We start from the raw sequence: 72,089 nt of genomic DNA on the forward strand, positions 1-72,089 counted from the left end.
CTTGTCCAACCGTATACTGGATAGAATACAGCCTTTTGTAGAAGAAGTGATTGGCAAATATCAGGGGGGATTCAGAAAGGGCCGTCCAATTGTCGACAACATCTTTGTGCTGCGTCAACTCGTCGAAAAGTTGTGGGAGTATGGCGAAGAACTTCATGTGCTCTTCATACATTTTAAGTAGGCGTATGACTGCATCCACTGGGAGAGCCTGAGGAACTGCCTAACTGAATTTGGAATACCTAAGAAACTCGTCATCCTAGTTGAAATTTGTCTCACTGATTCAAAAGGCGAAGTGAAGCTCGGGAACCAACTCACGGAGAGCTTTAACATAAAACACAGGGTTGAGACAAGGAGATGGTGTGTCACCGGTATTGCTCAATCTAACACTTGAAAAGATAATGAGAGAAGTCTTTCGTAAAAGCTTCAAGGGTCTAGAGGTAGAGGGTGAGAAAATCACACAACTCGCGTTTGCTGATGATGTGGCCCTGTTGTCCAGCTCTAAGGAGGAACCAATGCGGATGAGTGAAAGCGTGGAGGCGGAAGCAAGCAAAATTGGACTCCTTGTGAATGAATCAAAGACGGGATATCTGGTGATGAGAAGAACTTCAAAATGGTTCAAATGGCTCTGAGCACTATGGGACTTAACATCTGCGGTCATCAATCCCCTAGAACTTAGAACTACTTAAACCTAACTAACCTAAGGACATCAAACACATCCATGCCCGAGGCAGGATTCGAACCTGCGACCGTAGCAGTCGCGCGTTTCCGGACCCAGTCAGCTTCTTGCATCGCGTGGTCTCTCGAGGAATTTCAAACTCCAACTGTATAAAACAATGATTCAACCCGTAGTATTGTATGGTTGTGAAACTTGGAGTGTCCGGAAAATAGACTTGAACAATCATCTTGTTCTTGAGCGGAAAGTCTTAAGGAAGATCTTTAGTCCGGTACAAGATGAGATCACTGGAGACTGGAGGATCGGACATAATTGTGAACTAGACGAAATGTATAATAGACAGAAAATTGTAGGAATGATGAGAACCAAGCGCCTTGTATGGGCAGGACATGTCAATCGGATGGATAAATACCGATGGCCTTTGAAAGCTATGGATTATACTCCCTGTGGAAGACGCCAACTAAAAAGACCAAAGTAGAGCTGGAGGGATGGAATCTATGAGGACTTGCTGCAGGTTGTAATAGAGAATGGTTGGCGCCAGGAGTCGCAAAATAGAACCCAGTGGAGGAGGAACCTTGTAGCAGCGACTGGTCCTCTGGGCATGATCGCGTAAAATAAAGTAAACTAAGTGAGTAAGTAATCTACATGAAAAAATCAGATACACAGTGGAACATGAGCAAAAGAAAAGCATCAACCTCTGGACCTAAATATTACAGGACACAGCAACACATGCACATAATAGGAAAAACATAATGACCGACACCACATTCCCTGCAATCTCATGTCACCCAAATATCCATAAAAAGGCAGCATACAGGTCAATGCTACATAGGCCAACTAAAATTTCATTAAACCAAGAAAACATGCAACATGAAATAAACACAGTGAAGAAGATTGCACTTGGCACGGCTTAAAATTTTTCCATGGTTGACACACTTCTAGACAAAGTGAAGAAAGACCCAGGTCCAAAGTGCACCAGAGAAGAAAAAGAGAAAAACAAATGGATTCTAGTATCCTATACATTGGCAATGTATCACAGAAAGTTGCAAATATTTTCAAAAATCACAAAGTAAAAATTGGGTTTTCTGCATGTAATGAACTACAGCAAAAATTAATACACAGTATGAAGTGTAATCATGATGCATATTCAGACTCTGAAATATACAAGGTAACATGCCAGGGATGCTCCATGTTCTACCTAGGACAAACAAGCGGAAATTTCAACATCAGGTACACAGAGCACATTAAAGCCTACACACACAACAGACACTACATCATCCATAGTAACACACATACATAATACAGGACACCCATTTGGAAAAATAGAGCAAAATGTCAAAGTACTCCACCGACTAAATACGGGACATAAAATGGGTTTGCTAGAAGAACTGGAGATATATTCACATTACAGAAAATGTTAAGATAAAATATTAAACGAAAAACTTGAAAGTGAATCAATGAATTTCTTCAGGTGTTTCGGTAGTATTCTTAAGTAAAAATAGTAACACATAGAAATAAGCACAATGTAAAATCGATATAAGTAAATTACGATCCAAATTGTTAAGATAAATAACCTCTGTACAACAGCATATCATACTCTGTAGAAGACCTATAATGTTATCTCTGTTGACTACTTGTAGGAACATCTTTGTGACTGGTTTGTTTATGTAAAATATTTTCGATGTTTAAAGTGTACAGCAATTTGTGTGTGATGCTTGGTGTGCGTGAGACTCTGCACAAATGGACCATAAGAAAACTGTAAGTACAAGTTTTTCTAAATTTCTCCACTCTACAAAGATCTATAACGAACTAAAAATCGCGTGTTTCTTATATACTGCAGTAAAGTTAACGAAAGGAAGCAGACTCTCTCACGTCGACGTCACATAGAAATGCCACAGTACACACAAAAAACGCCCTTGAAAATGGGAATCATTTCCCGACACGCGTCGTGTGAAAAGTAAATAAAGAAAATCGTGACTTGTAGTAGAAGAATTATTTATGAACAAACCTATTGTTTTCACAGTGCAGGCTTTCAAAACAATTTATAATCGATCAAACCAGATAGTTTTGATCAGATATGTAGTTCATTGACATCCTCCGTCGTTTCCTTGTGGTTCAAATGACTCTGAGCACTATGGGACTCAACTGCTGAGGTCATTAGTCCCCTAGAACTTAGAACTAGTTAAACCTAACTAACCTAAGGACATCACAAACATCCATGCCCGAGGCAGGATTTGAACCTGCGACCGTAGTGGTCTTGCGGTTCCAGACTGCAGCGCCTTTAACCGCACGGCCACTTCGGCCGGCTTCCTTGTGGTACTTCTGGCCCTATTTCCCTTAACTAACGGGTGGAGCATGGTGTACTTCAGATATCTATGAACCTGGCCAGATACAGACTGCCGGTTGGTGAGAGTTTCGTTCATACACTAAAATCATATTTGCTAATTCCCTAATTGTTGCAACGCTATTTCACTGTGAACTTCAATCTGTAGTTAGTGAACACATCACACCACATGGAGCGCATTAGAGGAGTTTCCCATCTCCACCCTTTCTTACGTGCTCTTACGCGATCCCAGAATACTATGTTATACTATTTGAGGAAACTAAGTAGAGTCTCAATCAGGACGGTGGGTGGGTAATTTCAATAGCCGGCCTCCCGCAAGCGAGTCCATTGCCTCACCACTGAGTCACCTCGCTCGGTTCTGTGTCTTCTTTTCCCTTTCTCTTCCGAAGATTCCAACCAAGATTCCACTGTGTTTTGTACTAAAGGAAGAGATCCATTATAAATCTTGCAGCATGTTTCATTATTTCCTTGTAATTCACCTTGAATCCGATCTGGAAAGGATCGCACACACACGTGAAGTTGTCTTAGACAATGTTGCCTACAAGGCAGCAGTGTAAATTCCTAGAATTATCACAAATAATCTCCTGCGTCGACTGTGTGGCATTTCCATTTTATACCGCTTAGTAACTTTGAGCTAAGCTGTTTGTCGACGTGACTGAATCTAGTGGTATGACGTTAATATTTTACACAAAAGGTATCCCACTTACGTTGCATTTAACCACGTTCTATGAAAACTGTGATTCATGACACAATTACTTTTTTCGTCACGAATTTTGTTGCAACTGCAACAACAGTTCCGTCGAGTATTTTCTTAATGTACTATTACTGTGGCCAAGGAGTTGCAAGGAGCAGTTGGAAATGACTGTCTGCAGTGGTGACAGCATTCCTAATAAAATGACAGTGGATGACATTGGTCATGACACCGGGCAAATGCTTCAGCGTGACAGTTGAAGCTGACGATGTAGGGAACGCCATTGGAATTCTGTAACTGCTGGCTCAAATAGCTCTGAGCACTATGGGACTTAACTTCTGAGGTCATCAGTCCCCCAGAACTTAGAACTACTTAAACCTAACTAACCTAGTTTAAACCCAACTAATCTAAGGACATCACACACATCCATGCCGAAACAAGATTCGAACCTGCGACCGCAGCGGTCACGCGGTTCCAGACTGTAGCGCCTAGAACCGCTCGGCCACCCCGACTGGCTCCTGTAACTGAGAAAGACTGTGCCGGCCTACGGCTGATTGGCAAAAATGTAGGGATGTTTAATTTTGGCTGTGAAAATGTTGTGTTCTATATGAAGAGGTAATTTTTGAAAAAGTTCAAAGAAAAGCCGTGCGGGTGGCAGTGGGTCAGTTTCTTTCTAGAACGATAGCGTTAAGCATTCTTAATAAGACCCAAGCATGAAAATCGGCAACTAAGGCCAAATTTAAACTTCCGAGAAGCTATGTTCAGAAACAGTTGTATGAGACAACCACTGCTCCTATGGGCATGTCATACAAGTATAAAAGATTTTAAATAAAAGGACAAAAATGATATAGTTCGCAAACAATCCCATCCAGCATCCACACCAATTTATACTGGTAGTACGTGCCCTCCATCATGTCTCATAATAATGTAGGCTGTCGAGTAAAAATTAAGATGTCGTAATCTGCTATTAATCCGCATATCAAACAGTTACCTCTCCTAAGAGAAACTGAAGGAACGTAGATACCTCTATCGTTTGCGTCGGGGCGCCATACTCTGATACTCGTAGCTCATATCATTCCATTCCTTCCTTCTGTAGGCGAGCGATCGGCTGTTTTCTTCATTATTTGGTATTTGTCAGTCAGCCGACTAGACAATGACAATATCCGTTTCTTTATTGTCTCTCGAATCCAAGTTATTTAATCCCAATACCCGATATGTTTGACAATCTGTGCTACGGAATTCAGTTTATATCCTCCTCTAGAACTCAAACGGCTCCCTAAATTAATAGTGTTTAAGATGTACCTGTTATGTTAACTACTTTCTGCATCCTTTTAGCTTCATATTTTTTCCCTTTATATTTAGCTCATTCTGCAGCACCACATGTCAAATGTTTCTACTTTACTTTTGTCCACGTTTCAGTTATAAGCGTGATCTGCACCGAAGTTCCATCGCATTCGTTTTCGCATTGTGAAAATCTGTTAAGCTACAAATCTTCTTTTGGTAATAAACAGTCCTCTCTTATCCTGTGCACTCAAAATGTCTGCTACTTGTCAGGAATTTAAATTCATTCAGGAATTTAAATTCATCCTTTCACATTATTGTTGCTTCCTACATTCTCGGTGAACGCCAAATACAAGCGATCATATTACTTTATTGGAAAGTTGCGGCTGCAACGTGAATAGGACATATTTGTGTTTTGCAGATAGTTTATGAGGCCATTACGGCCATTGTTCTGAGCAGTATAATCTTCTGTAGACGTCATCGATAGCTTCTTTATCGATACGAAATCTCGCAACATTACTGCTGCACAGCCAGGCCTTACGTTCCGGTGGTGCAGCCTACTGAATATACATCCCATCTTCTCTCTGAGAACAGAAGCGCTAGAGGCGAGTTTTTATACACGTACAACTGCGTGCACACTGTGAACCGTAATTTTAAGATCCTCCTCACCAGGTCTCTGAATCGTCTTCAGATGCTTGAATGCCGAGCGCAGCGATTGTCTGTACGATACCCCGCAGCTCCGCCGAGTCGTAACTCAGGGGAAGGATCGTTGAGTGTTTAAAATGCAGCCGCGCTTTATGCCCGACCTGTTGCATCCATGAAGTCTCTGACGTTTACTGCCTGGCTGAGAGACAGCTACAAGTCATGCAAACGCAGCCGTCCACAAGTCGTTGGGAAAGCTCATTCAGCGCTTCCAGTTTAGACCCGCTAAGCAGTTACGAACGTCTGAGCGACAACAAAGTGAAAGAATAAATAAAAGCTACAGAAAACTGATTGAGATTTTGACAACCATGCCAGCTTCCTGACTACCAGGGACTAAAAACGTCTAAATCTCTACTCTGCAAGCCAGCCAAAGGCGTATAGTGAACGTTATGTAGAGTAGTACTGATATCACTTTCTCTTTCCGTATTCCACTCGTGGATGTTAACGTGGAAAGAAATCTTGACGGTGCTCTGCATTTAACGTCATTACGCGAGAGGCATGAAATTTGGAGGATTCTACTCTGTTTAGTGGCTCGCTACATCAGTTGTTAAGAGTTTATTTGTTGTAGGGAACTGAATATAGTGTGTTTTCTCAAAATTAAGGAAAGTCCATTTTCAGAGCACAATTTAATATTTCTTTGAAAAATATAACTAACAATCCCCTTTGTTGCTTTCTCTGTAATCTGATTCATTATAACACTAGTATCGTCTGCAAAAAGTACCATTTCTGATTGACACTGTTAAATGGAAGGTTATACCCATAGATAAGGAATGGGAGTAGACCCAAAATCGAACCTTGTCAGATTCTTTGATTACTCCCCTGTCACTAAAATTTTGTCTGTGTTCAACATGTTTTGAGCTACTCTGCATAATTTTTAGTTTTCCATGTGTTAATCATGATTTCAATGAGATGTGTGTATAGTCATCAGTTCCTAAAAGTCGAGTTTTCTTAAGACAGTAACATAATCTATGTAATCAAACGGCTTGGAAAGATCGTAAAAAATATCAGTTGGCTGTTATTTGTTATTTAAGGCTTGTAATACGTAGTGAGTGAATGTACAGATGGCATTCTCAGTCGAGCAACCTTCCTGGAATACAAATTGTGATGTGCTAAGGAAATAGGTTCTAAATGTGATACTACTCTTGAATAGATTACTTTTTGTAACGTACTGGAAAAAATATATCAGTAAGTAAAGTGAACCATAAATATTTAAGTCTTGTTTGAAACCTTCTTATAACGAGGTTTAACAAATCGCCTCTCTTTTCATTGTACCTTTGTCCCTGATCGGCGAAGGGCCGGCATAGTTGTTTACAGATTTTGCATGATTAGTGTAAGAGTTGCCCAGATGCGCTCCCTGTCGCCACCCTGGTTACCCACAGTATATACAATGTGAACGGTGTGCCCCAAGTGTTAACGTGTTGTGTTATTTTTGTGTGTGTTAGAAAGTTTTCTAAATGTTTGCAAGTAGTGTGTCTGAGGCGGGACGTGGGTACCAGCCCAGTCTTCACCTCGTAGGATGCAGAAAACAGCCTAAAAACCATATCCAAGACCACTGGCGCACCTCCCCGTCCCGGAAGCCGCGCTTTAACGCGCACAATTATCCTGTGGTATCGTCCACGTACTGACCGTTTTCTTTTCTTTATTGTTATTTTTAAACCTGTTTACAGGCAGGCCAGCAGCAGTATACTACGCTGCTCTTTGGCCATAGAGAAACACAAAAGAGACAAATGAAGACAATTAGAGAAAAACATGGTGGACATATAAACGGAGACAAACACTTTTTAAAATACATGGAAGCGTTCACGGGCGTAGAGTCCAAGATTAAAATTTGTTCAGACACTTGGACACAGACATAGACGAAAATTGTCACATGCGAACGTAGGTGCTCAAAACGCATAACACTGAACCACTTAAGCACAAACGACGGCACACACAGCAACACGAGGCGTCGATCTCCGGCGCGCCAATGTTCACTAAGCATGTACGAGTCCAGGGACCTGCCAAGAGAGGAGAAGGGGGCGTGGGAGAGGGAGCGGGGAGAGCAGAGATGCCACGGGCAGGGGAGATAGGGGGGAGGGAGGAAGGGGGAGGGAAACCCTGGGGGAAGAGGGGGGGGGAAGGGGGGATGGGGGCAAAAGAAGAGAGAAGGGAGGGAAGGTGCCCAAAGGAAAAGACACAGGAAGTGGGACGGGAGGATCAGAGTTAATACGAGGGGTAGATGGAGGGGAGGAGGACATCATCAGGGAGGGGGAGCTGGTGGAAGCCACCTTGGGAGAGGGTAAGGAGGGTGGAGAGATGGAGAGCAGTTGGGACTTGGGAATACAGGTGCAGCAGCGGGCGGGGGTGGGAGAGGATGGGTGAGACAAGCGGGTGAGGAGGATCGAGTTCACAGGAGGTGTACAGGATCCATATCCTTTCAAGGAAGAGGAGGAGGTGGGGGAACGGAATGAGGTCGTACAGGATCCGTGTGGGGGAAGGGAGACAGATGCGATAGGCGAAGCGGAGCACATGGCGTTCAAGGATCTGAAGGGATTTGTAAAAGGTAAGGGGGGGGCGGAGATCCAGGCTGGATGGGCGTAACAAAGGATAGGGCAGATGAGGGATTTATAGGTGTGGAGTATGGGGGAGACGTCCAGACCCCATGTACAGCTGGATAGGAGCTTGAGGAGACGGAGTCGGGAGCGTGCCTTGGCTTGGATTGTCCGGAGATGGGGGGTCCAGGAGAGGCGACGGACGAGGGTGACTCCAAGGTACTTAAGGGTGGGGGTGGGGGCGATAGGACGGCCATAGATGGTTAGACAGAAATCGAGGAGGCGGAAGGAAGGAGTGGTTTTTTGGAGGGATTCACCTTGAGCAACCACTGGTTGCACCAAGCGGTGAACCGGTCAAGATGGGATTGGAGAAGGTGTTGGGAGCACTGAAGGGTGGGGACAAGGGTAAGGAAGGCGGTGTCATCAGCAAACTGGAGGAGGTGGATGGGGGGTGACAGTGGTGGCATGTCCGCCGTATACAAAAGTTACAAAAGGGGGGATAGGATGGAGACTTGGGGCACACCGCGGAGGAAAAAAAGGTGTAGGAATCTGTGTTATGGATGGTGACATAAGAAGGACGGTGGGAAAGAAAGGAACCGATCAGACGGACGTACTCAATGGGAAGGGCGAAGGTTTGGTGCTTGAAGAGGAGACCAGAATGCCATACGCGGTCCTAAGCACGTTCGAGGTCCAGGAAGAGGAAGATTGAGGAGCGGCGGGAATTAAGCTGTTCGGAAAGGAGATGAGTGAGGTGAAGGAGAAGGTCATCAGAAGAGAAGGACGGCCAATAGCCACACTGGGTAACGGGAAGGAGGCGGTGCTGGTGGAGATGCTGGTGGACACGTCAGGTGAGGATAGATTCCAGGACCTTGCTGAAGACCAAGGTAAGGCTGATGGGACAGTAGGAGGAGACGGCAGACGGCAGTTTACCAGGTTTAAGGAACATCAGGATACAGGAGGTTTTCCACAGGTAGGGGTAGTAACCAGTGGACAGGACTACATTGTAGAGCCTGGCCAGGGTGGAGAGGAAAGAGACAGGAGCTTCACGAAGGTGACGGTAGGTGACACGATCGTGACCAGGAGCGGTGTTGCGTTTTGTGTGGAGTGCAGCAATGAGATCCTGTGTAGTGATAGGGGCATTAAGTTCTGTGTGTGCAATGTTGTCCAAGTACTGGAAACCAGGTGCAAGAGGAGGGACAGAGGTGTCAGTTCGATCGCGGACATCTGGGAATAGGGACGGAAAAGACATCGGAGAGATAGGAGGCAAAGTGATTGGCCTTACTGAGGGTGTCAGGGAAGGGGTGATCATCTTGGAGAAGAGGATAGTAGGGGGAGGGTTTAGTTCCAGTAAGGCGACGGAAGTTGACCAGAACTAGAACGAAGTTATAGGTAGGGTAGTATTTAAATGGGTGCATGTCTGTCGCCAGTCCTGGCGTTTTTTAGCTGCAAGCAAATTTCGAATGTGTCGCTGGAGTTGCCGATGGCGTCGTAGTGTGTCCGGGTCATGCGTGCAGAGGAAGGCACGGTAGAGACGGCGGGATTCACGGAAGAGGAGGATGGTCTATGGGGGTAAGGAAGGACGGTGGGGGTGGATGGTGACAGTAGGGACATGGGCCTCCATGGCCTCAGACAAGACCTGCTAGAGAAAGGAGGCGGCATGGGTAACATCGTCAGGGTGGTGGTAGGTGAAGGGGTGGCTATCGACCTGGGTGGAGAGGGTATCCCGGTAGGCATTCCAGTTGGCACAGGAATAGTCATGGACGTACTTTGGGGGAGGGTCATTACGAGGGTCGGGGCGGGGGCGACGACTGTCTGAAACGGTGAGGAGGGCAGGAAGATGGTCGCTACCAATAGGCTCCAGGACATCCACCGTTATGCAGACAAGGAGGTTAAGGGAGGAAAGGATAACATCGGGAGTGGAGTTGGATTCGGGATGGGTGTGCTGGGGAATGGGGATGAGGTCGCCTTGAAGGGAGGAGAGGAACCAATGCCACCGCCGTAACTGGGTGGCGGAACGACTATGGATGTTGAAGTCTGCCGCGATCACATAGGAGAAGAAGGTACGGTCAATGTGGGAGAGGAACTCGAAGGGAATAGATGCGTTAGGGCAGACATAGATGGTGGTGTAGGTGACGGGAAGGCCGGGGAAGAAGAGACTAAGGATCAGGTGTTTGGTGGGGTCGGGAACAAGAGGTTGGAGACGAACTGGGATCTGGCGGTCGTGACCAATGACAACTCCGCCACGCGCAATTGGGAGGGGATTATCGGAGCAGTGAAGGAGGTAGGGCGAAGTGTGGACGGTGTGGTGGGGTTGGAGGAAGGTTTCATTGAGGGGGAAGGCATCCACGTGGTGGGTGGCAAGGGTGTACAGGAAGAGGTTCTTATTGGCAGGAAGGGAGCGGATGTTGTTGAAAAGGATACGGTGCTGTCGCGCCATGACAGGGCTTTAGACAAGGGTGTCAAAATGGGAGAAGGTGAAATGTGCCTGGTTGTTGGTGTAGGTGGCATACATTTTTAAGTGGAAAATGGAACGGGTGGCGAGGAATATCTGTTGGAGGGTGTGGGGGCGCTGGAATGGGTGAACATTTTGGAGGACAATGGTGAGGAATCTGATGATGTCCTCAGCAGCAGGGGGTGGGCGAAGGAAATTGCCGGGAGGGGTGGGGGCGTACAGAGGGCAGACAGGAACGGTGAGTTCAGGAGTGGTAGGAGGGTGTCAGACCTTACATTTCTGGGAATAAGTACGATGAGGGAGGTTACAGGTATTACAGGAGGGGGGGACTGGAGATTGGGGCACTGCCATAAGAAGTGAGCTTGCCTACAGTGCGGGCAGGTGGGGGCCTCGCAGAACTCAGATCTCAGGTGTGCATTATACTGCAAGCACCTCTGGCAGCGGAGGGATTGAGGAGGGGAACGGGAAGGGTCAACTTGGTAGCATTGGTGAAAGAGAAGGGCACCCTCATTCAGGAGACGGTCTATGGAGGGGGCTTGTTCGGAAAAGACCCGCATAAGGCGGGTGGGGCCGGCTGAGTTATGGATGAGGCAAACCGCATGCACCTCCAGATGGGGATGCGCCTTGAGCTCTGCCAACACCTCCTCCTCCGTGATCGCTGGACTAAGCCAAGTGATCACGGCGGTGAGGGTCGGCGGGGTTAGGGTTGGTGGGAGGGTGGCGGGGAAGGAGCAGGGGTGAGGGAGGCATTAGGGCGAAAGCAGGTGACAGGGATGCGGGGAAGGAGATCTGTGTGAAGGGTAGGGCTGGGGGAGGAGATGAGGACTGAATCACGGTGAGGAGTGAGGAGGGAGATGGGGGCACCAGGAAAATTCTGGTGAAGGAAGAGGGTGAGGTTCCGGGCCTCAAGAAGGGAGGGATCAGGACGGGAGAGGAGGTAACGGTAGGAGGAGGGGGAGGAGGAGGAGGGGGGAGGGGGCAGGGACTGGTGGGGAGACATCCATGGCATCATGGGTTGGGGAAGGGGGACATGGTGGAGCCTTTTTGGGAGTAGAGGAGGCAGGAGTGCCACTGGGGCGCTTGACGGCGGCGGAGGAGGTGTGGGGGATGGGAGCGACTGGAATGTGGCGGGGAGTGACAGGTCCCAGTGCTGGAGTCGGCGCCGGAGATGGTGAGGGCGATGGCGAAGGCGACGGTGATGATGAAGGCGAAGAGGAGAGTTGAGCGTGGGCTGTGGCCCTCCATGCGACCACCCTAGCGGGGGCTGCGGAAACGGAAGGAGCAGTGGGAGGGAGTGGAGGGAAGGGATCAGAGGAGGCGCGGGAGGGAAGAGCCAGGGATGGGGCGACAAATAGTGAGGGAGATGGGAGAGTGAGGAGTGGGGGGATGGACTGAGTGGGGGGGTGATGGGGCATACCACGTGATAGTGGAGGCGGCGGTGGAGGGGGATGTGTATATGATGGCAGTGGTGGTGGCAGTAGTGGTGGTGGTGGGGGTCGAAATTACGAGAACATTACGAAAGGGGAAAAACACAGGACAGAACAAAGAAGCAAACGAGAGACGGGCAAGGCGACGAGAGACACAGAGTAAAAGGAATGGAGAATGATGAAGGAGACTGGGGTCGAATCCCCACTCTGCTGCTGCTGGCGGGGGGGGGGGGGGGGCGACCCGACTGGCTGGCCGGTGGAGACGCTGCTGCTGCAGGGGAGTCTGGCTGGGACCGCTGCTGGCTGGGACCGCTGCTGGACGCTGGCCGCTGGCTGGGACCGCTGCTTGGCTGCTGGCGGGGACCGCTGTTGGCTGAGCTGGCTGCTGGCCGCTGGCTGGAACCGCTGCTAGCTGCTGGCTGGGACCGCTGCTCGCTGCTGGCTGCTGGCTGGACCGCTGCAGGGTGGCAGGCACCTGCAATAGACCTATCGCTTCGATTATAACCGGAAAGGCACAATCGAAGGGCGGTATCCTTCCGGATTACCGCCGGATAATACTGACCGGTTTTCGCATTCGTATTTGTGGGTAGAGTATTGATGTACACACTGAATAAGGTCGAAGAAAAGATTAATCCCTGTGAGATAGTGGCAGATAAAATTTTGTGGCTGTAGCGTTTCCCGTGGACCGTGTTATACAGGGTGGTCCATTGATAGAGACCGGGCCAAATATCTCACGAAATAAGCATCAAACGAAAAACCTACAAAGAACGAAATTCGTCTAGCTTGAAGGGGGAAACCAGATGGCGCTATGGTTGGCCCACTAGATGGCGCTACCATAGGTCAAACGGATATCAACTGCGTTTTTTTAAATAGGAACCCCCATTTTTATTACATATTCGTGTAGTACGTAAAGAAATATGAATGTTTTAGTTGGACCACTTTTTTCACTTTGTGATAGATGGCGCTGTAATAGTCACAAACGTGTAAGTACGTGGTATCACGTAACACTCCGCCAGTGCGGACGGTATTTGCTTCGTGATACATTACCCGTGTTAAAATGGACCATTTACCAACTGCGGAAAAGTTCGATATCGTGTTGATGTATGGCTATTGTGATCAAAATGCCCGAACGGGCGTCTGCTATGTATGCTGTTCGGTATCCTGGACGACATTATCCAAGTGTCCGGACCGTTCACCGGATAGTTACGTTATTTAAGGAAACAGGAAGTGTTCAGCCATATGTGAAACGTCAACCACGACCTGCAACAAATGACGATGGCCAAGTAGGTGTTTTAGCTGCTGTCGCGGCTATTCCGCACATCAGTAGCAGACAAATTTCGCGACAATCGGGAATCTCAAAAACGTCGGTGTTGAGAATGCTTCATCAACATCGGTTGCACCCGTACCATATTTCTATGCAACAGGAATTGCATGGCGACGACTTTGAACGTCGTATACAGTTCTGCCACTGGGCACAAGAGAAATTACGGGACGAGGACAGATTTTTTGCACCCGTTCTATTTAGCGACGAAGCGGCATTCACCAACAGCGGTAACGTTAACCGGCATAATATGCACTATTGGGCAACGGAAAATACACGATGGCTGCGACAAGTGGAACATCAGCGACCTTGGCGGGCTAATGTATGGTGCGGCATTACGGGAGGAAGGATAATTGGTCCCCATTTTATCGGTGGCAATCTAAATGGTGCAATGTATGCTGATTTCCTACGTAATGTTCTACAGATGTTACTACAAGATACTGAATAGCATATTACATCATGACAGGTGGATTGGTCGTCGAAGTGCCATACCATGGCCCGCACGTTCACCGGATCTGATGTCCCCGGATTTCTTTCTGTGGGGAAAGTTGAAGGATATTTGCTATCGTGATCCACCGACAACGCCTGACAACATGCGTCAGCGCAATGTCAATGCATGTGCGAACATGACGGAAGGAGAACTACTAGCTGTTGAGAGGAATGCCGTTACCCGTATTTGCCAAATTCATTTAGGTTGACGGACATCATTTTGAGCATTTATTGCATTAATGTGGTATTTACAGGTAATCACGCTGTAACAACATGCATTCTCAGAAGTGATAAGTTCACCAAGATACATGTATCACATTGGAACAACCGAAATAAAATGTTCAAACGTAGCCACGTCCTGTAATTTAATTTAAAAAATCTACCTGTTACCAACTGTTCGTCTAAAATTGTGAGCCATATGTTTGTGACTATTACAGCGCCATCTATCAAAAAGCGAAAAAAGTGGTCCAACTAAAACGTTCATATTTCTTTACGTACTACACGAATATGTAATAAAAATGGGGGTTCCTATTTTTAAAAAACGCAGTTGATATCCGTTTGACCTATGGCAGCGCCATCTAGCGGGCCAACCATAGCGCCATCTGGTTTCCCCCTTCAAGCTAGACAAGTTTCGTTCTTTGTAGTTTTTTCGTTCGACGCTTATTTCGTGAGATATTTGGCCCGGTCACCCTGTAGATTCGTCATTCTTGTAAGCAGTTGTCTATAATGTGGACGTAGCAGCCAGGGACAGTCGTTTGTGTTGGCACTTTGTCGATAAGTTTCTCTGGTCGAAGACGGGCACGTCGTTTTGTACTATCCCCAAATGAGAGAGAGAGTGCCAGGGATATGATACGCGAATTGGAATGGCAGTGATTAAAACGAAACGGTTTCTTCTCGTGAAATTTCAATAACCAATTTTCTCCTCAGAGTGTGTAAATATTTTTTTGGCACCCACATACCTACGGAGAAACGGTCTTTTATAGTAAAATAAGAGAGATCAGAGCTCGAACGGAAAGATTTCAGTATTCGTTTCTCCGGCGTGCTGTTCGAGAGTAAAACGGTAGAGAAATAGGGTGAAGGTGGTTCGATGTACCCTCTGCCAGGCTCTTAATTGTGAACTGTAGAGTAATCATGTAGACTGTAGATGTCATGTGCCTGCTGGAGCCGGTGCCCACATACCGTGTGTCTCCCATAAGAGGCGTAAGGGGAATTTTCTCTGGTGTTCCGCCAGATATTTGCGATTTAGTTTCTGCATCGTGTAGCTAGTGTCAGCTCAAACAAATACCGCACATCACATGTTTCAGCGCCGGCAAAATGCATCGGTTTGTTTCTCGTTTCAAATAAAACGACTTTTAAATCGGAATTTTACGTACCTACTCTATAGAGTGCCACCAGATTACTCTAGTCCTCTATTCGTCTTACCGAAATGTCTTAACAGGGCTAGTAAAACATTGGGAATTACAAGTAGTCCAGCAGTGACCGAGCAGCTTGCTTCTGGGCGGCCCTAACGGTTTTGTCGCTGTTGGTGTACTGGATTTTCCATGCGTTTCACTGTCCCTGTCAATACATCTCGGTAAAACGTATATTGCACTAGACTAATTTGGGACTTCTCTGACAAACGAGTTTGTAGAAATTCACTTTAAAAAATCATTTAGTTGGTAGCGGGAAACAAACGGACGCTTTCCTTCGACGCTGGACGTCGCATGAAATACAGGGTGAGCAGTATTCGTTTGGTCTGCTTCCAGCTACCTACACGTTTCGAAGAGAAAACTGCAAATATCTGGTGAAAGACCAGAGTATTCAGAGAACGGGCCAAGTGCAGTGAGAGCTGGCCTTCCTGCCGCCGGTGACGAAAGTAATCAAAAATGAGTTATCACTGCCGGGGAGAGGGTCCTTTGTCTTTTTGATTAGTTGATAATGTTAACAACTGTCGCCTGTACGGCTTTCTATAGGAACGGACTGATCGTTGTGACCTCTCCTTTGCGACCTGAAAGCCTTTGCTCAGCATTCGCAAGCCCAGGACATTGCTTGATTACGAATCTGTTCGATTGAAAGCTAGCAATCACGTGCGTACAGCAGCCCTGATATCAACGTGTGAACGAAAACCCCACGTGACCAACAGAAGCGCATCGTTGAAGGTCACAGTTGTGTGCGACGGTCCGGTCGTGCAGTTCTTGGGATGAAACAGTAGTCGGGACACACAGAAAGAGCATTTTTGTTTCTGCTGTTTGTTCATCAGTATCAGTTCGCGCATTGGTTTCAGCTCTCTCTTTCTCTCATATTAACACTGACGGCTGAAGTCACAGATAACGACGAACGCAAAATCCAACTTGAATCTCTTTATTTTAGCTGTAGTCAGTTATTTATATGTTCTATAGGTCATTTGAACGATTCTTTTCTCGAAATGATGTGTAACGTGTCACTTTATGGCATATGTACACATTATCAGTGTTAACATTTATGAACACATTATTAATTTAAGCCTTACTCATCCAACTATACTTTTCCTTCTAGCCACCATCTTTGCATTAGAAATTCTTCAATGGAATACAAGCAGTTGTTCAGGAGATAAGATTTTAAATTAGATTTAATACCTACTTAGCTACCTGTCAGACACTTTTATGTTATTGGGCAAATGATCAAAAATTTTTGTTGCTACGTATTGAACTCCTTTCTGAGCCAATGACAGCTTTAACAATGCACAATAAAGGTAATTTTTTCCTCTGGTGTTGTAGGTAGAGACTACACTGTTCTTCTCTAACTGTGATTGGTGATTGACTATGACGAAATCCATTACTGAATGTACTGTGTCGGCGCATTTAAAATACCTAGCTCTTTGAAGAAGTACCTACAAGATGTTCGTGGAGAAACAAAACACATTATTCTTACTGGATTTTGTGCAATCAATACTTTCTAAGTGACGAATTACTACAGAAAATTATTACGTAGGGCACTATTGATTGGAAGTACACGAAGTATGTCAGAAAAGTGATACGTTTGTTTCCTAGATTAGCAATTGTACGAAGAGGAAAAGTAGCTGAACTTAATTTGTTGAGAAGCTCAATAATATGCTTCTTAGAGTTCAAGTTTCAATCCGTTAAGTACATCCAAATATTTGGAGCACTGTGCCCTGTTTACTGGCTCCTGCTCATGTGCTACATCAGTTGTTGGTATGACTCTATATTTGTTATATATAAATAAATGTAGCGTGTTCTTTGTCAAAATTTACAGAGAGTCCTTTTCCAGAAAAACGCTTAATAATTGCCTGAAAAATATCATTCACCAACTCTTATGTTGCTTTCTTTCTACTGGGATTTATTATAAACTTAATAACGGCTGCCAAGAGTACCAGTTTTTCTTGCTTTATGTGGACCCATAACTGACCTCTGTGGGACTCCCTTTGCGATTTTTCCCCAGTCACTAAAATTTTCCACCTTTCTGACATCGAATAATTCTGCACAGTCTTTTGCATTCTGTTTGTTAATTACGTGTAAAGCCATCAGTTCTAAGAAATTTGAGTGTAGGTGAGACATTAACAAGATCTACAGAATCAAACGCCTCGGAAAGATCACAAAAAGTGCGAACTGGCGATATATTATTATTTAAGACAGATTATACTTGATGTGTGAATGTATAAATAGCATTCTCAGTCGAGCAACCCTTCTGGAATGCAGACTGTGAAATGCTAAGTAAACTGTTTACACGTAAGTGAGAGACTGCTCTTTAGTACATTATTTTTTCGAATATTTTCGAAAAAGGTGTCGGTAATCTGTTTGCTACCATATTCCTCTGCTATGGAGAAGACAACAGTTCAGAGAACTTAGAGCAACGTAAATCAGTGCGCAGCTGCCCACTAGCTGTCTCAGACCGCCGCGTCGCGTTGCGACCGAGCCACGTGGACGGTGAGTTCGCGGCGAGCTGTTTAGGCACGCGCTGCAAATGCGAGCCGAGCAAAAATTTATCACTGCCGCCGCAGACTTGGCGGACGCTTGTAGCCGTGGCGGCGACGCGTTCCGCGAACACAATATGAGATACAGATTCAAGGACGAAATATTTCACACGCAATTATCCCGGCGCGGCGAGCAGCGGAATGCGCCGCGATTTGCATAGCACGGCCCGGGAAACGACAGCGATCGAAACTGACACGCAGGGCGCTCCGTCTGTATGTGTGTGTGTGAGTGTGTGCGTGTGTATGTGTATGTATATCAAGGCTACATACCTGGCGCTAACCTTGTGCGCCGGCACGGGGTGGGGGGAGGGGGTCTGCGATTACCGATGTAGCGCCTGCCCTCCGTGGGTCGATGTGCGTCTAATCGAGCCCGCTGCGAGTGGGCCAGCCGTCTCGGCTCTCGATTCTCGAGGCCAGCACCAACTTCCTGGGCTGCTGCGGGACACCATGTGAGTCACATCGCCTTATCTCAATGAAACGTGTTCTACATTCGGAGGTTCGTTCCGAAGGTTACCAACCGAGGTTAGATTTCTAACAGTTCAAGGACGACAGGGTCGTCAGTGGTGAAGCACTTCTTCAGACGGTCGTGGAGGAGACAAAAGCAACCAAGACTTACTTCACAGTAGAAAAAAATACTAGCCACGGTCATATGATCGAGACAATGCAATCTGGTCAAGCAAAAAGATGTTACGTAACTGATACACAGAACCGTTAAATTGCAGAGAGGTGAAGTTGTCGTAAACGCGTAAGTTACTTTGAACAACGCAGTGCTTTACTAGACATTATCCTATTGGAGGTAGCATGCGTTTCCTTTCTCCTACCTTTCAACTGTCACACGAGACGTTACAAGAATCCTTCCCATTATAACTGAAGAAAATTTTAGATTCAGCAGAAAGAACTGTTTAGGTTTCGTACATCTAAGGAAAGGAATATATCAACTACAACGAATTATTGGAAATTCTGAACATAATTAAGCTAGAATAAAGACAGCAGAAAAATAACTAAAGGAGGCCAAACAGCGGTTGAAAGAATACCAAGGAAAACTGAAATAGAATTCTTAAAGGACGTAATTTATTCCTATCACTGTTCACCATCTGTATAAAATATGCAACAAACGTGTGCAAACAATGCTGGATAGGTATCAAAATAATTGGGGAAAAATACATATGTGTAAGTTCGCTGATGACAAACCTGCAATAGTCCCACGTGAAAGGAACTTCTACAGAAGCTTAGAAGACATGATTTGAATACTAAAATAAAAATTGAAAATACAAATTTACACAAAAAAGACAGAAATACAACTGAGCTTAACCGAATCAGAAAAGTGAATATTAAAAGTAAACAGGAGAAAACAAACAGGAGCACACAAATATTTAGGGTGCAAGATAACTGAATATGTCGGAAGCAGAGAAATAAAACAGAGAATTAGACAGGCAAAACAATGTTTATTAATGAAAGGAAAATGCTTTGGTCAACAAACATAACGTGAGGAAAAAAACTGATTTAAAGCTGCTTCTGGACCAAGGCATTTTCTAATGGTGGAACCAGGATCATCGACAGAAAAGAAACGAAATCTCTTGGAGATTCTGAGGTACAGCGTTGGAAACCCCAGTTGAAGATGAAATGGACCGATAGAACCATTAACCAGTACATTGGTGAGGAAGATGATTCAAATGGTTCAAATGGCTCTGAGCAGTATGGGACTCAACTGCTGAGGTCACTAGTCCCCTAGAACTTAGAACTAGTTAAACCTAACTAACCTAAGGGCATCACAAACATCCATGCCCGAGGCAGGATTCGAACCTGCGACCGTAGCGGTCTTGCGGTTCCAGACTGCAGCGCCTTTAACTGCACTGCCACTTCGGCCGGCGGTGAGGAAGAAATGTTAAAGAAAACAGTCAGAGATGACGTGAGTGGATGCAACAGATAATGTCCCGATCGCTTCCTTCCTTCTACAACGATCAAAACAAGGAAACAAAGCACGAGGAAGATTCCGAGTGAAGTTTTAAGACAAGCCATAAATAATAAGGGCGTTAATGAGGCTGCCGAACTGAAGGGATTAGCTTGTTTTAGTTCCAGTTGGAGAACTGGCAATTAGTCGAATGATTGATGATGAAGAATAGGAATCACTGCCAGAGAGGAAAAAAACAACAACGACTTTAGCATCATAGTTGCAAGTTTTCAAAGAAAGAAAGAAAGAACATGTCCCAAGAAAAGTGAATTACAACAGTGTACAGTATATACGACAACTACTTACTGTTCAGTTTGCGTTTTAAGTGCTCGAGTGGGCTTGTTAACTGACAGTGCGTGTGTAACGAGCCGACTGCCACACACGTGCCAGTGCTACGTCACGAACACCCGTCGTGTTGCACTCGCTCCAGGCAGCTCAAGCAATACTGTGCATGATGATATCGGTACGCACGTGACAGCATGCGTTACCTATGTTTCCAAACGCCGCGCATAGAAATGGGATTCTTCCGCGGTTCATACCTCAGGTTCTATTGACGACAGAAAGGTAGGGTTAACTGTTTTGGATAGCCCTTGGGATAGGGCCCATTTGTATACCCAGCAGAAGAATCGTCTTAGTGTCACTGCTCTACAGTACAAGATCACAGTATGAATATTACATACTTCCTCCTGCTTAGGCAAATGAAGTAGATTCATTAGTTCTTTTTGCATTTAATGTGGTCTTCGGCGAGCCTTAAGCGGCTTATGGAGGCACAGTCAGTTCATGGGCGATGGGTGGTTCCTTAGGAAACCCCAAAAGAGGTTGTCTTACAACTTTTTCACAGCAGAATTGCGGATTTCAAGACGGCTGTGCACAGAAAACAACTATAATTTTTACTACATATTCCTAAGATTCCAACTTCGAAAAACCCTGAAAATGTTCTTGATATATTTATCCGTTTCCAAGAAACAGAGGTACAAAGTTATCCAGCCTCTACACGTAAAATACGCACGTAAAACTCGGTATGAGGCAAAATCTAAATAATAAAGAACCGCAGCGAATTGCTCGTGTTTTAACGGCGTATTCTGTAGGCATTCATCTAGATGTGTATATAGGCATTCATCTAGAAGTGCAATCTTCCAGTTTTCAGAATCTTTATCCGTTATCGAGAAACACCCTCAAAAGCATGGTTTGTAGTACCGAAGCACAAGCAAAATTTTTGTGCACGCAAAATCCGATCTGAGGGTAAAATTAAAATTAGTTTTGCGCTATTTCAATTTTACATAAGTAAACTATCAAAATTTTACTGACAGATAAATTTCTATTCATACGCGTGACACGCTCTAATGTCACGGGGAAAGAAGGGAACCGGCGCAAAAATGCTCCTATCGGAGTACAAAAAGAGCGATACTCTCCTGTCCAAAAGACTGAAAATGGGGCACCAGCTCCCCTAAAAACTTTGGCACGCGCAAATACTAGCGCTCTTTTAAACATGCAACTCACCTTTGACTCCCACATACTCCCCAACTGTGACTCGCTCACTCACTAGTTCATCGCTGTAAGTCGCTCATACCCGTTCACTCACACTTGCCCGTTCTCACTCACTCATTCAGCCCAACACATAGTCATTATCTCTTTGCGTCCTTCTATGTTCCGTTGCCATTGTGCCCTCTCTTTCTCTCACAATGCCATTGTCTCCTTCACTCTTTATGAACAACAACCACAGTCTACAATCTTCCATTATGTATTACTTTTCCGTCTCTTTCCTACTGCGCTGTCTCCTTCTCCCTCGGCATAAAGAAGCGGGAATGTATTCGCATGCCAAATTTTTGGGGAAACTTTTAATGATTCTAAGGAAGGTAGAATGAGGCAGCTTTAAAACAGAAGTGTATTCGCCCTTTTTGTGCTCCGATAGGAGCATTGTTCCGCGTTTTCCAATACCGTCGAAAATGGAATTGTTAATCGACGTAAGCGGTTCAACTCTCTGTGATGTTACGTTGATGAAATATTTATTAATAAGGTCACTAGCCTTACCTTAATATGCGAGGCTACATTAGCAAATAGCTACTCTGTTTTGAGTGATAGCTGCCCTCTGGCAATCCGACTATACTCAGATATATTTGAAGATGCAACCACAGGACAGGAATCATAGAACGTTAACAATCTCCAACTGACTCTTTGCAACGTTCTCAGCAATGTAAGCGAAATAAAAATAAAATCTAGAAAATAGAGTTTAAAACAACTAATGCCGGAATGTTACTTCAAAATTAATATTACGTAATCTAAGAAAGCAAGACAATAATTCCCACTCTGATAAACATCGCCAGTTCCATTTCTTCAACCAGAACCCTTTTCAGATAACTTTTAGCCATCTTATCTGATACAAAGCTGCTACCGAATTGCTTGGAGTGAACTGCTGTACCCTTGACTTCGAAAGTCACAAATTCCGATCAGCTCTTAGCAAAGAGAAGCTATTGCCATAAACTTAAGAGAGTGTGCGCATAAATGACTAAGTCTGTCTGCAGTATTCCGAACTGCCGATAACATTCTACGTCGAAAACCCACTTGACCTGTCCTCTTCCATCCACAAGAGTTGGCGGACGCTTCCTCGATTTCACAAGTGCAGAGAGACTCCAATTAGCTCTGTAGTTGCAGAAAGCTTGGCCTGTTTCTCGTTCACGAATGTTTTCATTATTTCCGTCTGCACTGTAGTTGGAGACCGGAAGTGTTCCCGTGACGTCATTGGAAACTGCGTATCACATGCAGTGCAAGTATTACGGAAACGAATGCAGCATTCGGGGAAAATATCCATTCTAACCCCCCTAGAGGTGCAGACGAATGAAGTATCCCAATGCCCGAGTAGTTAGGAACACTCTCGTAAAAGTCCCGCTGAAGCTCTCGACCGTTTCCACACTATCACGATTTTCCGCAACGCAAATAACTCTGTAATCTGTACTCTCTATCGGCGTAGCGCAGATACGCTAAAGAATGTTTTGTAGTAATCGAACCACCGCACAGACTTGAGACGTGGAAGCAGCTCCATCCTAAACGACAGAAAGGAGGACAGGGTATTTTTACGTTACATGTATAGCTGAAATATAAATAAGCTGTATGGTGAAAAGTGGCGAAGGGGAGTGGGTCTAAGAATAGCTGAATAAGTAACGAAGTAAATGAAATTACGCTAACCAGCCTAATTAGAATACGAATGAATCGTAGCATAACATAAAATAACTATTGTGTCTCACTGTTTAGAGGCATAAAACGCGTGGGCGTTTTCAGCTCGTTGCTAAATGCAAATAAGTAGGAGGCCGAGTTGATAGGAGCTGAAGGTGTCTAGGTTGCAATAATATGCGGTACGGCACACTGTTAAAGAGAAGGATTATTATTCAAGAAACGCATAGTACAATGAAATTACTTATCTTCAGGGGTGTAAAGCTAGTTCGCGACCGTAGTATAACATTACACGTGCACCATGGGTAACGCTAAATGAACTAGCACATACTGGCAGTCAGATAATCTGAAGATCTCCTGACTATAAGATACTTTCAGTAAGAGTTATGTCATCAGACAGACCAAACGGCCCTTCTCAGGTCCCTCTGACCAGGAAACTCGGACCCGTGGTTCGAATTTGTCACATAAACATAGAAGGCATAGGCTATGCTAAGTGCCAGTTTCTATCAAAACTATTAAAAAATGACAACATTGACTTGGGTGCTATACAGGAAACCCATTGTGATACAGTGCAACAACTAAATAAAAGGGACAAAATACCAGGCTATAAGCTGTTGGGAGCGACCTATCATAGGTCTTATGGAGTAGCCATATATGTCAAACAAGATATTGAAAACGCTATCCTAATTTCTACATCCACCAACGAAGACCTTCATAACGTTGTCACAAAAATCGGAAGCATTACCGTCTCCTATATTTATAAGCCACCTGCTACACCTTGGCCAGTCCACGTTCTTCAAACTCAGCCACATCCTGCTGCATACGTTGAGGATTTCAATAGTCATCATGAACAGTGGAAGTATAAAGACAATGATACAAATGGAAGAGCACAAGCAAAATGGGCAGAAGACGAATACTTATACCATGTATTCGATGCTAAGGATCGATTTACGTTTAGATCAGCTGCCTGGAGACAGGAATACAACCCTGACCTGTGTTTCGTCTCGTCCAACAACGGAGACCAACCTCTCATGGCCTCGCGTACAGTTCTGCCCGACTTTCCGCACAGTCAACACCGTCCAATCATAATAGAGGTAGGAACTCAAATTCCCCTAATTACCTCTATTCCTCGCCCACGATGGAATTTTAAAAAAGCCAATTGGACTGGGTTCTCCACAGATCTGGACAAATGTTTGGCATGGATACCACCTACTAGGAAAAATTGCCAAAGATTTGTTGGTGCCGTGATAAGCACGGCCAAGAAGCACATACGAAGAGGGTACCGCAAAGAATACATCCCTGGATGGTTCCAAACCAGCGAAGAACTATACCAGAACTTCCTTGAATCCGGAGATCAGGAAATAGCGGATGAACTGCTTCACAGCTTGGATGCTGCCAGAAGACAAAAGTGGACGGAAACTGTAGAAAGCCTCAATTTCCAAACATCTAACAGGAAAGCATGGTCACTGCTGAGAAAACTAGGAAGCAGCCCACCAGCACAACGACAAAAAGCAGCTGTAAGACCAAGTGCCATAGCTGCACATCTAGTTAACACGTCTAGGACACCAAATGGTAAAACTCATAAATCCAAATGAAGCGAGAACTCAAAATCTTAAAAAATTAAGCCACAGAAACTGAACACTCTCGCCCTTTCTCTAGCGAAGACATAGAAAAAGTTCTGAAAGATGTCAAACCAACAAAGGCACCATGTTTCGACAACGTTCACCCTGAATTCATAATAAACTGTGGCAAGTATACAAAAGTATGGCTGGCTCAATTTTTCACAAACATCATGCAGACTGGCAATATCCCACAAGAACTCCAGCGATCAAAGGTTATAGCTATTCTAAAGCCTGGGAAGCCAGCTGACAACCCAAAAAGCTACAGACCAATTGTCCTGCTGTCTGTAATTTACAAATTACTAGAGAGGCTTGTATATAACAGAATTAACCCAGAATCGTTCAGAGCGATCCCAGTTGAACAGGCAGGCGTTCGGCCAGGAAGAAGTTGTACTGACCAGGTGTCTCACTCACTACTTACATTGAGGCGGGATTCCAGAGAAAATTGAAAACATCAGTCGCCTTTATTGACCTCTCAGCAGCTTACGACACTGTGTGGAGAGAAGGCATCATGTACAAATTTCTTCGAGTAATTCCTTGCAAATCTATAGCACGCCTAATAGACAGCATGCTCAATGATAGGGTGTTCCAAATAAGTATGGACACTGGCTACAGCTCCATCAAAAAACTAAAGAGTGGGCTACCACAAGAATCAGTGCTCGCACCACTGCTGTTTAGCCTCTATATTGCAGACCTGCTGGAAACACAATCAAGAAAGTTCGGGTATGCTGACGATTGGGCCGTCGCTACAAGATGTAGCACAATTGAAGCATCTGAGGATATCCTAACGAAAGGCCTCAAGATAATGGGTGGATATTTCCGTAAGTGGACACCTCAACCAAATGCTTCCAAAACAGAGGTTAGTTGCTTCCATCTCGACAACAAACTCGCTGGAAAGAAACTCAACATTCGATTTGAAAACACCGTTCTCAGGCATAATAAAACTCCGAAGTACTTGGGCATGACGATGGACAGAACACTATCTTTTAAAGAGCACCTAACAAAGACTTCCGAAAAATTAAAGACGAGAAACAACATTATTCAAAAGCTCTGTGGTATTACCTGGGGAGCAACGGCCTCCACTCTCCGCACCTCTGCTTTTGCAATTGTATTCTCGGCTGCCGAATACTGTGCTCCGATTTGGCTAAACAGCCCACATGTAAAAAAGGTGGATGTCCAGTTGCATAACACTCTAAGGATGATTTCTGGAGTAATTAAACCCACTCCAACGCAATGGCTCCCAACATTAAGCCATATCCCGCCGCCACGCCTGCGACGTACTGACGCCCTTGTACGTGAATACAAAAACATCATGTGAAATCGAAGCCTGCCAATCCACCAAGACATTGAGGCTCCAAACACTAATAGGCTTAGATCTAGGAACCCGCCAACTAGAACAGCCAGGAACTGTGTACAAGATGGTTTCAGTATCACAAACGCATGGTCTGAAAAATGGAACGCATGGCAAAATCATAACATGCCTTGCATCACACAAAAACCGCCTGGTTTTGACCTACCACGCAAAACATTGTCCACTCTAAATAGGATTAGAACTCGTCATGGCAGATGTCCTTACTCCCTGTATAAATGGAGTAAAATACCATCCCCTCAGTGTGACTGCGCAGAAAGTCAGACCATCAGCCACATTGTTGAAGAGTGTTCCAGAAGAGCCTATAATGGGAGCCCCGACGACTTCCTGCTCGCGACTCCAGGGTCGATAGATTATATTAATAGACTTGATATTTGTTTGTAATCCTTAAACTTTGTTATATTAGTAATGTTTGTCTGCAATTATTAACGTTTGTTATATTAGTAATTTGTCTATTTCTTTCTTATGTGTCTGTATTTCCATACGATAAATAATAAATAAATAACTTTTCTTCAGTAGTTTGTAGGACTGCAGCTGCGTCTATGAACTGACAATCTCGTAACATGGAATACCATGAACTAACACAACATATTGTCAGAGAATCAATGCAAACATTACAGAACTGGCTGTGGGCCGATTATGAAAGGGCGTCTGCCTAGGTTGAAATCTAGCTAAGGAGTGAACGAGGCACACTCCAGTTCCGCCGAGCTGCACAGCCCGCTAGAGTGGGCTGTGCTCGGCAGACGACGGGCTGCCAACCTTGTGTTGGCGCGGCGTTGTAGTAGTATCTGTGGAAATGATACTACAATAACGTACCTTAAAATAGCCACATCTGTCATACACTGAACAACTAAAACATTAAGACACAGCTCAGTGTGACGTTGGATGCGGCCTGGTTGGCTGCGGGCACATGACGGGGTAAGGAAGGCTAGTAAGCGGGGCAGAGACGGATGGTGGAATAACCGTAGCGAAGATATGGGCGGGAAATGGGGAAATCCTTTGAGACAAGCGGCTTTGTCAACGGCCAGATTATTATTACACAGAGCCTGTGAACGATTGTCTCGAAAACGGCGGAGCTGGTGAAATGTTCGCGTGCTCCTGTCTTGAGCACCTACAGAAAGTGGTAGAACAACAGTGAAACTATCACTAGTCGCCAAGTAATTAGACGTCCAGAGCTCTTTACAGACCGTGGGAGTCGGAGGCTTGTCTGCCCCATAAAGTAGAATAAATGGCGATCTACGGTATCTTTGCTGCAAGAGCACAGTGCTCAGACACGCACAAGTGTTCGGAGTGCATTGTTCCCGGTAAATTGCTGAACATGTAACTCAGCAGCAGACGACCGCTATGTGTTCCTTTATTGACTCAACAACATTGACAATTACGACTGCAGCGGGCGCGGGACCATCGGGATTCGACCGTGGATCATTAGAAACGTGTCGACTCTGCGGATGAATCATGTTTCTTTTGGTATCACCGCCAGGCACCACACTTGCTAGGTGGTAGCCTTTAAATCGGCCGCGGTCCGTTAGTATACGTGGGACCCGCGTGTCGCCACTATCAGTGATTGCAGACCGAGCGCCGCCACACGGCAGGTCTAGTCTAGAGAGACTCCCTAGCACTCGCCCCAGTTGTACATCCGACTTTGCTAGCGACGGTTCACTGTCTGCATACGCTCTCATTTGCAGAGACGACAGTTTAACATAGCCTTCAGCTACGTCATTTGCTACGACGTAGCAAGGCGCCATATTCAGTTACTATGTCTTCTGAACAGATAATAATGTGGATCATGTACCGCCAAGAGCGACGTTCATCATTAATGGATTAAAGTTAAGTATCAAACTAGCTACGTCCGCTTTCTGAATTCTAATTCCTTGTCATGTTCCAAACCTCACGTCAGTATAGTTCTTCCCTCCCCACGTCAGCCTGCGTGAGTTAAAACGCGTGCATTTCGGCGTCCTCTAGTAACACGGTGTTGGCTCTCCTGCCAACACAACATTTCTTGCTACATCAGGTAGATGGTCGTCTCCACAGACGCCGTCATTGGGGTGAACGGCGGGCGCAAATAGATCGCGCCACGGGCGCAGACTGGTGGGGGCAGTATTATACCGTGGGAGACATTTCCTGCTCTTGCATGGGACCTGTAGTAGTAGTCGAAGACATCGTTTCAGCTGCGGACCACATGCATCTATTCACGCTTCACGTCTTCCCTGACTGCGATGTCATCTTTCAGCAGTACAATTCTCTGTGTCTCGAGCCCAGAATGATGCTGAAGTGGTTTGCAGAACAACATTGTGAAATCACGTCGATATCTTGGTCACCAGATTCGCCCTTCTGCGTCGCTATCGGGCGCTATCACCACGTACATAAATAAGCGGCCCGTTATTTACGGGAACTACATGATTTGTGTGTAGGCATCTGACACCATATACCTCCAAAAACCTACCAACAAATTTTAGAATCGATGGTAGTCAGAATCAGTGCTTTAATGCGTTCCAAAGATGACCAGCAAGCTATTAAACAGGTGGTTATAACGTTTTGACTCGCAGTTTATACAGGGTGTCACAAAAAGGTACGGCCAAACTTTCAGAAAACATTCCTCACACACAAATAAAGAAAAGATGTTATGTGGACATGTGTCCGGAAACGCTAAATTTCCATGTTAGAGCTCATTTTAGTTTCGTCACCTACGCCTCCACCTACGCTCAATGGAGCACGTTATCATGATTTATACGGGATACTCTACCTGTGCTGCTAGAACATGTGCCTTTACAAGTACGACACAACATGTGGTTCATGCACGATGGAACTCCTGCAAATTTCAGTCGAAGTGTTCGTATGCTTCTCAACAACAGATTCGGTGACCGATGGATTGGTAGAGGCGGACCAATTACATGGCCTCCACGCTCTCTTGACCTCAACCCTCTTGACTTTCATTTATGGGGGCATTTCAAAGCTCTTGTCTACGTAACCCCGGTACCAAATGTAGAGACCCTTCGTGCTCGTATTGTGGACGGCTGTGATACAATACGCCATTCTCCAGGGCTGCATCAGCGCATCAGGGATTCCTTGCGACGGAGGGTGGATGCATGTATCCTCGCTAACAGAGGACATTTTGAACATTTCCTGTAACAAAGTGTTTGAAGTCACGCTGGGACGTTCTGTTGCTGTGTGTTTCCATTCCATGATCAATGTGATTTAAAGAGACGTAATAAAATGAGCTCTAACATGGAAAGTAAGCGTTTCCGGACACATGTCCACATAACATATTTTCTTTCTTTGTGTGTGAGGAATGTTTCCTGAAAGTTCGGCCGTACCTTTTTGTAACACCCTGTATAGGCAGAAACGTAAAGATAAGAAAAATCCACTACGAAAACACTATTTAATTCCACCGTTTTTGTACTGATTAAAACTTGAACGAATTTAGTACTGTACCTATAAAGCCAGTTATTAAATAACACTTTATGTGCCGTACAGTTGAATAACGTCGAACCACTTCCAAATTACAACGCCAGTTTCACGTCACCGCTGGTGGAGTACGGTGCTGCTTAAAATCCAAGACGCAGATGCCACTTACAAACAACACAGAGAATACGCTCAGTAAAAGCAGTAGCGTAGTTTAAAATGTATGAATTAAATGAGAAATTGCCTTGCATTGTGCAGTTAATTTCAGCTTGGAGAACCTCATCTTATTAAACAAGTATATTTACTTTTCAATTTCCAATAGAGGAATGTCTCCTTCCCAATGAGCGTTGTTCTTTTCTGTAGTATTATAAACAACAATTGAAATTTTTGAGGTGGAATACACAAGCGAGCTTTTCTCAGCAAGCAGTACAGTGACAGACGCTGAGTTTTAGCTGGAGAGAGCGGGAAAACAAGCAAATGAATCAGAGAAGAGACTGGTGTAAAAGACAGTTTACGGTTATAATGAAAATTAAACAGAGATCAGCGTATCATTTAGTCTACCAACGGATAGCAGATGGACGGGGGAGGTTCTCTGCGGGATTCTGAGAGATGAGTACCCTTGAAGACGAGGAACTAATAGTAGATGTTTAGATGGTCATAGCATATATTCGGTTCGGGTCACAGTGGTCTAGGGGTAGCGTCTTTGATTCATAATCAAAACGTCTTCGGTCCCGGGTTCGATCCCCGCCACTGTCTAAATTTTGATAAATAATCAGCATTGGCGGCCGAAGACTTCCGGCATAAGAAGTCAGCCAACGGCCTTGTCAAAGAGGGCGGAGGAGCGGATAGAGCACTCTCTTGTCCTAGGGGTGGGAAATTGCCCCTAAAGGCGGAAGAATCAGCAATGATCAACGACATGAGGATGCAGAAGGCAATTGAAACCACTGCATTAAAGACACGTAACGTGTATCCACAGGACATGTGGCCTGTAATTGAAGAAGTGTAATGATGATCTCTCCATTGGCAAAAGATTTTGGAATAGTCCCCCATTCGGATCTCCGGGAGGGGACTGCCAAGGGGGAGATTACCATGAGAAAAAGATTGAATAATCTACGAAAGGATAACGTTCTAGCCGGCCGAAGTGGCCGTGCGGTTAAAGGCGCTGCAGTCTGGAACCGCAAGACCGCTACGGTCGCAGGTTCGAATCCTGCCTCGGGCATGGATGTTTGTGATGTCCTTAGGTTAGTTAGGTTTAACTAGTTCTAAGTTCTAGGGGACTTATAACCTCAGCAGTTGAGTCCCATAGTGCTCAGAGCCATTTGAACCATTTGATAACGTTCTACGAGTCGGGGCGTGGAATGTCAGAAGCTTGAACGTGGTAGGGAAACTAGAAAATCTGAAAAGGGAAATACAAAGGCTCAATCTAGATATAGTGGGGGTCAGCAAAGTGAAGTGGAAGGAAGACAAGGATTTCTGGTCAGATGAGTATCGGGTAATATCAACAGCGGCAGAAAATGGTATAACAGGTGTGGGATTCGTTATGAATAGGAAGGTAGGGCAGAGGGTGTGTTACTGTGAGCAGTTCAGTGACCGGGTTGTTCTAATCAGAATCGACAGCAGACCAACACCGACAACGATAGTTCAGGTATACATGCCGACGTCGCAAGCTGAAGATGAACAGATAGAGAAAGCGTATGTGGATATTGAAAGGGTAATGCAGTATATAAAGGGAGACGAAAATCTAATAGTCATGAGCGACTGGAATGCAGTTGTAGGGGAAGGAGTAGAAGAAAAGGTTACAGGAGAATATGGGCTTCGGACAAGGAATGAAAGAGGAGAAAGACTAATTGAGTTCTGTAACAAGTTTCAGCTAGTAATAGCGAATACCCTGTTCAAGAATCACAAGAGGAGGAGGTAAACTTGGAAAAGGCCGGGAGAAACGGGAAGATTTCAATTAGATTACATCATGCTCAGACAAAGATTCCGAAATCAGATACTGGATTGTAAGGCGTACCCAGGAGCAGATATAGACTCAGATCACAATATAGTAGAGATGAAGAGTAGGCTGAAGTTCAAGACATTAGTCAGGAAGAATCAATACGCAAAGAAGTGGGATACGGAAGTACTAAGAAATGACGAGATACGTTTGAAGTTCCCTAACGCTACAGATACAGCAATAAGGAATAGCGCAGTAGGTAGTACAGTTGAAGAGGAATGGACATCTATAAAAAGGGCCATCACAGAAGTTGGGAAGGAAAACATAGGTACAAAGAAGGGAGCTGCGAAGAAACCATGGGTAACAGAAGAAATACTTCAGTTGATTGATGAAAGGAGGAAGTACAAACATGTTCCGGGAAAATCAGGAATACAGAAATACAAGTCGCTGAGGAATGAAATAAATAGGAAGTGCAGGGAAGCTAAGACGAAATGGCTGCAGGAGAGATGTGAAGACATCGAAAAAGATATGATTGTCGAAAGGACAGACTTAGCATACAGGAAAGTCAAAACAACCTTTGGTGACATTAAAAGCAACGGTGGTAACATTAAGAGTGCAACGGGAATTCCACTGTTAAATGCAGAGGAGAGAGCAGATAGGCGGAAAGAATACATTGAAAGCCTCTATGAGGGTGAAGATTTGTCTGATGTGATAGAAGAAGAAACAGGAGTCGATTTAGAAGAGATAGGGGATCCAGTATTAGAATCGTAATTTAAAAGAGCTTTGGAGGACATACGGTCAAATAAGGCAGAAGGGATAGATAACATTCCATCAGAATTTCTAAAATCATTGGGGGAAGTGGCAACAAAACGACTATTCACGCTGGTGTGTAGAATATATGAGTCTGGCGATATCCCATCTGACTTTCGGAAAAGCATCATCCACACAATTCCGAAGACGGAAAGAGCTGACAAGTGCGAGAATTATCGCACAATCAGCTTAACAGCTCATGCATCGAAGCTGCTTACAAGAATAATATACAGAAGAATGGAAAAGAAAATTGAGAATGCGCTAAGTGACGATCAGTTTGGCTTCAGGAAATGTAAAGGGACGTTACGGCTAATAATGGAAGCAAGGCTAAAGAAAAATCAAGACACTTTCATAGGATTTGTCGACCTGGAAAAAGCGTTCGACAATATAAAATGGTGCAAGCTGTTAGAGATTCTGAAAAAAAATTAGGGGTAAGCTATAGGGAGACACGGGTCATATACAATATGTACAACAACCAAGAGGGAATAATAAGAGTGGACGATCAAGAACGAAGTGCTCGTATTAAGAAGGGTGTAAGACAAGGCTGTAGCCTTTCGCCCCTACTCTTCAATCTGTACATCGAGGAAGCAATGATGGAAATAAAAGAAAGGTTCAGGAGTGGAATTAAAATACAAGGTGAAAGGATATCAATGATACGATTCGCTGATGACATTGCTATCCTGAGTGAAATGGAAGAAGAATTAAATGATCTGCTGAACGGAATGAACAGTCTAATGAGTACACAGTATGGTTTGAGAGTAAATCGGAGAAAGACGAAGGTAATGAGAAGTAGTAGAAATGAGAACAGCGAGAAATTTAACATCAGGATTGATGGTCACGAAGTCAATGAAGTTAAGGAATACTGCTACCTAGGCAGTAAAATAACCAATGACGGACGGAGCAAGAAGGACATCAAAAGCAGACTCGCTATGGCAAAAAAGGCACTTCTGGCCAAGAGAAGTCTACTAATATCAAATACCGGCCTTAATTCGAGGAAGAAATTTCTGAGGATGTACGTCTGGAGTACAGCATTGTATGGTAGTGAAACATGGACTGTGGGAAAACCAGAACAGAAGAGAATCGAAGCATTTGAGATGTGGTGCTATAGACGAATGTTGAAAATTAGGTGGACTGATAAGGTAAGGAATGAGGAGGTTCTACGCAGAATCGGAGAGGAAAGTAATATGTGGAAAACACTGATAAGGAGAAGGGACAGGATGATAGGACACCTTCTAAGACATGAGGGAATGACTTCCATGGTACTAGAGGGAGCTGTAGAGGGCAAAAACTGTAGAGGAAGACAGAGATTGGAATACGTCAAGCAAATAATTGAGGACGTAGGTTGCAAGTGCTACTCTGAGATGAAGATGAAGAGGTTAGCACAGGAAAGGAATTCGTGGCGGGCCGCAACAAACCAGTCAGTAGACTGATGGGAAAAAAAAAAGTCTAAGTGATATGGAAGCGCACAATTGGAAACCTTAATCCATCGAAAACAACAGTGAAGACTTCTGTTCAGCAAATATAAAATTGATAGAAATAAATACCAACCAGTGAAATGTACCATCAACGTCGAAAAATATGGAAAACAATAACGTAAAATATAAGAATAAAAAAATTATTATAAATTAGAATCGTACTTCTTGATGTCGATAACTACTTACTTTTCACTTTACGTTTAGACTCAACATAATAAGTTCCATTCAGCCAGCCTATGTTGACGTTACACCAAGTTCGAACAATAAATTTGTGTTACACGGTGGCCGGAACAGCTAAATACCTTACATACACGAAGGCCACATATGCATCTTAGCGCAAAAGACGATAAATGTGTGGCTGAATCTATCTGAAAACTCTAGAAGCCGACATCAGCATTATAGGAAAGAATGCCATAGTACTGTAGTTGGGACTGCCAATCACATTCTTCACACCAGCTGCCAAAGTTACATAACTGTCAAATAATCTTCTTAATGACTGACATACATTCATCTGTCATATATTCGTACGTATATTACACGTGTGGTATTGTATAGCATTGCACTATTTCACTGGTTGCGTAACCTCTGTCTGCAGTATGTTTGAATTGGCGGTAGTTTCCTACAAGCGACAATTTTCTTTACTAAAAAATAACTTTATCTAATCAACGATCTCGTTTTAAATTTACAGAAAGTTCGTATTTCACGACGTTATTCATATCGGCAGAGTACTGAAAAAGCAGGCTACATTCTTAGTGACAGGCAAGGTACTGAAAGATTGGACCAATTACCAAACTAACAAGTTTGATCTTAAAAAAAAAGAAAAGAAAGATTAAATAAAGATTTGATGTCTCACTACATGTGAAGCTTTTTGCATTCATTGCATAGCTCCTGGAGCACATGATCTTTAAAACCGTGGCTAATGTAACACTCGGTGCATAAAAAAAAAAAAAGATTTGCGACTAGCTTAGCTCCTTCGTTGTAGATGGGTTTCACGAACCGCCGGGAGGTACAAATACGGAACTCAAAGCGTGAGGTCACGAACCCATTCCCGTTGCTCAGGACACCAATTTAATTTGCCTGTAATACCCCTTCGGTCTGAGGCGCCTGATAACTTGTTTTATGCCATCAGAGGAGTGGAAATTCTCGTCTTCTAGAACCAGTCCGTGGCTGTTAACTAAACACCGTCCTCCTCTTCGATTATACAAAGTAATTGGATCACGAGGACGGGCCGAGATCACTTGGTCCAGATAAGCATCTCCAGCGAGAGAGCGGCTTATATTGAATTGTATGGGGCAGCAGGTCTGGCTCAGGACATCCGACACCCGGCAGCTACGGGAGGAGATGACTGATATCTGATACAGCCGTCTCTCTCTATTGTACAGTGGACTCGATACATCTCAAACAAGCTACCATGACAGTCCTGTCTGATTAGAAACCTACGTCTTTCTGAGTGAAATTCATGGGCAGTATCATGTGGACCACAAAAATGTTAAGGAACGTAAGGTGTGAATTTCAAATTAGTCTAAAATTATGATAATGTCTGTTCTGTCAGTAATATGGCGGTTCGTAGCTACTTATTATTTTACAGACCAGCTTGCTTCCTCACACCGCACTAAAATATTTGGCTATATCCCTTTTCCCTTTACCAAACTCACCACAAGGAGTAATATTGCTACAATGAAAACTCATTTCGCGGTTTCAGAAAGAGGCTGTATTCATCTACTGTTATTTAAACAAGTTCAAAGTCATTCCAGAACTGACATACCAATATGTGCTGAACACTTTGTGATTTAGAAGAGCGCATCAGTTTCCTACAAAGGCAACTGTGAGGTTATTAATAGGATCAAAGAAGTAACTGTGGAGTTTCCAGAAAAAACTCCATAATTTTCCCCGAATCATGTTGAATTAACTAAAAAAAGGAACAATTCAAGCTAGAGTGACAAATCATAGACAGGAATAGTTACAAAACTTAAAATTTTAATCGTTTTGCAAACGGAAAACTAAAGAAAATCCTAAATATTGCCAGGAAGTTAAAAAAAAAAGTGCACTTATGCTTTTCAGGGACATTTATTTTTAGGCAAATTTTATCGTTTATAGTAAATCATCAAATGTAATCTGAGTAATTAACCTTTAATATTTTGATTTCTGCCGGCCGGTGTGGCCGAGCTGTTCTAGGCACTTCAGTCTGGAACCGCGCGACCGCTACGGTCGCAGGTTCGAATCCTGCCTCGGTCATGGATGTGTGTGATGTCCTTAGGTTAGTTAGGTTTTAAGTTGTTGTATGTTCTAGGGCAATGATGACCTCAGATATTAAGTCCCATAGTGCTCAGAGCCATTTTTATTTTGATTTCTAAAAGCAGATTGAAGTTGCATAGAAAACTGAATAAGAATGAAGTATGAAGTGTCAGGGAAAACATCACTGCCACATAAATTTCTATGATCATTACCAGAAAACAGGAAAAAAAATATTTTGTAACTCTGTCTGGTCTCGTAAACTGCAGGGAGCAAATACTCCATCTCCGAAGTCTCATCACATTCATCCATTGAGTATAACAGCTCATGTATTGAAATAAATAAGTTTCACTCTATTCCTATTGTCTATTCACAGATCACGGCCGTTATTCGGCGGTTGACCTGCGCTCGTACAGCACGAGGAGTGATCTCTCTTTCTTATGATGAGTCCTTGTATTTAATGTCTTTGGCCGTTTCTTGTTTCATACGCAGTTCTTCTCCATAACCACAGTTGAATGCAGTCTAGTCAGTTGGAGTGACAAGAAAAAATACTGAAGGTCACTTAGTAAGTAACTTAACCGCTTCTGAATGTCATAAGAAGGAGTAATTAGTAAAGTATAGTGAGAGGTACAAATCTGCTATCAACTAGATACTATTGTTTACATTAAAAAGTGAACAATTAAACTGACGCTGTGGGGATATTCGAGGTAAACGGGGAAATTTGAAACTTTCATGTAGCTTACTTGAGTGCGATTGTGTGAGTTCATAAGGGACCAAACTGCTTAGGTCATCGGTCCCTAGATTTATACACTACTTAAACTAACTTAAACTAACCTATGCCTTAGCACACACCCATGCCCGAGGGAGGGCTCTAACCTTCGACGGAAGGTGCCACGCTACCACTCCGCGTGGCGATGGCGACTGGGTAGACACTTAAAATACTGGTATGAAACTAGCAGAAATGGGATGTTTTAAATTATTTGCCTGAGACATCAAGGAGTGATGGATCACGTCGTAGGGAACAACTTCTGTTAGAGAGAAAATGTTGGCTGACGTTGCCGGAGACGCTAGGCGTCCATGGTATTTACCGGTCCTGGTACACGATATTTCCCAAACTAGTAGAGTACCACGTGTGCTGTGTATGATATAACCCAGTAAAACGACAGATTTTCAACAAGAAAACCTTAAGCTAGAGTGTCAGTGGATAAAGGTATTTTAGAAGCGAATCAGGGACATTAGTTTTACTGGGCCTACGGAGCAGAGGATGGACTGCAGGTAACACACGACGCATCCGCAGGTCACGGAGTGCCTACACCTCGCTACCTCTCAGAGGCCTAATCGATACAAAAGGACAACTAGCATACTCGGAAAGCGTCAGCGAAGATTTTCTCTCTAACAAAAGCTGTCGCCCATGATATCATCCGTCACTTTGCCACACCCTGTATATTATTGTGCACTGTGAACGAGATGATGATGTAGGTAAAGAAATCGAGGTGAATATGTGGGGTGAAAAGTACTGTGAAGTATGAGGGAAAAATATGTTAACTTGAAAAAGAAACCGAAAACAAAACTGGCGTTCTCCACAGAGAGTTCATACTTATGTATGTATTCATCAGTCTGTCGGTTGATGACTTAACCTTTGGGATACGACATTGCAGTTCTGTGGTATTCTAATTACAGTCCAAAGGAACAGGCTCTGCGGCGACTACAGCCGTTATAAAATATATTAAATGTATCCGCAATTGCGAATAATAACAACTATCAGCAGTTGAATGGAATGACGACAGTGAAAATTTGTACCGGATCGGGTCTCGAACCCGGGTTTCTCGCCCTACCTTTTCTCTATCCGTGCACGACTCACCTCTCTACCAAAACTTCCATAAGTCGTCGACCAACCATGTACAATCTGGACTCGTACATCCATTATTACATTTCCATATAGGTCAGACGTTGTACTTTGAAAGTCGCTTGTCCAGTAGCGGCAGAGAAATGTGATATTGCAGTGCCTGTGTTATTCTACTGACGATGCAAAAGTTCCTTTGGACATGCATGCATTTAATTTCCCGTGATATAATATGCATATTTTTGCCCCAAAGAATAGCCAACATACTTTTCATAAATGGCTTTCGGCTGTGAGGTAGCCCGTTCGAAACCTAGTGATGGATAAAATTTGGCTTACATGATAGGAGATCTCCATCTGAACAGACCTCGGAAGGCCCAATGATACCGACCGCCCGCCGTGTCATCCTCAGCCAATAAGTGTTCAAATGGTTCAAATGGCTCTGAGCACTGTGGGACTTAACATCTGCGGTCATCAGTCCCCTAGAACTTAGAACTACTTCAACCTAACTAACCTACGGACATCACACACATCCATGCCCGAGGCAGGATTCGAACCTGCGACCGTCGCGGTCGCGCGGCTCCAGACTGCAGCGCCTAGAACCGCTCAGCCACACCGAGCCAATAAGTGTCACTGAATGCAGATATGGAAGGCATGTGATCAGCACATCGCTCTCACGATCGTTGTCAGCCACTTCTGAACCAAGTAGCTTCTCAGTTAACCTCAACCCTGACTGGGACGCGCTTGCAAACAGCGCTAGGTGGACCCGGACGGTCACTCATCCAGGTGATATCCAAACCCGACAGCGCTTAACTTCGATAATCTGACAGGAACCAATGTTACCACTGCGGCATGGCCATTGGCTTAGGAGCGGTAATAGCTTAAAGTCCCTCTTCATGAAACTTTTACCAATGTTGTCTGTTATATTTCAAACCCCTCTGCTGTGTCTCAATAAATAAGGAGTATGCTATGAGCAGGCATGAGGTTTAGTCTTGTCTCCCCTCTCCCACGATACACATTCTACACAGGCTTGTCATGAACAGGGAGACAATTATTGAACTATATGAGATAAAGTCGTCATAATTTCTGAACGGTTTGCGATAGGACATTCAGACTGCACTGTTGCCCGCAGGGCACGATGGGAATTAGTTTCATGTGAATATAGTTTGGTTGAGCGACGAAGCCCACTTTCATTTGGACGGGCCCGACATAAAGCAAAATTGGCGCATTCGGAGGACTAAGAATCCGCATTTCGCGATCGAGAAGTCTCTTCACCCTCAATGGGTGACTGTGTGACGTGCAATGTCTAGTCACGGAATAATCGGTGCGATATTCCTTGATGGAACAGTGACTGCCGAACGGTACATGAAGGTTTTGGAAGATGATTTCATCCACCTTGTCTAAAGCAACCCTGATTTCGACAAGATGTGGTTCATGCAAGACGGAGCTGGACCCCATCGAAGCAGCAGAATGTTTGATGTCCAGGAGGAGCACTTTGGGGACCGCATTCTGGCTCTGGGTTCCCAGAGGCCACTCGCATGGGCCTCGATTGACCGCTGTATTCTGCGGATCTGAACACAAGCGACTCCTTTTGTGGGGCTATATTAAAGACACGGTGTACGGCGATAATCCCAAAACCATTGCTGAGCTGAAAACAGCCGTTCAGTAGGTCATCGACAGCACCGATGTTGCGACACTTCAGCAGGTCATGCAGAATTTCGCTATTCGTCTGCGCTATATCGCCGCCAGCGATGGCAGGCATATCGAACATGTCATAACGTAAATCAGAATATCTGCAGTGACGTTTACTTGTTGAATAAAGTGTGTGCATGCTGTTATTTGTAACTAGTTTTTTTTCATACAATTGAATAATTGTCGCCCTGTGTACAGCTACGTCTGCGACACGTCATATGCACAAAAAAAAATGGTTCAAATGGCTCTGAGCACTATGGGACTTAACAGCTATGGTCATCAGTCCCCTAGAACTTAGAACTACTTAAACCTAACTAACCTAAGGACAGCACACAACACCCAGCCATCACGAGGCAGAGAAAATCCCTGACCCCGCCGGGAATCGAACCCGGGAACCCGGGCGTGGGAAGCGAGAACGCTACCGCACGACCACGAGATGCGGGCTCATATGCACATGCCGACCATCTGAGGACATGTCGACCAACTGATGTATGGTTAAACTCTCGTACCTGGGGAAAGAATTTAAAATTTATAATTCTGAATGCAAATTACTCTCTTACCTCATTACATCATTCCGAATTTTTATTCACGTACAGAGGACATGATGAAACATAAACTGGCGAGATCGTCTACTTTCTTCTGTACATACCTTACGTATCCAGATCAGTGTTTTGGATGGCTATGTTGTGTGCTTTCAAGGTGTGATGCTGTGTTCGTTATGTGAGTAAAGTAATTGCACTGTGTTGTGGGTTGGAAGACCCTTGAAGGGTTGACCAGTTTCCTAACTAGACAGGGACTGTTCGGACACTTAGCTTGATTTCCTGGCTTGGAAAAGTTAGATGAACGTTACTGGAGGACACTTTTTCGTTAGTGAGTAAAGAAAAAGTGCGGTATTGGTGTAGGAGGGAGTGAGCGAAAATTTGGCATTTCATATAGATTGAGCCTCATGAATCGCAAATAATGGGTAGTCGGAGGATGGCATCCAACAGACAGATCATCATTAGCATTGTTTCGTGTTACCATTCAATGAGACACTGCGGAGGTGTTTGGAGCCGAACGTAGGATACTGTTTAGTGAGTATGTACCGTTCTCTAGCAGTTCTTCTTTTTATGTTTCTGAATAAAAAGGCACACAATGCGCAAATACAAAACAAGTAAACACCCAAATACAAATACAAAACTGAGTAATGTCACTCTAGTCCCAGTTTTTTAATTGAGATTGGTCCTATTCTGCAATTTTTTGCATGAATCACATACGTAGACTTCATCCGGCTGGTGTAAACTCTTGTTCTCGCGGAACGAGTAGTAAAAACTTTGCGTTGCTTACAGTGTTACTGCATGTCGGATTTCGTATTTTGCCACTTTCCACTCCTCTGTCCTTAGGGCATCGGTTGAGTGGAAGTCGTTCCAGAGAGAGTTGCATTTTTCTTTGAGTATTTGGCGTGTGGTTTCGCAAGTTTTGGTGTTTGGCAGGAGCTTATGCATTCTTATGTTTTCCACAAAGAAGATTTCTTTCGCTAAGACGGAAAAGCAGTCCTGAAGGTGCTATCTTCCCGATGCTCAGGACTAGTTTCATACAGCGGGATTTGATTATCTCTAACTTTACCAGGCTATCGACTTTCAGTTTCTGCCAGATTATGTGGATCCCGTAACTTTGCTTTGGTGCTACTGCCGTTTTAAATAGTGACAGTGTGCGCTGAACCGCCGATCGTGTCGCAGCAACTCAGCAACGATGTCTGCAGCAGGGGAATGAAAGGCAATCTGCAGACCAACAGGCTCACAACAGCCTAACCGTGTACCCAATATCGACGGTCCGCCGCAGAACAAATTATAAGTTCTTTTCCCACTTACTTGAAGAATCCATAAAGAAAAACATTAAGCCGTAGCAGATTCAGCCTAGAAGATAAGGATAGACGCAGCAAAATTCACCAGTCCCTGTTGTAGAAAAGTTTTATCGTGAAAAAAATTTTTGATAGTTCAACAAAGTCACAGAGTTTCTATATGTTCGTTGTGCGGTCTGACACTCCTTGATATCTTTGCCAGAATAAATTGAAATTCTCCTAATTTTTCCTTAAATAATTAATTAATGTCACTAAAGAATCAATCTTGTTCTCATTTAACGAAGTATTCCACTTTAAAACCGATCTTCTTGACCCGAATCGCCGATAAAGTTTTAAAACAGAATTTTAATACACTTCACAGTATCGATTTTTTTCAAAACGTCAATACGCGTCGACTTCTCACTAATAAAACTTTACACTAGTTAATTATTGAAGATCGTTCACACTCCTCATAAAATTCTGCTAGAATCTCTTCAAGAAGTCTGAATTTTAATAAAATTAGCAAATTTCTCACATAAGTAATATTTACGATGTATGTCGTAACAACAGAGTCAACTGACTGTTTTTGCTTCCAACTCGAAGTTTATTTAACAGTTGATAACCAATTGACATCCAATTACAAACTTTATCATTCCACATTCAACATTGAACTCCTTTTCATTTTTATAAAAAAACATAAAACATATTTTAATAATGGTCAGCATGATGTTTCAACGGTTCTTCCAGCCGCCGGCCGTCGACTACGATGCAATAGTGGTTAGCTCTCATCGTCCGCCGCCTCTGGAGTCCCCACTGGATCATCTTGCTGCCACGCTCGACATGAAAGAAAAGAAACAAAATCTTTTTAAATAACAAGTCTCCACTTAACATACCACAAATAAATAAATATATATATTAACATTTCTTAGCTGGCGTCGCTCAAGCGGTAAAGCAAAACGATGTATCCTGATTAGACTTTTGAGACACCACAAGTGCCGTTTTTATTGAGCGTTTTAAGTTGCTGGATACTGCAATTTGATTTTATTGCGGCTGTTTCTCTGTCTTTGACATAGGTGTTGAGTGATGTTTGCAGAGTAACTCCGAGATATTTGTCTTTTGGTACGAGTTCTAGTGGTTTAATTGCAAGGACCAGTATGCCTCTCGGACAGAGTTTATCACCTCTTCTGAAACTCATCTGTTCGGCTTTACTCTGGTTTATTTGTAGATCATTTTCTGGAGTCCACAAAGTGAATCGGTTCACACGTTCTGTAGCTTCTCTTCCTTTTCTGAACCTGTTACTATGTCATCTGCGCAAACTGAGAGCATTGCTAAGCTGTCCGTAATGATCTATGTGAAGTATTCTGTTATGACGTTGAAAATTGTCAGACTGGACGAGTCTCCTTGTAGTACACAATTTGCTTTCTTCCTTTCTGAGTGGAGAATTTTAGTCACGATCATTTCTTCCATCACCAGGATTGACACTGGCTCTCTCCGAGTCAGGTGCCACGGATTTAAAGAAATAAATTGTAATGCAAATGATACAAGCAGCACCGTTTTCTGAAAGCATTGTGGTTTTACTCAGGATTCCAGTACACCGTACCGTTGCCCACTGGCTACAAAACACTGTATTTCAACACAATATTCTCATTGCGACACCTTCACGCCACCTTACGGGGAGGGCCTGAACGCTCACATGGTACTGTTGCCCTGGAGCCAGCGTCTCGCTGCATCATTAACTTCTAATTCATCCACGTCGTGCTTCCCGAGGAGTGTGTCAGACAGATTGAAGTCGGAAGGTGCGAGATCCGCGCTGTAGGATGGATGAAGAAGATCAGTCCAGTGAAGTTTTGTGAGTTCCTGTCGGGGGCGTAGACCTCTGTGGGGCCTTGCATTCTCATGGAGAAAGAGAAGTTCGTTTGCATTTTTGTGGCGCTGAACACGCTGAAACCGTTTCTTCAATTTCCTGAGGGTAGCACAATACAGTTGAGAGTTGATGGTTGCACCATGAGACAGGACATGAAACAGAATAACCGCTTCACATTCCCCGAAGACCGTCGCCATGGGTTCACCGGCTGAGAGTGCAGCTTTGGACTTTTTCTTCGGAGGAGAGGTGGTGTGGCGCCATCCCATGGACTACCGTTTTGCTCTTTATGGTCTTCTGTCAGGCAGCTGGGAACCCAGCGGACACACATACCTTGGAGTGCCACAACTGGTGAACGAGCGTGTCGGCACTACCAACAGAGACGTCCAAATTGTGCAGCGAGGTGTCTAATCGTGATCCGTCGCGTAGATCGAAAGACGGTGTCCGCACGTTCTTACACTGCAGGAGGCACACAGCTGTGTGCGGCAGGCCGGACAGGTGTGCGCGACCTCGTCGCTATGATGACAGATTCGTCGCCCAACGACTCACCGTGCTTTTGTTCACTGCCCGGTCTCCGTAGACATTCTGCAGGCTTCTATGGATATCTAAGATGCTCTGGTTTTCTGCCTAAAGAAACGCAATGACAGCTCTCTTCTGGGATCGCACCTCTGTTACAGACGCCATTTGATGGTGACGTATGGAGCCACCACCTGTCGAAACTTCATGAAACCATAGAGGCTGAAGGGGGATATACCATGATGTCCCACAACAAACGCAGCACTTTTTCAACCGAAATTAGCTATGAGAAAAAAGATGGGCTGCATTATTGAACGCCCTCGAACAAGGACGGGCGGTTCGTTTTACTGTACCGGGCACGGTTAACAGGAAGTGTAGAGTTAATTTGGAATGACGCATCGTTAACACGACGTTGGAGGTTAGCCCGGCAGGTGAAAAAGCGCCGAGGCCCGAGCGGTCCAGCGGAGGCCTGGAGGCCTCGGCGCGACCGCAGCTCGGCGTTTCCGCGGACTGCCGCTGTTTTGCCCCCGCTGCAGCCCTGCGAGGCCGGGGGCGGCGGCCGCGCATCCTTGCAGCTCCGCGAGGCCCCGGAGACCGCATCCTTGGGCACGGCTCTTGCGGCTGCCGCTGCGGCTGTGGCGGTGCGTGGGAAGGCAGCGCCGTCGTTCCGGGACAGCGGACACGGCCGCGCGGGACGAGCGGGCTAAGCAGTCAGTAGGTAGCGGGGACACCGTATTTCTTGATTTCCAGAAAGCCTTTGATACAGGCCCTCATCTTCACCTAGTAAAAAAGTACGTGCATACGAAATATCAGATATAAAAAGCGACTGGACTGAAGGTTTCTGAACGAACGAAACTCATTCTAACAGGTTTGTTTGTGTGACCATCCTCCGCAGCAAGCATATAAATACTTGTTTTGCAAATCAAACTTCCTTTTCCTGCTGCTAGTTACTTTATTTATCCCATATGCGTTTCACCTTCTCCTGTTCTAAGGCATCATCAGTGGGATCTACAACGATGTAGTTTTGTTAGTTATAGATTATCAAACAGCTCACTTCGCGATTTTTTGTAAAAAAATAAAAAGTTATTACTTACGATTCGCTGATCTGCGTTTCCTCACATCTGGTCTGGAGGTCGCACTACCACTTTTATCACTGCCCTATATTAATATCTATAACTAACAAAACTGTATCGTTATAGATCCCACTGATCATGCCTTAGAACAGGAGAAGGCGAAACGCGTATGGGATAAATAAAGTAACTAGCAGCAGGAAAAGGCAGTTTGATTTGCAAAACATGAAACTCATTATGTCGTTCTGTACTGTGAGTCATAATCCAAGACGATGTTACTGTCTGGTGTACTTCAAGGTAGGATTAAGCTGTCTGTTATCCATAAAATAGACCGAGCGTTTCTCGTAAGACTCGTGAGAAGCATTTTCTCTTCTGTTTCGGCGAATGTTTGCAATTTAGGTCTTGAAATGTATAGCTGCAGTTACCCTATGAAGCACAACTGTGGATGTAGACATGACAGTAAAACGTTGTTTTTTGAGTGAAGTTAATAAATGCTAAAAGACATTAAGAATAAATTTTCTCTGTGTAAATAAATCTGTAAAGTAAGGAGAAAAGGTCGTGATCTACTATAACAAATGTATTTTTGTACTGTTCGTATAAAGAATGTTCCGGAGTAATGTTTATACATCGGAACTTTATAGAAGACGAACTTTTAAGCAAGCTGTAGCCTGTCGCCGTAATTTGTTATGACTATAAAAGCAGAAGCTCTCGTATCGGTGACTTTTGCCGCGCGGGATTAGCCGAGCGGTCTGAAGCGGTGCATTCTTGGACTGTGCAGCCGCTCCCGGCGGAGGTTCGAGTCCTCCCTCGGGCATGGGTGTGTGTGTTTGTCCTTAGGATAATTTAGGTTAAGTAGTGTGTAAGCTTAGGGACTGATGACCTTAGCAGTTAAGTCCCATAGGATTTCACACACACATCAGTAACTTTGGGTTAACAGTTACATTAATTTAATGATATCAGCCACGTTTGAATCAAGAAACCTAATTTGCTCTTCCATTAATGCGACATCTCAATTTATAATGATGCGTTTTAGAACTTTTTCAGGCTGCAGCGAGGGAGAGCTGTCAACGACTTGTTTGGTGACCACAGCCGAACGCCACTAGTGCTCAATCGACGTTTACTTTATCAACTTTCTATTTCATTGTCCCTGAGAGCTCTTTTACCGATCTTATCTATCAGTATCCGGGAAATGTAAGCTGCGCCGGCCGGTGTGGCCGTGCGGTTCTAGGCGCTACAGTCTGGAACCGCGTGACCGCTACGGTCGCAGGTTCGAATCCTGCCTCTGGCATGGATGTGTGTGATGTCCTTAGGTTAGGTAGGTTTAAGTAGTTCTAAGTTCTAGGCGACTGATGACCTTAGAAGTTAAGTCCCATAGTGCTCAGAGCCATTTGATTTTTGTAAACTGCATAATTTTGAGATCGGTCACTGGCCTCCAAACAACACCGTCGGTCAATGTTCTCATCGGTCTGATGGGAATCTGATGCTGGATGGTGGAACGCAAATTAATTTTTAAGCAAGTAAACATTTTCTATGCGCCGTGTTACCATTTCAGAAGCTTTGCCACCAGCAGACGTGATTAAAAGTTTTTCAGTATTTTAATATTAGTAACATTATAAGAGCTGCCTTGTCCTGAGGCACTGACCACTGACAGCATTAAGCAAGAACAATATGCCGAACTTCCCGTCGTCTCCGTAATGTTGATTCTGACCACTGGAGTTTAATTGAGTCGTTTTTGCAGCCGTCAGTATTAACGAATAAACCACTCGCCCCCCCCCCCTTTCCCATCACTAAGTCCTTAAAGAATCGATCTCCCTTGTATGAAACAACTTCAAACGACTGATTACTCTATAAATGAGTTAACGTGTTAAATACACGACTATAATCATGTAAGCGAGAAATTTAGAGAGGGTTAAAGATTGGGCTTAAACTTTGTACGAAGTCGCTAAGTACTCTCATTATCAGACCCTGAACAGTCTGCGTAATATTTGTACTGCATTTTAAGCAAAATCTAGTTTTTCGGGAATCTCAATGTGTACGACGTCATATTTTCTGAGCTGTGTGACGTACAATGATATAATTTTGTAGGTACAATCAATCGTATGTGTGGGTACTATCGACAAAATAAAGTTGCGAATAGAGTCAGGAGCACCTTTTGTCCGATATTGAAGTTTTACTGTATGGACAGCGAAAATGTAGTAAGCGATACACTTCTTTTATTTCATCATTTTGCAGGGCAGGGGTGAAGTGGGTGCCAGGGACAAAAGGCATCGTAAATGTTTGAAATTATGCGTAAAGTTTGTTGGAACTCTATAAATGCTCTCATTCTCAAATAGTGGATGAATATAGTCTGGGTAATTTGCGCGCCATGAGTTACACTGCCTGAAGACGTGTACTCAGTTTCCAACTGTAATACTTGCCTTCTTATGTCAAATGTTTAGCAGAAGATTGTACCTCTTCATGAGTAAATTACGACAGCGTTTTAAAATTTTAAATTTGGTCGGTAACTGTAGGAAATACTGAAAATGAAAGTTTCGTTGCCCCTTCAAGCCGTTAGATACGCAACCTGCAAGTGGCCCCTGCCCCTGATTAGCCGTTTGGTGAAAGTCATCATCTTATGTCGGGCCAATCAATTATCCACTGTATCCCAGCTAAGCAATGTATTGATAATGCGCCCTATACAAGTATATGGAAACACTTTAGTTCTCTGCAGTTTACCAGACTATAGCATTATTGATCAGTCTAAATTCTAAATACTCAAAATTCAGAAGTAGGGTGCAGAGAAAAGGTTGAAAAAGGGAGACGTCTGACAGTGAAGTAATTTATAGCCCAAACCATGTCAACTATAAAATAAATTGAACCACGGCTCCTGGAATAATGGCAGCGTTTCCGGGACACAGCAACAACAGGGAGATGTGTGCGGTTTTTTTTTTTTTTTTTTTTTACAAATGTAAAGGAGCAGCAGAGTTTAAAATATATGGAGCCGCCCAGAGCGAAGTTTCACGATCTGACCAAACGCAGACCACACTAGAGCTATCTTAAAGAAGAAGCTTTTTTTTAAGCCTTTATCTCTAATATCACTTCCTCTACTTTATTTATAACGGCAAGTTTCTTGAAACTTTCATTTTTTCTTCTAGGTGAGCTTCATATCCTACCACAATCTCATGGACTCAAAGAATTTCTTCTGGGTATTGCACCACACCAAGTCTTTCAGCACTTGCGTTCCATGTAGGCTGGCCAGACCAATCACACATATCATTTGAAGAAGTGCCTCACCTCAGCGCAATTTCCGACATGTCTTTCTCTCTTCAAGTTAGTACTCTGATGATAGTGAAAGCGCTGAGAAAGTGACGTCATACAAACTGACTGCTCGTTCAAGACTGTGCCGTGTGCCGAAACCTTCCGCAAAATTTTGGTGTTGTTCGATTTTGTGCCCCTCTGGTGGAATCCATGATTGTGTAGGATCTCTTTACCAAAGAGGCATGTGCAGATGTGGTCCGCGAGATAGCGTGGCTCGGGCAGCGAGGGATTTTCTGAGTTAGCAGCCGCACGAATAAGGTGGCGAGCGGGGCCCTGTGCTGGGAGCAGTCTATGCGTGTGCCGAGAAAAGACTTGGACGCACCTGGAATGATAGCGCGGCCTAGTTGTAGTTGAGTTGAGAGCCATTGTTTGGAAAGTTGTAATTTGGAAAAGAGCTCCCCTTTTGCATGCAAGAGCGCTTGTGTTGCACAATGCTGGTGTCGCAGGAAGGAGATCGGCGGTTAAAGCAACAGTAGAATAGTTAGATAAATGTAAATTAATGCAGGTGAATAGGAAAAAGAATCCTGTAATGTTTGAATACTCCATTAGTAGTGTAGTGCTTGACACAGTCACGTCGATTAAATATTTGGGCGTAACATTGCAGAGCGATATGAAGTGGGACAAGCATGATGTAATGGCAGTTTTGGGGAAGGCGGACAGTCGTCTTCGGTTCATTGGTAGAATTTTGGGAAGATGTGGTCCATCTGTAAAGGAGACCGCTTATAAAACACTAATACGACCTATTCTTGAGTACTGCTCGAGCGTTTCGGATCCCTATCACGTCGGATTGAGGGAGGACATAGAAGCAATTCAGAGGCGGGCTGCTAGTTTTGTTACTGGTAGGTTTGATCATCACGCGAGTGTTACGGAAATGCTTCAGGAACTCGGGTGGGAGTCTGTAGAGGAAAGGAGGCGTTCTTTTCGTGAATCGCTACTGAGGAAATTTAGAGAACCAGCATTTGAGGCTGACTGCAGTACAATTTTACTGCCGCCAACTTACATTTCGCGGAAAGACCACAAAGATAAGATAAGAGAGATTAGGGCTCGTACAGAGGCATATAGGCAGTCATTTTTCCCTCGTTTTGTTTGGGAGTGGAACAGGGAGAGAAGATGCTAGTTGTGGTACGAGGTACCCTCCGCCACGCACCGTATTGTGGATTGTGTAGTATGCATGTAGATGTAGATGTACAGCCTTCACTATACCGTCGCTAGTTGCATTGACGCACTAGTACTGGATAACTCCACGTGAAGCTGAGTAACTTTCTTATTGAGTACCTCCCCATCTGTGTGTTTTAGTTATTCATCTTGAAAAATTGTAATTGAGTCCGTCCTTGTTGGGGGCCGCTAGTTCCACTGTTTCGTGACGGCCATTTGTTTTTTTAACTGTTCATGTTACAAGATTATCATTGAGTTTGCCCTGGTGGGGGCCGTTACTTTTTATGCATGTGTGGGACCAGTGGTAACTGATTTATGTTTCAGGTCTCGTCACGTCAATTTAATGATGTGTGTAATGTGTTGCCAGGAAGTGTGTGCAAGACTGACACGTGAAATGAAATAAGATTGCAAGATTACGGCTGTGTAAGCTTCAAATGGTTCAAATGGCTCTCAGCACTATGCGACTTAACTTCTGAGGTAATCAGTCGCCTAGGACTTACAACTACTTAAACCTAACTAACCTAAGGACATCACACACATTCATGCCCGAGGCAGGATTCGAACCGTAGTGGACGCTCGGCTCCAGACTGTAGCGCCTAGAACCGCACGGGTACTCCGGCCGGCGCTGTGTAAGCCGACTGAGGTAGCAGCGAATGAATTCTAATGCTGCAGATTTGTTCTTGAGTTAAGCAATTACGTTTTGTAATTGAACAGTTCACGTTCATTAATTTGGCGCTCTTCTGAAGGAGTTTTGCTCCTGCATATGTTCTGAAATTTTTCGGTACACCAGTACAGTAAATGAGCAAATTTTCAATTGTGGCACGAAAAAAACTGGAGCGTATAAAACTTGCGATAAGGGTATCCCGCTGCAGTTTTTTGCTGTGCATTTTAAGAGCTAAATTGGATTTATCTGTATATTATTTTCAAATCTGAATTGCTGTCAGTTTGTTATTACAAATTTTTAAGGGTTACTACATGCATTTTTAAGATAGCGTTGGGGATTTTAAATTTTTTATCACAGGTAGTTATTGAGCCTGAGTTGGATCTTTTAATTGATGTTACAATTACTTACGGGTCAAATTTGACTCAACTTTATCACCGGTATTTTACCCTTGATATTAGATCAGTGTAAATATTATCAGTTAACAGCAATCCTTGTGATGGCTACTCTTTCAAAGGAGAAACAAATAAAGGAACTGGGACAATGCGTTTTTAATAACTGTTGAGAAAGAGTTGATTGTTAATAAATTTGTTTTAAAGGATATCTGAACCATACCACTCCTTCATAGCTCCTACCATACCAAAGACATAACTTATTCTATTTAAGATTTCTACCGGGATAGAACTGCTTACACATTTACTTGTTATTTCGAGGTCTCCGGGGCTGTTCACTTAGTTGCATATGGAGTAACAAAGGGAGACAGGAAGAACTTCCACGTCAATCGAAGTGTAGAGGAAAATGTTTGACAGCCTTTCAACGAACAGCGTATTAACTGAAGAGACACAAATTATTTTGATCATACATAACGGATGTTGAGTAAAATAATGAAATGCGAAAAGCGAAAGTAAAGCAGTCCATTCAGGGGACCACTAATGTGTATTCGGAGTGGAGACGGCTGTGCTTCGCTGGGAAAAACGTTCGATAATTTATACGTGGCCCGGCGATGATCACTAATTGCTAATTACTATTACCTCTCTGGATTCAATCTTTGGTCGTTATGGTCGCCGAACCGTATTAATGCACCACATTTACTATGAATTTCAGCATAAATCTACCAACTGTAACAGAGTGTACGGCAGTTTTAATCAGGGCCATTAGCTCTGCTGCCTTGAGACAGAGATTGCTCCTATCGGGCATGCAAATATGGAAGCGTAACCCGTTCCCAAGCACATTTCATTAACGCTGTCTTCACCGAGAATTCACATCGTGTTCTCCAGAATTTTCGCCCTCGCAAAACTCATCTTCCGCACGTAGAGAGCGAAACATACGCTGCTCTATTTTTATTTGGCGTAATGGAGATCCCGATCACCCAGCAACTGAAACAAGTCGATAAAAATTCTGTCATTGTGCCTTTAGATTCCCCGAGACCGGGCTTTGAATTTCGTATTATGCTGCTCCGTTCGGAAAAACACAGAATGGAGCAGACCTCTACGAAGTCATCGATGACACGGACTTAAAGTAACAAATTTATTGCGTCACGAAAAATATTCGTACCGTCAGCTCTTATAGTGGCACCTCTTACTTGTTATCAAGAATACAGGTGATAAATTCATTCTTTAACAGTGGAGTTGCGTAGCTCTCGAAACCACAATAGTACACGTCACTGTTTCCGAAAAAATGACGACATTCTGTGCACTAGAAACAAGACGAACGCTAGTAAAAGCTCAAATAAAACAATTATCTGCGTTAGTCACTCCTTTTATTTCTACATCTTCAGATGAAAAAATGATATTGTGTTACATTTCTGCCAGGCGGAGCAGCCAGTTGTTTGTTGTGGATCCATTTAACAACAAAAACGTGTAACAGGTACTTGTTTGCGTTTTATGGCACTAAGATAACAAATTTTAGAGGGTGATAGAGCTACTTACAATCTGTTCCAGCGCACAGATCCCTGCGGTTCGTCATAAATATTTATTTTTAACTTAATTTATTTCACAGAACATAAACCAAGAACATAAACGAGCCAAAGATTGTAACGATCTAAAGATATGTTGCCCTGCCTCAGATAGCACTTACTGCTATCTTCCATTGTGGACCATAGATACATATAACAACTGTAAAATTATTTCATTATTTACAAGCACTTGTTAGCACTATTGCTATTAAAATACATGACAGTAAAGAAGCATAGAAGAAAAATAAAAATAAAAGTATGAAACTTGCAGACTTAGTACCAACATAATGTAAGTCTTAATGTTTCTATGTAGTGCTCTGGGAACTATCTTTTACTAATGTCAATCAGGAAGTAGAAAATGGAAAGAGTTATTATGCATTGCTATCTGCGAAGCTCTTAAAGAAGCTCATTGCCACTATCTCAGCCCTTTCATTTATTGTGTTTTGCCCATATTTTCAGTTTCACTGAAAATCTCCAGTTCTTCATAAGGACTGAGTTTGTGGCCTCTATTTTGTAAAGTATTGTAGAGTGTCCTCTGTGTTACCGAAAGAATATTCTGTGTCCCGAAAGTGTGTGGCTACGCAGAGTTATTAGGTGTGAGTGCCTAACTGCACTAATTACTGCAGTAATTGTATTTTATCTTGTATACACCTGAGTTGCAGAATTTATCTTTACTTGTTTTTGCTTTGTGTGCCACATAATTAATTTAAAAATGTATATTTATGACGAACTGCAGATTTCTGTGCACTAGAACAGATTGTAACTATATCATCGTTTAAAATACGTTTTTGCAGCAAAATGAAACCACAACAAACAACCGGCTGCATCGAGCTAACAAAAATGTAGCACAATGCCATCGTTCCAGTTTGACAGACGTTCATTAAAATATCAGATCGGAAGGAGAAGTCATGGGGCGCAGGCGTGTTGCCTGGTGCGGTCGGTCAAATATTAATTTTGTGCAGGAACAATAATCTGTAACGTGTAGCCAACTACGGGTGTCGAAAGATAAAGTTTGTAGTATGAATGCCGCGTGACTTATTAAAAAGTAGTTAAGAATGTAACTTGCAATTTCTCGTGTTGTGCTAAAATAACTGCGAGTGCCATATCTGAAAAAGAAGTGAACGAACTATTTAAATAAATAGCATCAATTCCTTGCTAACGGTTTATTACAGCCTTAAGACAACGGATCTACGACGTATGTGCTGGTGTCTGCGAAGGGGACTGCAGGCTGGGCTGGTCAGGTCATTAGAACACTACGCATTTCACTCGGAACAGTGAAGGCAACTAGGCACCTCCACTGCAATGGTTTCCCAGAACATACAGGATCTTCAACATGTGACCTGTGGTAACCAAGAGCAAGTTAAGGGGATCAAAACTAGTGTTTGTCCCTTACGTCGCCGTACGTACCAACCTGGTTAAGACCTCAGACATTTCACGCTCTAACTCGTAGAACGCCACTTTTCCAGAATCAAATTCTAACAGATAACAAAATAAGTCAAGAGCGAAAAATCGTTACTATAACTCACGAAGCTAACGAACAGTTTACGAAGCAGCCAAGGGAGATGTAAGAGGATAAAATCCATCTCTGGCCCTCCATATTAAGAATTTCCGGTTTTTTCCTAATCTGTTTAGGGCAAATGTCGGAGTGTTTCCCGTCAAAGCGACACAGCTGAAATCCTTCCTCCTCCTTGTCCAGTCGGCAACTGCGTTCTGCTGAACTGATCCCACAGTTTTAGTAACATTAAATCCCAAGTTTCCTTCCTTCTTACTCTCAATAAAGTACCGTTGAGTTTCTGGACAACATTCTGAGCACGTTCTGTTCAGGAAAGCTTTTCATCTATCTTCAAACGTAAGAATTTAAAAGTTCTACCTCTCCGGTTATTTGATCACTATGTGATAGCAAAATTTCACTTTTGCGAGAGTTGTTTGTAAGAAAACGTCAACCCTGTGTTTGCTCCCATCCCTCATATGCCACTTGCTGATTCGTTCCACAAAAGGAACACAAAACAACAATTTTAGCATATACAGCGATCGTACTACACTAAACGAGCCTTTGCAAAGGTGAGTACTGTAGCGTCGTATACAGGACCGACAGGAATAAATGCTCAACTAGGTTCACTGATTTATATTTTCAATATTTGACATCATCTACCCGAAAAGGTAGCTAAATAACATGTAAATTCGTATGACCTTGATCTTCCACTTCATATTGTTTGTGTACAGGATTTGTACATTGTTTTGGGTTCGTATGAAGATGTGCAACTTGATAGAGATGAAGTGATGTTGCGAACTGCAGTGTTGTAGTTGCAAATGCAAGAAACTTATGTTCAGTTTCATACAGCTTGTTGTATATGGAATTTGTACATGGAAATATGCGCCTTGATGGCGATATAGTGATGTTGTGAACTGCAGTGCCTCAGATTGTTGATGACTGTTATAGTTGAAAATGCAAGAAATTTTACTCCTGTCATCTTTGGTAATTTTTATAAAAAACTTCTTCGGTTTCCTACCTTTCCTTAATTCTAATATCTGCGTATCTCATCACATCCCAAGCAGCAATATCGTTGCGTTTCCGTAAGGTCGACTTCCTTAAGGATAATTTAGTAAAACACTTTTACCTAAGCTGAATACATTTTGTTGTTAGTTAATTTCAGTCTTCTCTGTGTTGCAGCTGAATAGCAAATAATGGAGATCTTGGGAAGCATAATGGTTTTATGCTAGATCTGAACATTTTTCGGCAAAGCAGTCCTGCATTTCGTTTCGTTGATGGGGTTATGGCCTATTGTAGGAAGACCGTAAGATATACAGGATGTTCCAAGAGTTCCAGGAGGAATCGTCAATATTCAGGAATGTGATAGGAACGCGTGTTTGAAGCAGAAAGTTTCATATTGACAATTTCTCCTGGGACACCCTCTATATAAAAGGCCGCCACTTGTTAATGATTTTCTTTACGCAAAAAAGTACATTCACTTTTATTTTCCAGTGGGTCATGAAAGTCTATACATGAGAATGAGTCACTGACTCGGGTAGAAACCGTTGCACTGGCATTCCTGAGGAGCAATAGCAGTTTCTGGGCGTACTGCCCGGCACGTGTCGACGCAATTTTCATTACGTCGCCGTTTCCGGTACTCAACTCGCTCGCATTAATATTGCATAGTTTACTCTGTTAATGAAAATCATACATTGTAAATATTACTGTAAAGGCTGAAAGTGATTTAATTTATGATACAAATTTTCTGTTACTGTTAGCAATTTTGATTTATTAACATTGTTTGTTAAAAAGGTCTCCAGATACATAAGATAATCGTGGTTTAATGTGTAACAAGCAGCACAGTAAGTTACCATAAAGTATTCCGACAGAAACATGAGATGTAAAATAAATCAGAAGTTTGGAAAAGATCAAGATAATTACCAGGAACTGTTTTTTTTTTCATTTCGAAAGACGAATTAACGGATAGTGTGTGTATAATAGTTCGTGGCTGCTTGATTGCAGATAATCGTTAATAAACTGGCTGCCGCTCTATGGTGTAATGCATTGCCACAAGGTACATCACCTGCTAATCTCTGAAACTAAGAAAGAGGTGAAACTTGAGCAGATCGTACGGTTTCGGATATCTGGCCGACTTGAGGATTCAATTTTTCATCCAGTGTTTCGAAAAGTGAGCTAGACCTCTTCTTCAGGTGTTCTGAGATCAAGTCTTGCGTGTGGTCGTTGCCTGTACTCCCCAATTCTTCATCCCTCTATAAACCCGAAAACATAGCATCAAGCAATCTGGCAGAGGTAATTTCAACTTGTTTTACGACCGGCAAGTCTTGCCATCGATGCAAGAATTGTTCAGTGCCGGAATTGTTTGGATAACTGGAACATTAAATCTGAACCCCATTTAGGAGGTTGTTCAGGGTTACTGCTACAGTATTTGGGAACCAGCGGAAAAATGCTCCTATTAGAGCCCAAAAAATGGGCAAATGTTCCCGTTTACTCTAAAGGACTCATACTGAAAAGTGGAATACCAACTGCCTCATTTTAGGTTCCTCAGCACCTTAAAAAATTTTGGCATGCGAGTCTGTTCGCGCTTTTTTAATATGCAACTCGCTTCAAACTCTCACAAGCTTCTCTAAGTGTAACTCACTGACACCCCATACTCCATTGCTGTGAGTCGCCAATACCCATCCACTCACTGACTCACACATTGAGCCTAACTGACTGTCATTATCTCTTAGTGTTTATTTGTCACTGTCTCCTGTGTCGCAGTCACAGTCCCCTTAGTTCTGCCCTACTACTACACTCTCTTCTCACTGTCACTGTTTCCATCTTGCTCGCTCTTACTGCTAATGTCTCATTTCTACTGCTGCTGTCTCTTTTCGCTGCCGTTATCTCTTTCTTCTTCGTTTTCATTGTCATGTACTCTTACATTATCACTAGCTCTCACCCACCTCCACTTTCTCTTTCTCATATCGAACAGGTTCCATTGCCACTGTGTCCCTCTCTTTATTTGACGCAGCCATTATCTCGTTCACTCTTTCTGTAATAAAACCACAGTCCACTGTCTTCCTCTTTGCCACTGCCATTGTCTTCTGCTCTCTCAGCGATGACCCTGTACTGCAGAATACTGAAAATGAGGCGATCCTTCTGTTAGGTATACAAATGGTCCCTAGCCCAAGGTCGATCCAAAACACTTGACCCCACCTTTTTATCACCGATAGAACCCGATGAATGAGCACCGGAAAATCCCGTTTTTATACGCGGCTTTTTTGAACGTATTGTGTACGCATGCTGTCGGATGAATGCCGATAAGGGACCCGTGGTCCCCAGTGGCTCGTTACTGAGTAATAATGAATTATTCAGATTGTTGTTCCAGTTACCTTTGAGGCTGCGAAAACGTCTTCATAACAGTGAAAAAGCCAGCAATAAGTAAACAGCAGAATACATAGAACAAAAAAGGGAGTAATGCAACAAAAGTACTGCGACGGTGTGGCAGTCGGTGTGGGAACAATTCAGCATGGCTTCTTTCCGCCACTCTTCCGTTGCTTTTAGTGTATCCACAATAGTTCCCGGGTTCGATTCCCGGCGGGGTCAGGAATTTTCTCTGCCTCGTGATGACTGGACGTTGTGTGATGTCCTTAGGTTAGTTAGGTTTAAGTAGTTCTAAGTTCTAGGGGACTGATGACCATAGATGTTAAGTCCTATAGTGCTCAGAGCCATATTTTTGTATCCGCAATAACGAGATGGATATAAACCAACTCTTCGTCAGCGAATCTAACCATGCAGGTTTCTAACGTTTCTACTACTGTTAACGTACAAGTAACACTTCCAGAAATAGAGTCCCGAGACAGAGCTAAGGGTGCGGCTGGTCTCGGCGGAGGTTCGAGTCCTCCCTCGGGCATGGGTGTGTGTGTTTTTCCTTAGGATAATTGAGGTTAAGTAGTGTGGAAGCTTAGGGACTGATGACTTTAGCAGTTAAGTCCCATAAGGTTCCACACGCATTTGAACATTTGAACAGAACAGGAATAATGAATACAAGCTTGGGGCTTCTAACAGCAAGTGCCGTGAATGAATGAAGCAAATTTGTTTCCAAACAAGACGGACAGCACATCTGACAGCACATACCGTCGACATTTGCACTCTTGTACAACCGTTTTCACTCCGTTTCATTTTAACAGAGCTACCATTGCAAGCAGTGTGGTAAGTACAGTTATATTCACGTGTACTTTTCTCTTGTACTTTGTCGAATTATCCAGGCGGGCTATTGAACTTGAAATTGTTTTTGATATGAAAAACAGGTTCGTCATTTTGAAGCAAAGATATCAAATGCCGTAACACACATCAGCAATTTTTTTAAGCGAACAAGGTCGCTCGCAACCCATTTCATGGGGCAGGAACGCCTTATTTCCGACCAAAGGAATTTAAAAAAAATGGAAGAAAAGCCTAATATTTTGTGAAAAGGTTTGTCCCAAAGTAGAAAATATAAAAGAGGTTCCAAAACAGAAGTTTTATTGACCAAATCGCAGTTGATACATATCCTAATAATTAGTTTCAGCAAAGGTATACTGCCATCTTCAGATCATCGGATACTAGACACTCGTGGCGGCGTTATAATCTGTATATCCGACGAGCTGAAGATGGAAATATGTTGTTGTTGTTGTGGTCTACAGTCCAGAGACTGGTTTGATGCAGCTCTGCATGCTACTCTATCCTGTGCAAGCTTCTTCATCTCCCAGTACCTTCTGAATCTGCATAGTGTATTCATCTCTTGGTCTCCCTCTACGATTTTTACCCTCCACGCTGCCCTCCAATACCAAACTGGTGATCCCTTGATGCCTCAGAACATGTCCTACCAACCGATCCCTTCTTCTAGTCAAGTTGTGCCACAAACTCCTCTTCTCCCTAATTCGATTCAATACCTCCTCATTAGTTATGTGATCTACCCATCTAATCTTCAGCTTTCTTCTGTAGCACCACATTTCGAAAGCTTCTATTCTCTTCTTGTCCAAACTATTTATCGTCCATGTTTCACTTCCATACACGGCTACACTCCATACAAATACTTTCAGAAACGACTTCCTGACACTTAAATCTATACTCAATGTTAACAAATAAATTTCTCTTCTTCAGAAAGGCTTTCCTTGCCGTTGCCAGTCTACATTTTATATCCTCTCTATTTCGACCATCATCAGTTATTTTGCTCCCCAAATAGCAAAACTCCTTTACTACTTTATTGCCTCATTTCCTAATCTAATTCCCTCAGCATCATCCGACTTAATTCGACTACATTCCATTGTCTTCGTTTTTCTTTTGTTGATGTTCATCTTATATCCTCCTTTCAAGACGCAGTCCATTCCTTTCAATTGCTCTTTCAAGTCCTTTGCTGTCTCTGACAGAATTAGAATGTCATCGGTGAATCTCAAAGTTTTTATTTCTTATCTATGGATTTTGATACCTACTCTGAATTTTTCTTTTGTTTCCTTAACAGCTTGCTCAATATACAGATTGAATAACATCGGGGAGAGGCTACAACCCTTTCTCACTCCCTTCCCAACCACTGCTTCCCTTTCATTTCCCTCGACTCTTATAACTGCCATCTTGTTTCTGTACAAGTTGTAAATAGCCTTTCGCTCCCTGTATTTTACCCCTGCCACCTTTAGAATTTGAAAAAGAGTATTCCAGTCAACATTGTCAAAAGCTTTCTCTAAGTCTACAAATGCTAGGAACGTAGGTTTGTCTTTCCTTAATCTTTCTTCTAAGATAAGTCGTAGGGTCAGTATTGCCTCACGTGTACCAACATATCTACGGAATCCAAACTGATCTTCCCCGAGGTCGGCTTCTACCAATTTTTCCATTCGTCTCTAAAGAATTCGCCTTAGTATTTTGCAGCTGTGACTTATTAAACTGGCAGTTTGGTAATTTTCACATCTGTCAACTCCTGCTCTCTTTGGGATTGGAGTTATTATATTTTTCTTGAGATGGCAATATAACTTTGCTGAAACTAATTATAAGGATGGCAATATAACTTTGCTGAAACTAATTATAAGGATATGTATCAATTGTGCTTTTGGTCAATGAATTTCTGTGTTGGAAACTCTTTATTTTTATATAGAAATCGCTTTCCTTCTGATAAAGCCAGGTAGCTAGAGGTTAGAGAAACAACTGATGCGGCTTCGACTCACGCTCGAAGTTGTGTATAGCAAATAACCTCCTCTACTACTCTTTAAATTCTAAGTTAAACTTCGAACTTTAAATTCTCAATCGCCACCTCGTAGCCTGTAAGTAATGTTGAGCATTATTCAAAGGCACATCAGTTGTTTTTCTAATGTATTATATTTCTTACTTTTATACATATTTTTTCACAAAATATGTAACCGTTTGTTTTTTTCAGTTTTAGTATCTTCAATATTTTCCTGAAGCGCTAATTAAGATTGTCTTTCTTACCTTGATTATTTTATCGCCTTGATAACTTTAACGGAATTTTTCTTCTTTTTTTTTCAACAATAGACGTCACGTTGGTGAATTTGATACTTCATTTGTCCATTCGTACTCTTTGTTTGGGTATGAGAGTTCGTACACAGATCTGTTGCGTACTTTCTAGGAAGTTTTGTTTCCGTTTCGGTCAAACATTTGACCAAAAAAAGAAAACAGTTACTAGCCAAATCTGACACTAGGTTTGGAGTTTGAACTAGAGAGGCAACCGTTGGAAGGCATGAAAGGCTTGAAACATGCAATCTTGGAAAGCATAATACTTAGTAGGTGCAGAGATAGTCACCAGTAAACGTAATTTAGCGTGAAGGCGCTTAATAGAGAGAGCATCTCTCACATATCCGCTGCGCCACCGAAAACAGTATAAATAAAATAATGTTGTCCCGCACAAAATGGTGTCAGTGTCGTGAGGTTACAATTCAGTGTTTTACCTTCCGTTAAGGAACTGGAGACGATGTGGCTAGAGTAACTGTAATAACGTGAGCAGCAGCAGGTCCCGGACGGCACTCGCTAAAGGCGAGCAGACAGCGGCCGGGAACAGCTGTTGGCTCGGTGGCACGGGGACGCCGCCCTCCGGCCGCTGATGTTATCTGGGCGCCGCGGTCCGGTCGCTAACCACAATCATCTGGACGCGCGCGGCCGCACAATGGCTGTCGTTAGCGCCGGCGCGTTTCCGGCCTCGGGAACAGAGCGGGCGCGGCCGCTGCGTGTCTGCAGGGCGGGCCGCCAGCCGCCGACTCAGCCGCTACTGGCACTGTACTGTAAGTAGCGGGACACCGCCGTGACCACCGCTACTGTCCAGGGGGACCGCCGCTTGCGCTACACACAACTATTCCCAGAAGTAGCGAGTGCCATAGTCGATCGGGTTGCAGAAACAGATTTACGAGGGCTTTTCGGAAAGTAAGGTCCGGTCGGTCGCGAAATGAAAACCTCAGAGAAAATCAAAATTTTTTATTCGCGAAAGTTTGCCACACCTTGCAGCTACCTCTCTAAATAGTGGCCGCTCCGACTTAGACATCTGTCGTGACGTCGTACAAACTTTCCAGTGCCCTCGACACACAAAGCAACCGCCTGAACTTTCCGCCAATTCTCTGCGCCGGTGCGCCTTTCGTAGTTTGTGCCAAAATGTTGCCTTCGTAGCCAGAGGTTCAATCGAGCAGAGATGAACAAAGAAGGGAGCCAATTAAGGGCTGGATTGTGGGTGATCAAACACTTCCCATGGTAAACGCTGCAGGAGCGTCTTCATTGCCCCTGCAGAATGCGACTGAAAATTGTCTTGAAGAAAGAAACGCATGACATTTATGTTATGTGGGCTGCATAGCTTCAGGCGAAATCTCTCGCCACATCCACGTACTTGGCGGGAGACACTGTAGTTTTAGGCATTTCTACGTGATCACTTTGCGCTCTGAACTGAAAAGAGCGAAGTGAAGCAATCGACAGGCTCACTAAAGACGCTGCCAAATACATCTGTGCAAAGTTCCATCGGATTTTTACAGTGGTTTCCATTTCGCGCCTAATCGGACCTTACTTTCCGAATCCGAAAATTTGGAAATTTGTGGTATGATCGTATGGGACCAAACTGCTGAGGTCATCGGTCCCTAAGCTTACGCACAACTTAAGCCAACTTACGCTAGGGACAACACGCACACCCATGCCCGAGGGAGGACTCGAACCTCCGACGGGAGGAGCTGCGTGGACTGTGACAAGGCTTTCCAGACCGCGCGGCTACCCCGCGCGGCTTTCTGACTGTTGGATCGTAAAGCTCTGTATAGGGAAAGTACGGCCAAGTTCCCAATGGCCGTATCACCGGCGGCGCAGTGGGCCCAAAATGGCGGCCACTGGAAATTTGGCCGCACTTTCCCTATACAGAGTTTTATTGGATCGCGGGGAGTGGAGATGGGAACCTCACACGTCAAAGCTAGCATACGATATGCATTCCGCGCAATGGGTGAAGGGCCCGCCGTACTACGTCAGCGGCCGCGTTACCAAGCCGGTTCTCCCTCTCTCTCTGTCCAGTATTTCTCAAACTATGTGAAAGAAGCCATTCTTTAGAAAAATTTGATTCTTTCACATCTCAAAGCTTCATTCTTGAGGTTAGCGACGAATTGGCTATTACTAGTGTCCAGCTTGATACAGTCAAGTCGTTTAAATACCTGGACGTAGCGTTACAAAGCGATATGACGTGGAACAAACAGTGAAAACTGTGGTAGGCAAGGCAAATGGTCGACTTCGGTTTATTGGGAGAATTTTAGGAAAGGGTAGTTCACCTGTAAAGGAGACCATATGTAGGAGGCTGGTGCGACCTATTCTTGAGTACTGCTTGAGAGTTTGGGGTCCATACCAGGTCGGATTAAAGGAAGACAAGGAAAAAATTCAGAGGAGGGGTGCTAGATCTGTTACTGGTTGGTTCGAACTAACTTAAGTGTTACGGAGATGCTTCGGGAACTCAAATGGGAATCCCTGGCGGGAAGGCAGAATTCTTTTCGCGAAATGCTATAGGGAAAATTTAGAGAACCGGCATTTGAAGCTGACTGCCGAATGATTATGTTCGCGCCAACATATGTCGCGCGTAAGGACCACGAAGATAAGATATGAGTAATTAGGGCTCATACGGAGGCGTACAGACACTCGTTTTCCCCTAGCTCTATTTGCGAGGGCAACAGGAAGGGAAATGACAAGTAGTGCTAGAGGGTACCCTCCGCCATGCACCTTAACGTGGCTTGCGGAGTATCCATGTAGATATAGATGTAGATTTCTTTAAAAGTCATACTTACTGTGATATTTCGAAATTAACTAGTGCTGATATGCACATATACTAAAGTAGGTTACAATGAAAAATATAGATCGCTATGAGTCCGTCCTTTGTGCATGTTAGGTTATACACTGTTACACATGAAATTCAGCTAAAATAGTGAATTATTCTTTACAACAATGGGGCAAGTTAAAAATTTGTGCCAGACAGGAAGAGAACAGGTGTCCCATTTACTATGGAGGTGCACTGACCGCTACGCCATCTGGACACAATGGCCACCACAACCACAAGGACTACCAAAGCACAACTTCTGTCAGACGCGAATTCTCTATTTGTACTATACACTACTGACGTAATGCTCCTTGCCCATTATGCTCATTACTCACAGCATTTAACCAGTTCCTGTAAGAGTTCAAGACTGGTGCCCATCTGCACTTACGGGATCATTGGCCGTCATTGCTCGAACTGCTATGGGAACCAGCGAGGTGCAGTGACTAATGAGACTAATGAGCAGGGTCACTATGTCAGTGATGTGCAGAATAAGTTGAGAATTTGAATCTGACGGGAGATATACTAGGATGGTGGGTGCAGTTGCTGTCACCACTGTCTCCGGATCATGTAGTGGTCAGTAAATCTGCCTAGCAAGTGGAAAACCTGGGTTTGAATCATTGTCCAGCACAAATTTTCAACTTGCCCCTTTGACGTAAATCAGTGCCCAATGGTAACTAATGTCTTTTATTCCTTTATGTCTTGATTCCTAATGTCTGCAGGATCAAAATAGCGTCTGTTCTTTTGAACATGACAAAAGATAAAGAGAGAATGAAATACCCATAACATACCCCGTGTCTCATACATCTACATCTACATCCACATCTGCTATTCACAATTAGGTGCCTGGCAGAGGGTTCAATGAACCACCTTCAAGCTGTCTCTCTACCGTTCCACTCTCGAACGGCGCGCGGGAAAAACGAACACTTAAATTTTCTGTGCTAGCCCTGATTTCTCTTATTTTATCGTGATGATCATTTCTCCCTACGTAGGTGGGTTCCAACAGATTGTTTTCGCAATCGGAGGAGAAAACTGGTGGTTGAAATTTCATGCGAAGATCCCGTCGCAACGAAAAGCATCTTCTTTTAATGACTGGCAGTTCAATGGTTTGAGGGATCAAGTCGATATTTTGGCAAATGACCACATACATTTATTAGGTTTACAACTTTGCTTTCACCAGGCCCATAAAACGATGGTTAAGTCCTATAGTGAGACAGCTATTAGTAAAATAACGTGGTTAGTATGGTATCATCGCTTCAAGAACGGTGATTCTGAAGTCGAAGATCGGCGTGGCAGCAAAAGAGGGAAGGTTTACGAAGCTACTGCAACCGACGGAAAAACAATCACATGAAATCGTTATCAAAAGCAGCAGAAGCGTTTGAGCCGAGCACAGGAAGACAAACGGCCACAGTACAGTGATATTCATGGCAAGGTGATTTTGCAGAGTGACAATGCTCAACCTCATGTCGCAAAACACGTCGAAACATACTTGGAAACGTTCAGATGGGAAGTCCTACCCAACCCGCCGTACTCCCCAGACATTGCTCCGTCTGACTATCTGATTTTTCGATCAGTGGCACACGACCTGGCCGACCAGCACTTCGGTCGTATGAACAAGTGCAGAATTAGACAGATGCACGTATCTCCCCAAAAGAAGTCGAGTTCTTCCGCCGCGGGATTCGCATGCTGCCCGAAACATGGGAGGAAGTAGTGGCCAGCGATGGCCAATACTTTGACTCGTAAGTTTTTCATAATATTTTGCAAAAACAGACATAATGTCTTATGGGATAACAGCAATCAGTGACTTTATAATGTTACTTAAAATCCGTCTTGATTGCAAATTTTTTATTCATATGACCGGTTTCGGTTCATTCAGAACCATCTTCAGATCTGATATTTCAGTTACAGGAGTAACCCGTCCAAATCCAGCAACTTTCACATTTTATGTGACGTAGCATGTGAAAGTTGCTGGATTTGGACGGGTTACTCCTGTAACTGAAATATCAGATCTGAAGATGGTTCTGAATGAACCGAAACCGGTCATATGAATAAAAAATTTGCAATCAAGACGGATTTTAAGTAACATTTTTCATAATAAAGCCTCGAACTTCGAGAAAAAACAATGGAAGCCAAGTTGTAGACCTAATAATATGCAAAACTGCCTTATCTGCTGCGTTATTGAAGTAAGTTCAAAATGGTTCAAATGACTCTGAGCACTATGGGACTTAACATCTGAGGCCATCAGTCCCCTAGACCTTAGAACTACTTAAACCTAAATAACCTGAGGACATCGCAAACATCCATGCCCGAGGCAGGATTCGAACCTATAACCGTAGCGGTCGCGTGGTTCCAGACTGAAGTGCCTAGAACCGCTCGGCCACAACGGCCGGCATGCAAGTAAGAACACATTTTTTTTCAATGGAATAATGTAATTTTTGAGGACCATCAATAGCTGGTGCATGGGGGCTTAATTAAATATAATGCTACTAATTTTAATTTTAGTAGCTGTATGTCCGGCTACAAAGTCTCGTAAACGGTTGGTCCTGACTAGTAATAGTACGCAATCTGACTGCCTAGAACAACAACAATGAATGAAACGATATTTCCGTTAACACAATTAATTAATTAATTAAGTCCCCAGCAACTATAAAACCTACGAAACAACAAAGCACAAGTGTAACTGTTCTGTGTGTGGAAGTGTGATTCAACGTATACATCTGGCATGGTTCTTCCTCAATAAGACAAGATATTTTAAATACCATTTACACTGAATTAATTAAATAAAACTGAAATACTATAATTGTACATAGAAACCCGAATTACAGTCTAATACATGAACACAAGTCAGATGCTTTGTTGACTGAACCTGTGACCAAGAGTCATTGTTAGTTACGAAATTTAAAAAAAATAAAATAAAAAAATGTATTTTACCTTCATATATATTGACTAAAAATCTCTCTGATCATTACAACATCTCCATTCGAACAACATCTGCTGTCTAGCCCATCAAAACAACTGCACACGACATGGCCTCAAATAATACACCTATCAACATCCTCTCAGCAAAGCACTAACCACCACAACTTCTGAACAAGCACTGCCAGTGGAGGCGGCTGAATAATACTCTTTGGCGCAATCTCTGGTGCTGTGACTCAGTGTAGCCACCTTTCACTGGTTAAACGAGAATTGCTGTGGGTTGTAGAACAACATAAGTGAAGCGATTACATGTATATTTTTATAACAAGAAAAGTTTGCAGCACACAGTATACCATCTTTTACATCCCATCCCTATAAAGAGTGAAGGATTGTATTTCTTTTACCTCAAATATATTTTAGTTCGTCAAAGATATTGGGAATCTGTTTACACGTCAATGGGTAGTTGACAGAATTGTGCAAACAATTGTTTTCTTACGTCCAGATCATTGAAATACAGAAATAATAACATCTGGTAGACTTCAGTCCGGCTTATACATTATTGAAAATAAACTGGGAAGTAGGATTCCGACGAATTTTAACAGAAGTAGCGATTTATTTTCCCCTAACTTAGCAATCCTTTTTTTCTTCAGAACGAGTTTACTGTTAAGATTCTTGAGGGCGTGATACAAAGTAGAACATAAATTATTGAAGAACTGAGAGACTGACGAATGAAGCTATGAGATAAGAGAACATTAAATTTTTCCACCGAAAAGTTTCTTTAAAAACTGTCTGAAAAGACTGCAGGGCAACTGATGGATGCCTGACACTCTCCTTTCCCTCGCGCGTTAATCAGTGCTCTCTGAGAGACCTCGCCTCGTAGGCTGTGATGTCAGACGTCAAACAGGCCTTATGACAAGACAGCACAGTTATCAGCCAGAGAATCCTAAGAGAGGCGCTCAGTAAGTAATGGAGCTCATTTTTTTCTGAAGCAGGTTGGTTTTATTCAGGGCAACAATTCACCATGCTATTCCCCACTCTTTCGGCTACAAAAACCTGTTTTTCAACATAATCTCCGTTGAATGCGACGGCCTTACGCCGCTTTGCTGGGAAGGTCTGTATGATCGCATGGTACCACTCTAACAGTCGGTGTCGAAGCCAACATCTTGCTGCATCAATAACTTCTCCATCATCCACGTACTACTTCCCGCGGAATGCATCCACCATTGGGTCAAACAGGTGGAAGTCTGAAGGAGCGAGATCCGGACTGTAGGGTGGATGAGAAAGAACAGTCCAATGAAGCTTTGGGAGCACACCTCGTGTGCTTCCCATGGTGCGCATGGCGGCACGGATGGTCACCCATCCAAGTGCCAGCCACGCCCGACAACGCCTAACTTCGGTGATCTGACGGGAACCGGTGTATCCACTGTGGCAAGGCCATTGCCAGAAAAACGAGAAAATAAATAAAAACTAAATTTTTTAAACTCATAGCTGTATCAGTTAATCTGTGAGGCTTACAAACATGGATAACAGAGTGCTGAACATCTTAATAAGATTTTGTTGTTGTTGTGGTCTTCAGTCCCAAGACTGGTTTGATGCAGCTCTTTACGCTACTCCATCCTGTGTGCGTGCCTCTTCATCTCCGAATAACTACTGCAACCTACATCCTTCTGAATTTCCTTACTGTATTCATCCCCTGGTCTCCCTCAGCCATTTTACGTCCCCACTTCCCCGTCCCCCCAATACTAAATTGGCGATCCCTTGATGTCTCAGAACGTGTCGTATCAATCGATCCTTTCTTTTAGTGAAGTTCTGCCACGAATTTCTTGGTCCCCAATTCCATTCGGCACCTCCTCATTAGCTATATGGTTTACCCATTTTATCTTCAGCACTCTTCTGTAGCACCACATTACAAAAGCTTCTGTTCCCTTCTCGTCGCAATGTTTATCCTCCCTGTTTCACTTCAATACATGGCTACACTCTAGACAAATGTCTTCAGAAAAGGCTTCATAACATTTAGATCTGTATTCTGTGTTAAGAAATTTCTCTTCCTCAGAAAAGCTTTTCTTTCCTTTACGAATCTATATTTTATATCCTCTGCACTCATACTCTGTTATTTTGCTGCTCAGATAGCAGAACCTAATTCCTTCAGCACCACCTGATTTAATTCATATACAGGGATCAAAAATCTGATTCTTGACAACCGTGTAAGGATTAATGAGACTGCATAAATTTAAAAATGACGATATTTGCAGAGAAATGAATATTTTTAAAATAGAATTAACGAAATAAACTTATCACACTTGAACAGAATGCAAAAAGGAAGAATAGAAAAAAATAAGTTTATCACATAGACCTAACAGTAAAAGGAACATTTGGAGACCAAAGAAACGTTGGAAATGAGGCAACACTTATTGATACCATCCCACGAGCACCAAAGTTGGCAGCGGCACTGCAGGTTACCGTCAGACGCCGATAGGTGCCGAATAGGATCCGCCGGGCCCAATGGAGCACCCACTGAGCCACGTCTGCAGCAGCTGTGGACAACGAGTACCCCCTCTCGCTGCAATCTAGGAGTACCGGCGGCAGCCAGCCAGCCCACTCGCACTTGGATCCTCTTCTCTACGTGACGCTACGCACACGCCGCCTAGTCACAGCTCTGACACCATCACGCATGCTTCAGTTCGAGAGCCTCATCGTTGTGCAGTTGTATCAGCTAGACTTTGTTTCTTGCTGCATTACTTGTAGTGAGTCTTCTTACTCTTGGACAAATACACGTTAAATAAACGCTTCTGTTTACTGTGGTAACTTGTTTGCTAATCAAATCTGTTCCCGTTCAGCTTTCCTACCACAACGTTGCCACACCACTCTCTACCATTGTGTACGAAGTCGTACAGACCAGAGAATAACTTGCCACTGTCACCGGAAGAGGCGAGTCTCCCACTCCTTGACAGAAGAAGAAGACATGTGCGTTCTTTGAGCAGCGTGTGCCTGCTGAAGAAGGCCATTTCTTGGCACAGGTCCGTCACGGGCCCAACAGACGGCGGGCTGTCCGTCAGGGGGCTCCAGAGACGGATGTCCTGCCGGCAGCAGGGCGACGCGCCACACGGCTGCACTGCTGGACTGGTCGGCTGGGTGCCGTGCCATGAATATGCATGAGGCCAGGCCAGGCTGCTGGCTGCCGTGTAGATGTAGATGGGCGGCGAATTAGCCGCGGCCGCGCCGCCTTGTCCTGCTGAACCCCCTCCTCCCTACTGTACGAGCAGCGTTCCTAGCCACGAGGCGAGCTCAGCATTATCGTGTTCCACGTGCCGGGCACGAAGGCGACTTTTGTTAAGCGACGGGGCGTTCCCCAGGAAGGATCAAACGAATGGTAGGAAAAATACCAGCTCCTGCTGCCATACATTACGACTGCTTATCGACTCTCACGAAAGAGTCATTAAGTGACAGTAAGGTTCAAATGGCTCTGAGCACTATGGGACTTAACATCTATGGTCATGAGTCCCCTAGAACTTAGAACTACTTAAACCTAACTAACCTAAGGACATCACACAACACCCAGTCATCACGAGGCAGAGAAAATCCCTAAGTGACAATAAATCGGTGTTTAATTGTTTCAGTAGCTGTTCCACTGTGACACACTGTACACAGCTGTAACCAGCGACGCGGAGTTTCCAGTGTGGCTCCACACACTTATGATTAGTCGCCACATGAATGGGCCACAAAACGGGAGCCTATTGGTGCTCCTGCCACATGACTCACCAACAGTTTGTTACATTCTACAGATGAGTGGCGCTGCGTCACTGCTATGGCGCCTGCTTGCAGGCATGTGGAATCTGAGGGTTGTCAAAGGGGTTGCCTGCCTCCAGGAGCATAAGAATGGGATTAGTGTTGTCTCTCCACAGGTACGTATTTAAAATGCTCAACGAAGATGTGCAGGCGTCAGCGATGGTGTTACCAAACTGGGACTCCTAGTAAAACTTTCTGTCGTTTTATTCATGAATGTGTCAATGTTATACTCTCATCCCCGATTATCACGCGACAGGAGGGCGTGAAACAGGAAGTACGAAAAATCCCAATGCCTTTCGCTGCTTTGGATCACGTTCAAGTTTCCTCAAACAGTTTTGAGTTGCTGTTCAAAGAGATCAGATCAAGTTGAATGTAGTTGCAACCCCGCAATGTCTTTACAGAATGCCAGAGAAGAGTTGAATCATCTGGGGTGCATCACCAGTGTCAAAGGCTGCCTAGAACGGCGTTTGATGCACATCGCACTGCAAATTGTCGTTTTCGACAGCGAAATGTTTGTAAATGAACGGCCCAAGGGTAGGGCTGATTTTATTGAAGTCTTTTATACCATCTGCTAAGGTTCAAATCGTTCAAATGGCTCTGAGCTCTATGTGACTTAACATCAGCTGCTAAGGTCTTGCCGCATCTGTGTGTGTGGAATGTTTTCCTTAGCTGACCTTAAGAAAACTACGTGATATCAACGTTAGGCGTCGCGGTTTTGACTTCAATCGCAGAGGTATCAAGAGATGGGGTGAGACGTTCGTAGGAGGGAGACGGTGTTTGTGACGAACTTGCCGTCATGTGACACACGTGACAAGTTGGGCAGAAATGTGGTTAAATTTGGTTCCAATGTGACATCATCAACTCACGCTTCACATGAACTTCTCAGCTCTCCCTTTTTTTATATTTTAGAAGCGTCGCCGAGATCGAGCGTGACTTTGTAGGGCACCAGGCATTTGCATCATTACAGCAGAACGTTGAAGCCACGTTTGAGCCATATTTCAGACTACTTTGTCGTAAAGGAACAAAACGACGGGCTCCAAAAAAGTGATCCTTCAATTCTTTCACTCAGTGTAGGTGGCAAATGCAACGATCTTCCACCGTTCGCCGTTAAAAGCGGCCGCGAAATCTCATTCTATCAGCAGTTGCCGACCAGTTCCAGTTATCTACATTTGCCGCAATTGCAGCCCAGCAGCTACCAACGCCGCGTGTGAAAGTGTTCATCATTACTTGAGACTAAACTCTGCACTAGTCCAGACTGAACAACAATTCGGTTACTTAGCCAACGTTCATTGAGTAGGTTACACCATTGTACATACTTTTAATAAACGATCGTTATTTCTTACATATGGTGTTTCTAACATTTATCCTGTTTTAGTTACTATCGCCCTGTGATAAGTCTAGCTGCAAAAGTGCAAAAATGCCACCTAAATACGGCAACTGCTCTTCTGTGCTAGGGGATGCGCTTCCCTTTATGATGGACGCCAAACGTCTTTGGTGAATACATCACTTTTTGTGGGGTCCGTATTCAAAGAAGTATTTTCAGCCAAGGAATAAAACTGTACAGTAAGCTGCCTGAGAGGATTAAAGACATTGCCAAAGAAAATGTTATTTAAAAGGCTTTTAAAAAGTATCTGTAGCTTCGAAAATTTCGCAGCGTAGCGTACAGTCGATGACGTTTGCTGACTGCAAACGGTCGCCGTTTACTGTCACACACAATATTTCATATAGACGCCTGCCAGACTTGATGGCTAACTTAAAGATGCCTGGCGGGTGCCCATGTGAAGTATCATGCTTAGCGGTAGCCGACGACCGCCTGCACCCCCCACACATCATCGAATAGCTAGTACCTGTTGTGCACTACATTCTATATGAAATGCAATGAAGGATCACTAGCATTATGCGGTGTACGAGTTCGGTAAAAAATTAATACTAGGGGTATTCAGAAAGTAAGGACGATAGATCGCAAAATTGAAACCACAGTGAAAATCAAAACTGTATTATTTGCACCGGTTAGCTACACCTTCCAGCTACTTCTCTAACAGTCGCCGCTCAGACTTAGACATCTGTCGTAGCGTTGTACCAACTTTTCAATTCCCTCGTTATAGAAGACAGCCACCAGCGCTTTTCGACAATTTTCTACTCTGGATTGCAGCTCGTTGTCTGTGTCAAAACATTGTCTTCATAGCCAGCGGTTCATTTGAGCAGAGATGAACCTCAGTGGTAGCCAATTACAGGTTGTGCATGAGCATCTTCATTGCCCCTGCAGAGTGTGGCCGAGAACTGTCGTGTAGAACGAACTGCATGACAGTTATGTTATGTGGATTGCATAGCTTCAGGCGAAATCTTTGGCCAGACCTTCATACTTGGCGGGAGACGCTAATATCTAGCCATCCTTACGTTCTCACTGTGAGCTTAGAACTTAAATGAGTGACATGATGTGAAAGACGGGCATACTAGACACAGTGCCCAACACATCTGTGCAAAGCTTCATCATTTTCACTGTATTTTCAATTTCTTGACCAATCGGTCCTTACTTTCCAAATAACCCTCGTACAAAAATGTAAAATGTAAACTCCGTCCACAGACGTTGGAGAGCCTATCGGTATCGATCGATCACCGTGTCTTCCTCTGCCAATGGCGTCTTTGGATGTAGTGTGGAGGGTCATGGGAACCTGGCCGTTGTCAGTTTTCACGACCTGCAGCCGCTACTATTAGGTGCAATAGCTCTTCAGTTTGCATTCAAGGGAGAGTGCATCCCATTCCTGTCTCATCGTAAGAAAAAATCACTGACAGTACTGGGAATCGAACACGGATTTTCACATGGCAGTCAACTGCTCTGACCACATAGCTACGCTAGCGGACAAAAAAAAAAAGTGTAACAGTAGTAATTAATATTACAACACCCCCATCATTGTGTAACACACTTTA

The sequence above is a fragment of the Schistocerca serialis genome, chromosome 6 (genome assembly GCF_023864345.2).
Source record: "Schistocerca serialis cubense isolate TAMUIC-IGC-003099 chromosome 6, iqSchSeri2.2, whole genome shotgun sequence".
Classification (NCBI taxonomy): Eukaryota; Metazoa; Arthropoda; class Insecta; order Orthoptera; family Acrididae; genus Schistocerca; species Schistocerca serialis.